General features: G+C 55.5%; 2 protein-coding genes across 2 annotated transcripts; one reads left to right on the forward strand and one right to left on the reverse strand.

Annotated features, from left to right (window-relative positions):
- Positions 1–350: 350 nt before the first annotated feature.
- LOC141976316 (peptidoglycan recognition protein 1-like) lies at positions 351–43,826 on the reverse strand. Its single transcript, XM_074937252.1, has 5 exons — positions 43,795–43,826; positions 4,387–4,458; positions 3,053–3,260; positions 2,042–2,160; positions 351–561 (listed from the first exon to the last, which is right to left on the reverse strand). Exons 2-5 carry the CDS (start codon positions 4,439–4,441, stop codon positions 383–385), a joined length of 561 nt encoding a protein of 186 aa, XP_074793353.1. The 5' UTR covers positions 4,442–4,458; positions 43,795–43,826; the 3' UTR covers positions 351–382.
- Positions 43,827–48,497: 4,671 nt separating this feature from the next.
- LOC141976791 (maestro heat-like repeat-containing protein family member 7) lies at positions 48,498–53,788 on the forward strand. Its single transcript, XM_074937954.1, has 5 exons — positions 48,498–48,582; positions 51,297–51,406; positions 52,649–52,798; positions 53,108–53,262; positions 53,728–53,788. Exons 1-5 carry the CDS (start codon positions 48,537–48,539, stop codon positions 53,786–53,788), a joined length of 522 nt encoding a protein of 173 aa, XP_074794055.1. The 5' UTR covers positions 48,498–48,536.
- The last annotated feature ends 15,972 nt before the right edge of the window (positions 53,789–69,760 follow it).

Below are 69,760 nucleotides of genomic sequence, written 5' to 3' on the forward strand. Positions count from 1 at the left end.
CAGATCCGACAGACCATAATCACACCCTCTGAGCTCTCCCAGCCCAGCCCAGCGGCTGGGGGGTGCTTATGATTTAACAGGAGATGAAATGATTCCCAGCACTTCAACTTTTCATGTGCTAGAAGCTGGTTTATTGTCACTGCTCAGTAGCTCCCAAGCAAAGCAAGCGCTAAGCTGCCGGGGCGCTGGGTTAAAGGCAACCTACACTTGAATTAAAACCCCTTTGCAGGATTGTGCGAACCACCCAACGGGTCCTTCCCAGGCCGGCAGGTGAGAAGCGGGGGGCTGCCCCCTGCTGGGGGGCGGAGGTGCTGCTCGAACAGGCAGAAGCTGCGGATGGGGTCAGCAATGGGCGCAGGGGCTGCCCCGAGGCTGCAGGGACTCAGGCTTTGAACCTGGGCCACTGGCTGATGACCCTGTAGAGGCTGTCCCCGGGGCAGCTGGTTGGGTTCACGTTGCGATGCCCCTTCAGGGTGTAGCTGCGGCTCAGGAAACCCCTGGAGACGGCGCATTGGATCAGGCGCCTGGCAGCGTTCAGGGCAGCAGCGCTGGGGACTATCCCTGTAGGATAGAGTAACCCCTTGTTAATCTCAGCCTGGGCCCTGGCCCCTGGCCCCTCTCTGCTCAGGGGATGTGACTGTGGCCTGAATAAATAACCCCCCCTCTGCCCATGCTCTCGATTGGCCGTGTCAATGTCACTCCCCGGTCCGCCCTGTATTGCGCTGGGTAATGCAACCTCCCACCTGCTGCATTTCCTGGTCCCGTGCCCCAGCCTGGTGCCCCTCGCACGGGGAGCTCGACTGCGGCGGAGCCCAGCGGGATGGCGGTGAGGCCAGCTGGGTTAGGCCAGGGGCAGATCTCTCCCTGAATCCCATCCCCCGCCCCAAGCTCTCAGCTGGGAGGGGGCACCGGGTGCCCAGCGTCCCCAGCTGCAGCCCTCCTGCGAGTGCCCAGCTCAGGCTCTCTCTGCCCAGTGAGGCCAGGGCTGTCCTACAACGTGCACTGGGCCCAGGCAAACTAAATGCATTTTATCCAGACCCACGGACAATCACAGCTCGAGGGATGCAGGCCCCACCTCCAGCCTGGGGGCTGCACCTGAAGAGCCGGGCTCTGGGCAGGATCTATGGGTCACAATGGACAAGCAACAGCCTAGCTCCCAGGGTGATATGGGGACACGCAGGGCTCATGAGATCAGGGAAATGAGGGGGAGGGGATTTTCCCCGTGTCCGGCTGTGTGGAGACGGATGCTGGATCCTTGGCCTGTCTCTGGGGCCCACATGATAAAAGGGATGTGGAAAAATTGTCTAGGGGACAGAAAAGAGCCACAAACACAATCCCTGGGCTGGAGAAATGGCTGCCAGGGCGGGACGGGCAGAGCTCAGCCCATCCAGGTGATCACCCGGGGAGGAAATACAGGACCTGGCGGGTGCGTTAGCTGCACGGAGAAAGGCAGAAGAGGGGCCGGGGCCGGGAGCTGAAGCCAGACAGGGTCCCCAGCCCAAATGTCGAAAAGGAAGGGCGATTAGCCAGTGGAGCAAACTCCCCTTGGCCACCAGAGCCAGCCAGGGGATCCAGCGATGGGCCCCGTGATGCCGTACACAGGTGATCCCCACTATCCCCCCGGCTCCTACTCTCTCTCCCGCTCCCTGTACAGCCAAAGGTCACTACAGCTCCAGGGTCCTATGGGCTGCTCCTGCTCAGCTGCTTTCCCTGGCCCTAGATCCTTTCTGGGTCGCTGGTTTCCAGGCTCCAGGCCGTAGGTCTGGCCTGCATTCCTTGGGCCCGATCCCGGCCCTTCTGCTTGGCTGGATTACAACCCCACCTTGTTTGCTCGCAGCCAGCCAGGTCGCTTTACAGCAGTGATCCCTCGTCATTAGTTACCAATTCCTAGGTCACCCGGAGATGGTCCCTGTGGCAGAACCCCCTGCCCTGGGTGTCAGGTCAGCAGGGGAGAGCCGCTGTGGGCAGGAGCCCGGCAGGAGGGATTCCCAGCTCCCGGCAGGGCCTAGCAGGGAAATCTGTACAGATGGGACCCACATACTGGAGAAGTTGCCTATGAAGCTGATTCCCAGTGATTTCCGGTTCCAGTTCTTGGCATGGGCCCCCCTGGTGCTCCAGCCTCTGCCCTTGTAGACTCTGCCGTCCTCGCCGATCAGGAAGCTGCAGGCAGAGCGCAGTGTGAGACCCGCACGGGCACGTCAGTCGCACCCTCCCCTCCCCATCGCTCTCGGCAGCTCCCCCAGGGTCGTCGCTGACCCTGCAAGCGTTTGAACCTGGGACCCTTGGAGCTAGAAGCTCAATCCTCTGCCATGCAGCTAAAGACCCATTCAGGAAAGGGACTGTAATGGAATGGGGGGCTAAGCTGTATTGTGCTCTTTGGCCATTAGGTGGCGCTGTGTGTAACATCCCTGGTGGGAGCTGCCCCAGGCCCCTCCGGGACACAGCTGGGGGTCGAGTGAGGGCTGATCTGGGGCAGGACAGCGCAGGGACCTGCCACCCCGTGGAAAATTCCTAGCTGGGTTTCCATCCCCCCCGACTTCACCATCTCAAAACTTTTCACGGAGTAAAATCTTTGGCCAGGTTTTCGTTCCAGAGCGTCAGGCCGGCCCCAGGGAAACGTGTCGACAGCGCCGGAATGGGGCAGTGTCACAGACCAGCAGGGCGCAGGCCACATGGCGTCTGTCAGCTGAGCTCGTAGCACAACGTAGGGGCTCCCTGCGGCCCTCCATCCCCCCACCAATTCCATCACTGCCCTGTCCCATCCACCGCTCTTCAGGGACTCCCTCACGCCCCCCCCGCCTCCCCCTGCCTGGGGCTCTAAGCCCCCTAACTCCCCCTCCCCCACAGCAGAAACTCTGGCTGCACCCCTCCCCAAATCCCCCTTTTCAGCCCCAAAATATTAAATATAAAAATCAAATCTTTGCTGTGGACAAGTCCCCTCTACCCCTGAGTGTGGTCTCTGCTGCCCCATGTGGCTGCTTGGGGGCAGCGGCCCTGAGTCTGCCCGTAACTATGGGGAGGCCCCCACCCCACCCCACCCGCCCTCACTCACTTGTAGCCAATGTCAGACCAGCCCCTCTTGTCCATGTGGTAATTCTGGATGCGCCTGACCAGACGGCTGCAGGAGGCCAATGTGAAGCAGCGATTCCTTGCCGTGTGGTGGAGGATGACATACCGCACTGGGGTCCTCAGTGGGACCCTGTTTTTTGGGGGCCAGCCCCCCCACTTGGAGCGGGAGACGATGGAGGGGCAGCCTATGCCTTGCGGGGGAGGGGAGAAAGGGCTGGGTTAATGTGGGTGCCCCCCACCTGCCCCAGCCCAAGCAGCAGGATCGGGCCCAGGGCTGGTGCGCTGAGTGGGGTCGGGGCCGCAGCAATGGAGTGGGGGTGGGGGCCAGCAAAGCCTGTGCACAGCGCAGGGGGGACGCGCAGCCCTGCGTTAAATGTGATGGGGCTGGAGAGAGGCCTGGCCGGGAGCCTGCTCGCCCCGCAGCAGCACCCGCTGCTGGCAGCAAAGGGGTGAAAGGGGAGCCAGGCCAGGCTGGAGGGAGGCCAAGCAAGAGCTGGGCTGGAGACCATGGCGGGGGCTGGGGAAGCTCCTGCCCAGGGTGTGCGGCTCAGCACCCGTCTGTCTTCTCTGACCCCTCTGGTCGTTTGCATCCCTACGATCTGTTTCCTCCGCTCGCAGCCTTTCCACTCTCTCTCCATCTGGGAGGCCCCTGATCCTTCTGATCTCCCACTGTTGACCCCGCTGCCCCTCGGCCTGGTCCCTTCAGAGACGGGACAAACAGGATGGAGTCCAGCGCCCCAGAAACTGGAAGGTCAGAACATCTGACCCTGAGAAAAGGCTCACTGGGCACAATCAGCCTGGGGAACTCCCTGCCACTGGCTGTCACTGGGCCAAGAGCAGGATCCAGCAATGGATCAGAGGTTTCTGTGGAGAACAAGAACAGCCAGCGTCACAGTGGGTGGGACTGGACGGATTCCCGCCCCGGGACTTGGGGCCACTAACTGATGGGAACAGAAAGGAAATTCCCCTGTGGCTGGGTTATTCCATCATGGGCCACTAGGGGGTGTCTAGCGCCTCCCTCTGGAGCATCTGGCACTGGCCGCTGCTGGAGCCGGGGCACCAGGGTAGATGGGCCCTGCTCCGATCCAGGGGGCGACGTCTAGGCTGCCGGGACAGTCTCACCATGAAACCTCCTAACGGGGCCTTGGTAGAAGCTGGGGATCAGCTGGTGTTGCCACTGCTCCTCCCACCCCTCCCCTCTGTCCCTGATCTCCCACTCCCCAGCCCCATTTCCCCTGCCCTCCCCACTCAGTTCTCAGCTGCTTCAGGGATTCCAGGCCCTGCCCTGAACCTGCAGCCCTGGGAATCCAAACTCACCGAGTGACACGGTGCAGAGCGCTAAGAGCCACACAACCGACGTCAGCAGCAGCATCTTCCTCTCCCTCGGCCCTGTGGGGACACGAGCCCGTCACAGTCGGCCTGCCACCCCCAGGAGGGGGCACGGCTGGGCTGGAGCCAAACACCCCCAGAGCCCCTGGGTAGCAGATCCCCCTGAGCTCAGGCTGCCCCGGGCTCCAAGCCTGGACTATCATCTGGGGGCAGCATCCTGTCCCTGCCCAGATCCCCCTTCTCCCTGAGCTCCCCGGGTCCCCATGGCAGCCCCTTGAGCGGTGGGCATGGCGGTGGCTCTGGCTGTACTAACAGCCCCAGCTGGGCTGTGGGGAGAAGAGCCGTCCTGGGGGGCAGAGCTGGTTCATGGGGACCAGCGCCCCGGGGGGTGCAGAGAGGGGCTGGCATGTGCCCACCTGGGTTCCTGCAGAGCTGGGAGCAGAGTGAGCTCCAGGCACTGTCACCTGCTTCTCTTTATAAGCACATAGGCAGGCGACAGGGCGTGGGGCCAGGTAGCTGGTTAATAAACTGTCTTGCCAATGCTGTTTGGGAGCCCCAGCCACCGAGGAGGAAGGAGTCGGGGGGGATTTCACAAGGGGGCTGCAGTTGCTGAAGACCCAGCCAGGCTCATGCAGCAGGGCTCAGGGGTCTGTAGCACCACCGGGGCCGACAGACTGCGCACCGAGGGGAGGGAGCGATTCTGGCCTGGCAGCGCGACCCCAGGGGCAGAACCTTCATCCCAACGTGGGCAAGGCTGGGCACAGAGCACAACCCGGCCTGGGGAGCTGGGGAACGCCGCACCGGGGGGACAGCACGTCAGCCACTGTCCAGGCCACAAGGCGGGCAGCTGAACCCTGCCCCCAGAGAGCTCTGTGTCATCCCCCGCCCCTCGTCACCCTCCTGGGTCACTTCCTGCCGCCTCCCCAAGCCAGAGGGAAAAGCACAGACCTGAACAAACCTGAGGCAATGTCTCCGACCTTGCAAATGCCCAGAGTCCTTCCCTCTCAGCAGCTCAGGTAGAGCATCCGCTGGGCCTGCCTCCAGTCTCCTTCTGCAGAGCTGCCGATCCCAGCCCTGCTCACCTCCGCTGGCACCTTTCAATGGAGCTGTTCTCTGCTCCCTGCCAAGCTCCTCCTCAAGGCCGGGCAGGACCATGCGGGTGTGGCAGGGCAGAGCTGCCAGGAAGGATGGCTGAGGGCTCAAGCCTACATTTTATTTACCAAACAAGGGGTGTTTTCTTAGCACCCCGATGCCACCTCGCCTCCTGAGATTATCATCAACATCATCGACATGCAGGACTCACCTGCCTTCGCTAGGCATCTTTCTTGCTGCATTTTGCAGCACTCAGCAGCTCCCGGTCTTGTTGGATGGAGATGGAAAGATAAAGGACGTCCCTTGTAATAAGGGACGCTTGGCAACTCTGCCACCAGGGCCCAGGGCAGTTCCCTAAACCCTCCCTCTCCGGGGGCGGTTTGTGTGCCAGTCACAGGGCCCCGTCATGCCAGGCACTGCCAAGATACACAGTGACCCAGATCAGGGCCCCGTCATGCCGGGCGCTGCCCAGACACACACAGTGACAGAGATCAGGGCCCCGTCACGCCGGGCGCTGGCCAGACACACACAGTGACAGAGATCGGGGCCCCGTCACGCCGGGCGCTGCCCACACACACAGTGACCGAGATCGGGGCCCCGTCGGGCTGGGCGCTGCCCACACACACAGTGACCGAGATCGGGGCCCCGTCGGGCTGGGCGCTGCCCACACACACAGTGACCGAGATCGGGGCCCCGTCGGGCTGGGCGCTGCCCACACACACAGTGACCGAGATCGGGGCCCCGTCGTGCCAGGCGCTGCACAGACACACAGTGACCAAGTCCTTTTGTGCCAGGCTCTGCAGACACAGAGCGAGAGACAGTCCTGTCCCAAAGTTTCCAGTCTACCCCATACACTTTTGTCCAGGTGGGGTCGGTTTTGCTGATACAGTTATACCAGTACAACAGCAGTGTGTGTGCAGTGACACCAGCATACAGGTGCCTGGTACCAGGGTCAGACCCGTCTACGCTTCTCGTCCGGGAATAGTTCTAGCCCGGTTGCAGGGCTATAATTGTACCCCACCGGGGCTGTAATGTGTTAACTAGCCTGGTACAGTTACACTCCTACAGCGTTTGTGTGTGGAAGTGGCCGGCCCGTGGGGTGACCTTGGCCAAGTCCTGGCCCCGCCCAGTGACTCAGTTTCCCTCTCTGAAGTGGAGATAATGACACGGCCTCGCTTGCACAACCCAGTGAGATCGCTCGGGAGAAGGGCAGTCGAGTGCCAGGTGCTGTGAGCCTCACAGCCCAGTAGCGGGGGCTGTAGCCACCCCAGGCTAGGAGATGGCCAGAGCTCCATGTAGCTGAGGAAGGGGCGATGACGGTGTTGCCACTCAGGGCAACTGCACCGGTCCTGCGCCTCCGTAGGCCAGCCAGGGCACCCGCCCTGGGCTCCTGGCACGCCAGCCGCCACCTCTCATGGGCCGGACCCGCCTCGCTCTCCCTCCTGCCGGGTGCTCCAGGCTTCCCGGTTTCCTGTTGGCACTGTGATATCCCCAGCAAGTCAGACTGGCTGAGCCGGCCGCTTTTCTGCCCCCTCCAAGGCTACAAGCCCCGTGAGCCCCACAGCTTCGGCCCCACCAAGCTTCCCCCAAGCAGCACCTCGGTGCTTACGGTGACAGCACTGCCGAGAACACGGGTTAAACCATTCAGTGAACCCACCCGCCTGCTACTAGGCTTACCAGAGATCCCTCCCCTGACTGCAGCCGGGGCTCCGGCTGGGGTGCAGACTGTCAAACCCACCCAGGGGCTTTTCAGTGCTTCCAAGCTCAGCACAGCTTCTGCTGTGAACACGTCCCCTGGGAATCTGTGAGTGCCGCAGGCCGGTCCCTCGATCTGGGAACAGGTCATTCGCAGCCAGTGGCTCACTCCTCAGGGCATCACTTTGAAAGGCCGGGGGCAGAGGTGGGAATTTGCATCCCCACCCCACAGGGATTTCCTAGAAACCCATTGCTTTGTTTGGCCCAACAGCTCCTCCTTGGCTGGTCAATTGCTTTACAAGTGTCCTGTGACAGTCCTGACCCTTCCCAGGGTTTGCTGGAGTCACGTCTCCCCCAGAGGAATCACGTCCCAGACTCCAGACCCATTCGCATTTGGAATACAGTGAACTCCGAAAATACCCATACTTTGTCCAACCTGCTTTGTGCAGGGTCTGGGAGGAAACTGCTGTCTCTGGCCCATCTCCCCCTACAGAACTGGGTGGAACCAGGTGCTGTCCGGCACCCTTGGGGAACCCATTGACTTAGTGCCTGGACAAGTTTCTCCCCTGCCTGGCCTTTCTGCCATGGCCTGTCACAATGTCACGTTTCAATGTTGTGTTTAAGAAGCATTCTGCCATCACGCCAGCACCCGGCCTTCACAAACCCGCCCAGTCGGCTGGCAGCCTCCTGCCCCAGTTCTCTCTAGAGCCCCTGGGCCGATCTCTTCCACGCCCCTCCTTACCCTGGGTGCCCCCAAACCTTTTCCTTCCAGCACGCAGTTCATTTTCTTAACTTCTGACACGGCTCGGCTGCCTTATTAACGCTGAGGCTTGTCCTGCTCCATCACATCCTCCGGGTCCTCCTTGCACTCAGCCGACTTCCCCGGTGCTCCCAGTGTCTCCGCAGCCAATTGCTCCTGTGCTGGCCGATGAGCACTTCCACCGTCCTCCGCCCGTTTCTGACAACCCCACGAATGCACCGTCTCCTCAGCTCCTTCCCCTCGTCCGCCTTCCCCTTTCCTTGCGGCGCTCGCCAGCCGCCCGTTGACTTCTCCATTCTGCGGCTTCTCTTTCTGAGCATTTTCTGTCACTTCCTTAAGCTGCTGATTAAAAGCCTCGCGCGCCCGATGCTGAGCTGCCGCCCCGGGTCACGCTTTCCCCTCCACTCTCTGGCCAGCCTCAGAGACAAGCAGCGCACACGTGTGATCCCACGGGCCAGCTGGACGCGGTGCGGCCCCAGAACCTCCATGCGTAACAGCATGTTTCTTTACAAACAATCCAAGCCCTCCTTTACTATTTGGGCCATTCTTCGCCCTCATTTTACTCTTGATGGAGTTAACGTTTCGCTGGATCTAACCTTACAACTCTTCTTCAAACTTTTCCCCTCCCCTGTAGGCCCCTAGACCGTCCCAGCCAGAGTCTCCACACACGGCTAGGTCTTTACTCCCGACACAGAGGTTGTGACCCTGCCCGGTCCGGTTCCAGCCAGTAAACTTGGGTCGGAGGATCCCCCAGGGAAGCAGATTTATTACCAATTCAGCTTCAATCTTACTTCCTACTTAAAGAGACCTCAAGGACCCAAGCCCCAGCCAGTATTTATTAGTTATTAGTACAGCGCCCAAACAGAAAGGCAGATCCATTACCAAGTCTGCTGAACCAAACCTTGCAGCCGTTGACGTAAACGACAGACTGATCCCCGTGATGTCTTTTGCCACTGCTTGTGTAACCCTTCTGCCCGTCAGAGTTGGCAGCAACAAGGGCCGGGTTCAATATCTAGGGGATCCAATCCAATAACATAATGCAAACCGGCTCGAGCCCCCACCCAGTGACCTGGGACAAATATATACCACCCCCGCTGGGCGCCTCCAAGAGGCAATACTTCCCCTCTCGCAAGCACATAGTCTGAGTGTAGCAAAAAGCCTTTTAATAACAAACAGAAACAATGTGGCATTATGTTGGGGAAACACCACCAACAGGATTCATAACACAACCCATGAGCAAAAAAACCCTACCCCAAGCAAATTGGGGCATGCCCCTTTCCCTTTGGTTCTTGAGTCCAGCAACCCCAAATCACCCAAAGTTCCAAAAGTCCAATGACCCAAAAGTCTCTGTCCCTGGTCAGGGCAGCCCCAGAGTTCAAAAGTTTATCTGCGGAGCTTTACCTCCCACCCTGGGTGGAGATGGGATGGGGGTAAGAGGCACCTTACATGATCTGAAGCTGACCGCCCCACAGCTCCATAGGCCTTCGCTTCGCTCTGCTCCGCTCCGCTCCGCCAGCCGCCCCACAAACTCCTTCGCTTCGCTCCGCGGCCCACAAGCAGCTCCCGCCATCCCACGAACTGCTCCACCAGCCGGTCCACAAACTCCTTCGCTTCGCTCCGCGGCCCACAAGCAGCTCCCACCATCCCACGAACTGCTCCACCAGCCGGTCCACAAACTGCTCCGCGTCCCACCAGCAGCTCCCGCCGTCCTACAAACTGCTCCACCAGCCTGTCCATAAGGCACTCCAGCCGTCCCGCAAACTGCTCCACAATATATCTTCAGGGTCCCCCCCTACTTAACACAACGCTCAGTGATTTCAGCTCTTAGGTGAATTCTGATTGTAGTAGGGGAGCCTCAGGGCTGGTGCACCATTAGCCCAAAGTGAGCTCAGCAGCCTGTAACTAGACTCCTAATGGAATCAAAATTAGCTCTGATATTCCCCAGTGGAGAGAGGAGGCAGTGCAATTAGCATGTAAGGCCCTCACCAAGGGGCCCATACCACCAAATATTAATACTTCTCCCCAACCTCTCTCAATTCACAGAGTTTTGGAACCCATGACCCTTGCAATAGCGAGTGCTACTTAGTTGATGGTGAGTCCCTCCATCATAACAAAAGGCCAAGTACAGTTCCAAGCACAGTTCCCATAATCAGGGTAATAACAATTTATTCTTCCTGCCCCAATAACAGAGACACTGGGGATCCCACAGCAGCCAAAGTGACCATTTGGTCAGCTATGGCCTCATTCTAGGCGGGGTGGGTGTGCCTATGCAAATGAGATCGGCCCCTGAAGTTTTTTTTTTCCACAACTTGCCACACCTCACCACCAGATGTCAGGGTGGAGCTCATCCTGACACTGCTTACATCTTATTAGTTAATAGCACAGCGCCCAAACAGAAAGGCAGATCCATTACCAAGTCTGCTGAACCAAACAAACCTTGCAGCCGTTGATGTAAACGACAGACTGATCCCCGTGATGTCTTTTGCCACTGCTTGCATACAGCTTGGACTATTTATAGGTAACTTAGTTCCAGCTTATCACTTCCTCTTTCCCAATACAAGGCTACAAATCCATCTGTGTCTGGTAAATTTCATAGACTTCCCAGCACACCATTACACATCTGCTGCTTAAACATAAACTTTTACCATCACTATGTTATTTATACATTTCCATTTGTTTGCAGTTGGTACATTTCTCGCACAGTCGCGTGGCAACGCAAATAACAGGGCGCTAGGCTAAAAATGTTAGCAAATTGGCATTTTTCACAGCCAGTGAGAGTTTAGCAGCATTCCCAAAGTATCTTGGGAGTCTGGGTCACCAGTAGGCCTGAGGTCCGATAGTAATTTGACCTACCAGTCAACAAACCTTTGTCCTGGTATAACGGCATCCCCACTGGGTGAGGCGGGGGTTTGTAATGTTTTAACTAGACCGGTCCAGTTAAAGTCCTCAGGCTTTTGCCTACAGACATGGCCGGCCTGCAGAGTGACCTTGGTTAAGTCAGTCCCCCCATGCATGCCTCAGTTTGCCCATCTATAAAGTGGGGATAGTGATGCCAACTTCCTTTGTGAAGCACACTGAGATCTGCTGGAGAAAGGGGATAGCTCAGGGCCAGGTGTTATAACTAGGGAGCAAGAGGGTCTGTCACTGCCCCAGGCTAGCAGATGGTGGGAGCTCCGCGGAGCGGAGAGACGGTGGCAGACATGGGCAGCAGAGGGTGCTGTGCTGGGCTCCCGTGGGGCAGGTTGGTGGCAGAAGGGGAGGTCTCTCCAGAATCCAGCAACGCACCCAAAAGCCACTTTCCCTGATGCCTGCCCCTGTTGTCATCGCCCCTGGCACGGCCCCCAGCACCTCTTGTGTGTGTCGCGTGCGGAAGGGGATTTCTGCTGGGGCTGCCCCCACGTGCTGGTGCAGTGACAAATGCAAGTGATGCGAGATAATAGTGAGATGGCGCCCTGGTGAGCGCAAATCCAAGGCAGCATCCACACTGGGGCACTCAATCTGAGCCAGGGGCGGTGGGTTTTGTGATATGGTGCCGTATCCAGGTAGGGGCTTCCTATCCCCCTCCCAGGGCTGGGAATAGAACCCAGGAGTCCCAGCTCTCTTCTCTAACCACTAGACCAACTTATTTCATACAGACCGCATAACAGCTCCCACGAGGTGCTGACGCTGCCTCTCCTGGCCATGGCTGGATCCATGCAGTGACCCAGAGGTGAAAGTCCAAGCTCCCGATCCGCAGCTGGGGGAATCTGCTGCTGTGCAGTCAAAGGAGCAAGGCTGATTTCGGCCACCTGAGGATCGGGGCCTGACACTCTGCGATGGCGGTACATCTACTCAGTGAGTCTCAGAGTCAGCTGGGGCTAAAAGAGCCAGTCCGGCATTTGGGCTGGGGCTGAAGCCGGGGCTGTAAAATCCAGCAAGGGGGCAGGTTTCGGAACCTGGGGCCCAGCCCAAACCCGAACATCTACAATGCTTCTGTGAGCCCCGCCAGTCACAGACAGTTGATCGGAGCCCTGAGACTCACCGCTGTGGGGTTTGTTTGGTTTTTTGCTGTGTAGATGTATTTTTAGTCCTAATTCCCAGTTGTAACTGTGCCTTAGTGGGTCACAACTGAGGATGCCAAATTCAGGACCAACTGGTGAGAAATAGGGCAAACAACCCACAACGGGTGCTTATTCTTTTATAAGATATACCAAACCAGCCACAAAAGTGAACTCCTCTTTCACCACATTGGATAACAAGAGAACATAAAGGCAATTTCTTCAGGCATTCCAGTTCTTATATCACCACCAAAAACACTGGATTCAGAGATGAGTGGTTCTTTACAACCAGTCTCATCAAATAATAGGTTCTTCTGATCCCAAAGGACCAGCCACAAACCAAGGTCAATGTATAATTTAGATCTTACCCAAAATCATGCTGATGCCCATCCTTTAGTATCTAAAATCTAAAGGTTTATTTATAGAAAGAAAGAAAGAAAGAAAGAAAGAAAGAAAGAAAGAAAGAAAGAAAGAAAGAAAGAAAGAAAGAAAGAAAGAAAGAAAGAAAAAGGTGAGAGTTAAAATTGGTTAAATGGAATCAATGACATACAGTCATGGCAAAGTTCTTGGTTCAGGCTTGTAGCAGAGATGGAATAAACTGCAGGCTCAAATCAAGTCTCTGGAGAACATCCACAGCTGGGATGGGTCATTGTCACGGGGTCCCCGGGCGATGCTCTGGAACTGCTCTCTACGAAGCCAGTCAGGACTCTGGTGAAGTCTTCTCTCTGTGAGCAGCCTGTCTTCAGGACACACAGCTCCCACAGCTTCCACCTTCCTGGGTCTGACCTCGGAGCATTCAGCATCCTCTGCCCCTCCATGCGCTTCCCACAGCGAGTCCTCCCAGGTGGGGTCCTGGGGAAGCCAGAGGGTCCTGCCCCCCAACTCCGCAGTCAGATGTGACTCTCAGCCAGCCAGTAAAACAGAAGGTTTATTAGATGACAGGAACATGGTCTAACACAGAGCTTGTAGGTACAGAGAACAGGACCCCTCAGCCGGGTCCATTTTGGGGGGCAGTGAGCCAGACAGCCACGTCTGTACTTCACTCTTCGTCCCAGCCAGCCCCAAACTGATTCACCCTCCAGCCCCTCCTCCTCTGGGCTTTGTCCCTTTCCCGGTCCAGGAGGTCACCTGATTCCTTTGTTCTCCAACCCTTTAGCTATCATCTTGCAGGGGGGAAGGGCCCAAGCCATCAGCTGCCAGGAGACAGAGTGTGGGCCATTTATGTACCCTGGTCCTTTGCTCTGCAACAATTACACCCCCTTATCCCACCACCTAGAGACTTAAGAAATGCATAGAGGAAACTGAGGTACCCCTACAGTATTCAGAGGAAACATTAAGAACAGTCGCACTTTGTCACAGTCATTCAGTCCTTTGTTCAGAGCTTCAGTTTGTAGGAGAGATAAGAAGCAGGATTGAAGACAAAATGGAGGGGTTTCCAGGGCCTTTTATAGCTTTTGCCATGTGGAGGGCAACCCATTGTTCTTACTGTGGAAAATTTCAGCAACAAGATGGAGTTTGCAGTCACCTGGGCAAGTCCCATGTTCATGCATTTTGCCTAATCGCATCAGGAAATTTCAGTGAGTGTAGATAGGCGTCTCCCATGGTCCATTGTCAGTTAAATGTTCTTTTGATGAGCCACTTAATTTAAATAGTCCTCCCAAGAACATGCTGGGTGTTACCCCATGGGCGTTACCCCAGGAGCAAACATTGAGTTCCACGTACAGAACCAATACTTATTGTGACGGGTTGGATCACAGAAACCGCCTTGGGGCTGCCAACTGATGTGCCAAGACTAATTCTGCCCCTGCTTTCCCTGCCAGCTTGGGACTCCAGCACCCTGTCTTGTGGAGCCAGACATGCCATTCTGCTCCAACACAGACCCAGGGTCTGATCCACGTGCCCCAAAGCTGCAGACTTAACTGAAAGCAACTTAAGAAGTGTTCCTGTCTTTGAAACTTAGATGCCCAACTCCCAATGGGGTCCAAATGCCAAATAAATCCGTTTTACCCTATATAAAGCTTATAAAGGGTAAACTCATAAATTGTTCGCCCTCTATAACACTGATAGAGAGATATGCACAGCTATTCCTCCCCCCCCCCCCAGGTATTAATACATATTCTGGGTTAATTAATAAGTAAAAAGTGATTTTATTAAATACAGAAAGTAGGATTTAAGTGGTTCCAAGTAATAGCAGACCGAACAAAGTGAATGGCCAAGCAAAATAACATGAAACACACCAGTCTAAGTCTAGTACAGTAATAAAACTGAATACAGATAAAATCTCACCCTCAAAGATGTTTCAATAAATTTCTTTCACAGACTGGATGGCTTCCTAGCCTGGGCACCATCCTTTCCCCTGGTACAGCCCTTGTTCCAGCTCAGGTGGTAGCTAGGGGATTTCTCATGATGGCCACCCCCTTTGTTCTGTTCCACCCATTTATATATCTTTTGTATAAGGCGGGAATCCTTTGTCCCTCTGGGCTCCCACCCTCCTTCTCAGTGGAAAAGCACCAGGTTAAAGATGGATTCCGGTTCAGGTGACATGATCACATGTCACTGTAAAACTTCATTACCCACTTGCCAGCCCACACGTATACAGGAAGACTTACAAGTAACCAGAGCCATCTACAGTCAATTGTCCTGGTTAATGGAAGTCATTAAGATTCCAAACCACCATTAATGGCCCACGCTTTGCATAACTACAATAAAACCGCAGAGTTATATTTCATATTTCTAGTTTTAGATACAAGAGTGATACATTTATACAAACAGGATGACCACACTCAGTAGATTATAAGCTTTGTAATGACACCTTACAAGAGACCTTTTGCATGAAGCATATTCCAGTTACATATATTCACACTCATTAGCATATTTTTATAAAATCATATGGAGTGCAACGTGACACTTATAACTTCCAATACAAAAAATGATACCTGCATACAGATAGTGTAATCATAAGCAGCAAATCATAACCTCGTCATAGACACCTCACTTGACAACCTTTGTACAAGATTTGCTGCAAATATATAACAGTGGTTGCAACAATGATCTATATGGTGTGACAAAGTTCCTCCTCTGCCTTGGCGGGTTCTGCGCTTTCTGGCAGATTTGCTCTCCTCAGAGGTTTACAGCAGTCCTCAGTTTGGCTCCTTTTGTTAGTGGCACAAACCTGGGCTAACCTCATCACTGGCCAGCATGGGGAAAAGGAGGAGAACAATCCCCGCGGTCTCTGCTGGCCCATCTAATAGGTCGGGGGACAGACCAGAGAGCTTCCCCTCTGGTGGGACCCACAGTCCAGATCAATTCCTCTTATATCAAATAGGGAGTTTGGGTGGGGGGTGGGAAACCCGGGCCTGCCCTCTACTCCGGGTTCCAGCCCAGGGCCCTGTGGAATGCAGCTGTCTATAGTGTCTCCTGTAACAGCTGAGTGACAGCTACAACTCCCTGGGCTACTTCCCCATGGCCTCCTCCCAATACCTTCTTTCTCCTCACCACCGGACCTTCCTCCTGATGTCTGATAACGCTTGTACTTCTCAGTCCTCCAGCAGTATGCCTACTCACTCTCAGCTCCTCGCACGCACCTCACTAACTGAAGTGAGGTCCTTTTAAAATCAGGTGCCCTGATTAGCTTGCCTGTCCTAATTGATTCTGGTAGCTTCTTAATTGGCTCCAGGTGTCCTAATTAGCCTGCCTTAATTGGTTCCAGCAACGTCCTGATTGTTCTGGAACAGCCCTATCTTACTAAGGGAAAAGGGATCTGCTTAATCTGGAGCTAATATATCTACCTTCTATCATTCTCCTGTAGCCATCTGGCCTGACCCTGTCACAATGGTCATATTTTAATCAGATAATGTCACACCTGTCTCCTCCCGTCCTGCCCCCACAGCGCTTTACAAAGTATTGGTATGAAAAACCAGGTGGAAGGATTCCCCGTTCCTTGATTATTTTATTTGTGCAAAACAGTTTCATTTTTTTTCACTTCCTTAAAATGCAGCACTTAAGCTCAGGCACCAATCAACTGTGAACCTCACTACGGGCACATTGCATTAGCATAAGAAAAAGCCAAGCTGGGGGAGGGGAAGGGGGGGGACTTTCCCACTGCTCAGCTCTGTCCCCTGGCAGCCCCTAGCTGTGTGGATACCGTGGGAGTTCGGCATCAAAATACTTTTGAGGATTGGGCCCAGAATCTGGATCCCATTGCTGCTGCCTGAGCAACTGGAGAACAATGAGACGAGCTAGATCAGTGGTTCTCTGCCTTTCCAGGCTCCTGTGCCCCTTTCAGGAGCCTGATTTCATAGATTCATAGATATTAAGGTCAGAAGGGACCATTATGATCATCTAGTCTGACCTCCTGCACAATGCAGGCCACAGAATCTCACCCACCCAGTCCTGTGATAAACCTCCCACCTATGTCTGAGCCATTGAAGTCCTCAAATCGTGGTTTAAAGACTTCAAGGCACAGAGAATCCTCCAGCAAGTGACCCGTGCCCCACGCTGCAGAGGAAGGCGAAAAACCTCCAGGGCCTCTTCAGATCTGCCCTGGAGGAAAATTCCTTCCCGACCCCAAATATGGCGATCAGCTGAACCCTGAGCATGTGGGCAAGATTCACCAGCCAGATACCCAGGAAAGAATTCTCTGTAGTAATTCAGATCCCACCCCATCTAACATCCCATCACAGGCCACTGGGCCTATTTACCATGAATATTTAAAGATCAATTAATTGCCAAAATCATGTTATCCCATCATACCATCTCCTCCATAAACTTATCGAGTTTAATCTTAAAGCCAGATAGGTCTTTTGCCCCCACTGCTCCCCTTGGAAGGCTATTCCAAAACTTCACTCCTCTGATGGTTAGAAACCTTCGTCTAATTTCAAGTCTAAACTTCCCGATGACCAGTATATATCCATTTGTTCTTGTGTCCACATTGGTACTGAGTTTAAATAATTCCTCTCCCTCTCTGGTATTTATCCCTCTGATATATTTATAGAGAGCAATCATATCTCCCCTCAACCTTCTTTTGGTTAAGCTAAACAAGCCAAGCTCCTTGAGTCTCCTTTCATAAAACAGGTTTTCTTGGGGATTTGTCTTGTGTACCCCAAGTTTCACCTCACTGACAAACAACTAGCTCACAAACTTGCCTACAAGGCGGTGGAGTGACAGCAACAATGAGTCTATTCCTGCTCTTTGGCTGGCTGGCAGTCAGAGCCGAAAAAGAGTCTTCACAGAGATGTTGACCCAAAAGGTAACAGACCATCCAAAGCCTGGTTCCCAAGGTCAGTATCCTCCCTCTGAGCTCAGGGCTGGCGTTGGGGGGGGCAAGCAGCGGTCCCCGTGAAGCTAAGTTATTCGGGCTCCGGCTTCAGCCCAGCGTAGCGGGGCTGGGGCTTTGGCTTTCTGCCCCGGGCAGCAGCGAGTCTAATGTCAGCCCCATTAAAACGAGCTCAGGACCCACTTTGGGGTCACAACCCACCATTTGAGAACCGCTGAATATAGGACCTAGCGCAGCATAAACCTCATTGCTAGTGGTGTTTATGGAGCCTGTTGTAAAACTAGGCAAATATCTCGATGAGTTGACATCCCCCCCACCCCTCTCCCGGAAACCTCTGTGTGTCCCCAGGGTCCATGTGCCCTGGCTGAGAACCATGGAGCTAGATGAAATGGCTGGCATGTGGAGAGAGGGGGCATCTGTCAGCCGTGGGACTCCTGTTGGAGCCGGTCCCCTGGCACTCAATAACGACAGAAGGATTGGAGGTGGGGGGGGGGCTGGACTCTGGGCCACCCACCTCCCAGGGGTGCCCTAGCCACTGGGCTACAGAGCCAGGCGCACTCTTTCTTTCCCTGGCCCAAAGGCTATTGACATCTGTATCCACAGGGGAAAACTTGTGGCCCTGCCACCGCCCTGCCTTCTGCTGTTATTGCGTCGGTCTGGCCCCTGAATACAGGGCCTTGGCTGTGGGAGGGGAGCGGGGTCTAGTGGTTAGAGCAGGGGGCTGGGAGCCCGGACACCTGGGCTCTATTCCTAGCTGGGGGGCGGGTCTAGTGGTTAGAGCGAGGGAGCTAGAACTAAAATCTGAGGCGATGAGTGAGTTTAGGCCCCTACAGTGTTTGGCCAGAGTTTCATGGATCTCAGCAAAGGCCAAACTGGAACTTAGGCATCTCAGCCTGTGGTTTAGCCACCTAAATACCTTTGTGGACGTGGGCCACAAGAACCAAAATCAGAACCCAATATTTAAGAAGGGCTCAAGAGGTGATCCCGGCAGTTACAGACCGGTCAGTCTAACGTCAGTACTGGGCAAATTAGTTGAGACAATAGTAAAGAATAAAATTGTCAGACACATAGAAGAACATACATTGTTGGGCAAAAGTCAACAGGGTTTCTTTAAAGGGAAATTGTGTCTTACTAATCTATTGGAGTTCTTTGAAGGGGTCAACAAACTTGGACAAGGGGGATCCAGTGGGCATAGTGTACTTAGATTTCCAGAAAGCCTTTGACAAGGTCCCTCACCAAAGGCTCTTACGTAAATTAAATTGTCATGGGATAAGAGGGAAGATCCTTTCATGGATTGAGAACTGGTTAAAAGACAGGGAACAAAGGGTAGGAATAAATGGTAAATTTTCAGAATGGACAGGGGTACCTAGTGCTGTTCCCTAAGGGTCAGTCCTAGGACCAATCCTATTCAACTTATGCATAAATGATCTGGACAAAGGGTTAAACAGTGAGGTGGCAAAGTTTGCAGATGATACTAAACTGCTCAAGATAGTTAAGACCAAAGCAGACTGTGAAGAACTTCAAAAAGATCTCCCAAAACTAAGTGATTGGGCAACAAAATGGCAAATGAAATTTAATGTGGATAAATGTAAAGTAATGCACATTGGAAAAAAATAACCCCAACTGTACATACAATATGATGGGGGCTAATTTAGCTACAACTAATCAGGAGAGAGATCTTGGAGTCATGGTGGATAGTTCTCTGAAGACGTCCATGCAGTGTGCAGCGGCAGTCAAAAAAGCAAACGGGATGTAAGGAATCATTAAAAAAGGGATAGAGAATAAGACAGAGAATATCTTATTGCCCTTATGTAAATCCATGGTGCGCCCACATCTTGAATACTTCGTACAGATGTGGTCCCCTCATCTCAAAAAAAGATATACTGGCATTAGAAAAGGTTCAGAGAAGGACAACTAAAATGATTAGGGGTTTGGAACAGGTCCCATATGAGGAGAGATTAAAGTCATCTGCAAATTTGCTGAGAGTGCAATCCACACCATCCTCCAGATCATTTATGACGATATTGAACAAAACCGGCCCCAGGACCGACCCCTGGGGCACTCCACTTGAGCAGGTCCTCAAGGAATCAATTCTGAAGCACTTAGAGGAGAGGAAAGGGATCAGGAACAGTCAGCATGGATTCACCAAGGGCAAGTCATGCCTGACTAATCTAATTGCCTTCTCTGACGAGATAACTGGCTCTGTGGATGAGGGGAAAGCGGTGGACGTGTTGTTCCTTGACTTTAGCAAAGCTTTTGACACGGTCTCCCACAGTATTCTTGCCAGCAAGTTAAAGAAGTATGGGCTGGATGAATGGACTATAAGGTGGATAGAAAGTTGGCTAGATTGTCGGGCTCAACGGGTAGTGATCAATGGCTCCATGTCTAGCTGGCAGCCGGTATCGAGCGGAGTGCCCCAGGGGTCGGTCCTCGGGCCGGTTTTGTTCAATATCTTCATTAATGATCTGGAGGATGGCGTGGGCTGCACCCTCAGCAAGTTTGCAGATGACACTAAACTGGGAGGAGAGGTAGATACGCTGGAGGGTAGGGATAGGATACAGAGGGACCTAGACAAATTAGAGGATTGGGCCAAAAGAAATCTGATGAGATACAACAAGGACAAGTGCAGAGTCCTGCACTTAGGACGGAAGAATCCCATGCCTCGCTACAGACTAGGGACCGAATGGCTCGGCAGCAGTTCTGCAGTAAAGGACCTAGGGGTTACAGTGGACGAGTGATCAAGGCCAAGCGCAGCCCTGCCACCCACCCCTCTCACATAGGACAAGGACAACCGCTTTCATCACCCCTGCACCCAACACCAAAGTGACTTGCAATCCAACAGCGACCATTTGGGCAAAGCAGCTCCATCATGCTGCGCACCTAGGCAGAGCAGACATGTGTCTGCGCAAACAAGGGCGGTCCCCAAAGTCTTTTCCACCAGCCCATCTTTAGATGTCAGGGGCGAGCTCATTCAGACCCTCCTTACAAACGTGTGACTATAAACTAGGTGGGAGAAGGTGACATCTACTATTCTCAAACTCTTGAAGGACCTGGTGACCAGAAACAATCAATACAATTCATTAACTACAGCTAAGCCTTCCTTTGCTCAATAAGTCAGTTAATTTAAAATGCAAAATATGTTTTGACAAAGTTACTGGGTTTTGGGGGTGTGTAACCAGCACACTTAATGACGTTTTCTTTAACTAATGGAAAGCAATTTTAAAATGCGAGTTTTTTGTGCATTTTTAATTGAATTCCAATTTCCATCCAAATGCAGCTTGTCAAAAAAAGTAAGCATCTAGTCAATCAGAAATGAGTCATTTGCCATAATATATAAAAAAATTAAGAATCTGAATAAATGTTTATCCAGCTATATAATTGCTTGAATAAATGCATATAGATATAATCTGTCCTCCTGGTTATGACAAAAGGTACAAAATGTAATGTAAAGGCTATACTTAGCTGCAAATCAACATGTTTTAATGGTTACTCCGCAATGAAAATCAACCCTTTTTTTTCCGGAAAATAGCTCAAAGAGAGGTTTCAGAGTAGCAGCCGTGTTAGTCTGTATTCGCAAAAAGAACAGGAGGACTTGTGGCACCTGTTAGTCTCTAAGGTGCCACAAGTACTCCTTTTCTTTTAGCTCAAAGACACTAACGCAAAACAAGATTAAAATCAGTGATTCAAACCAGGTTTTTCTCCCACATGATTTCAACCACGAATAAAATTCTTGATTTAAATCACATTGAATTGTATCAATCCACCTAGCTCAGGAGAGCTGGGGCCAATTTCCTGGCTCTGAAATGTACTCCTTGTTTGAGTAACTTAACCTTCCCTATGTCTCAGGTGTCTCAGTGTCCATTGGTAAAACAGGGTAATAATCTGTCCTGCCTATTAAGATTGTAAACTGTCCATGGCATGGACTGTGTCTGTGCAGCACCCAGCACGATGGGGCCCTGATCTCAGTCACTGTGTGTCTGGGCAGCGCCCGGCGCGACAGGGTCCTGATCTCGGTCACTGTGTGTCTGGGCAGCGCCCGGTGGAACGGGGCCCTGATCTCGGTCACTGTGTGTGTCTGGGCAGCGCCTGGCACGACGGGGCCCTGATCTTGGTCACTGTGTGTCTTGGCAGTGCCTGGCACGACAGGGCCCTGTGACTGGGCACAAACCACTCCCAGAGAGGGAGGGGTTAGGGAACTGCCCTGGGCCCTGGTGGCAGAGTTGCCAAGAGTCCCTTATTACAAGGGACGTCCCTTATCTTTCCATCTCCATCCAACAAGACCAGGAGCTGTTGAGTGCTGCAAAATGCAGCAAGAAAGATGCCTAGCAAAGGTAGGTGAGTCCTGCGTGTTGATGATGTTGATGATAATCTCAGGAGGCGAGGTGGCATCGGGGTGCTAAGAAAACACCCCTTGTTTGGTAAATAAAATGTAGGCTTGAGCCCTCAGCCATCCTTTCGGGCAGCTCTGCCCTGCCACACCCGCAGGGCCCTGCCCGGCCGGACGAGGAGCTTGGCAGGGAGCCGAGAGCAGCTCCCTTGAAAGGCGCCAGCGGAGGTGAGCAGGGCTGGGATTCGCAGCTCTGCAGAAGGAGCCCAGTGGCAGACCCCGCTCATGCTCTACCTGAGCTGCTGAAGGGAAAGGACTCTGGACATTTGCAGGGTCAGAGAGGTCTCCTCGGGTTTATTCCAGTCTTTGCTTTTCCCTCTGGCTTGGGGAGGTCGGTGGGAAGTGACCCGGGAGGGCGGGGAGGGGCGGGGGATGATGCAGAGCACTCCAGACACAAGTCTCAGCTGCCTGCCTTGGGGCCCTGCTGGAGCCCGGGGGAGAAGATGGCCCAGGGCTCCCCGACCAGGGCTGGAGGCACGCGGCCTGTCCCTGACACTAGCGACTCAGGACTAGGCAGATCCCCCATCCCAGAGAGTCCTGACTCTGGGGCTTTGGCCGGGCAATGCCCGAAGCGCTTTGCCGGACAGCGGAACTAGGATTTGTTGGACCCTTTACGTACCCCGGAGGGGCTGGACCCGGCCTGTGACCCAGCCAGAAGGCGAGACAGGAGGGGACAGACAGCCGAAGGGAGGGAGCGGCTACCTATGGGGGCACCTGGTCAGAGAGTGTCTGTCATGCCCTCACCTGACCAGTAGGTGGGAGCTGTGGGCGCAGATCCCTTCCTGGCCCCGATCTCGGACACTGTGTGTCTGGGCAGCGCCCGGCGTAGTACGGAGAGCCGGGAGCACTGGGCCTGGGGCAAGATGTGAGTGAGTCAGGCCATGGGTTAAAGCAAATGCTGACAAGTTTGCTGTGCAGTTCAGGTACTTGGCAAATTTGTCGCTCGTGTCCTAGGCACTAGAGAGTTACCTAAAAGTAGCTTAGCTGGGACAAATACAGTCAATTTAGTGCCAGATAAAATGGCTGGACAAAATAATGAAGAGGAAGGTTTTGCCCAAGATCTCAGGACCCAGGGGAGGTAACAGACGAATGCTGTGACACAGGGAAGGGGGGACGTAAGCTGTTTGTCTCAGGCTGTTACTCTCGGGGAACCTCGCCGTCAGCCTTTGCGTGGCCTAGGGGACAGCGGCGAATCCCGCTGCTGACTGAGCCGCTCCTTGCCACGGGGCACTCGCGTCAGTGAACCGGTAACCACGGAGCCGGGCGCTAGGACTGTGCTTCCAGGGCAGTGAACCCGGCCGAGGGCCTTTCTCACTAGACAGACCGTGCTGTGGGCTTTCTTTGTAAGTACCATTGAGGTCTGCTGGATTCACATCCTGCCTTGTCAGCTGTTCGTGTTGGTAACATTTGAGCTCCAAGAACAGAAACTCCGGGCAGCCTAAACAGTGTTATTGAGGCAACGACATTCCAGCCTTCAGCACTTAACAACGCCTGGCGTGACGGGGCCCCGATCCCGGTCACTGTGTGTCTGGGCAACGCTAGGTTGGGATCTCCAGGCGCTGCCTTCGTGCCCTGCAGCTGGAGTTCAGGGGAGCTGGGGCAGGCGGTGTGTCTGGATCAGTTGGAGCAGGAAATGGCAGCCCGGACAGTGGCTGACGTGCTGTCCCCCCGGTGCGGCGTTCCCCAGCTCCCCAGACCGGGTTGTGCTCTGTGCCCAGCCTTGCCCACGTTGGGATGAAGGTTCTGCCCCTGGGGTCGCACTGCCAGGCCAGAATCGCTCCCTCCCACTTGGCGCGCAGTCCGTCAGCCTGGATGCTGCTACAGACCCCTGAGCCCTGCTGCACGAGCCTGGCTTTGTCTTAAGCAACTGCAGCCCCCTGGTGAAATCCCCCCCCCTTCCTCGGTGGCTGGGCTCCCGCCAGCATCGGCACGACGGTTTATTGACCAACTACCTGACCCCAGCCCCCACTACCCTCCCAGGCACGTATAGAGAGAAGCAGGTGCCGGCGTCCGGAGCTCACTCTGCTCCCAGCTCTGCAGGAATCCAGGAGGGCACATGCCAGCCCCTCTCTGAACCCCACGGGGCGCCAGTCTCCATGGACCAGCTCTGCCCCCCAGCATGGCTCTTCTCCCCGCAGCTCCAGCTGGGCAGGGGGCTGTTAGTACAGCCAGAGCCACCGCCAAGCCTGCTGCTCAAGGGGCTACCATAGGGACCGGGAAGCTCATGGGGAAGGGGGATCTGAGTGGGGCTGGGACGCTGCCGTCAGGCGACAGGCCGGGCTTGGAGCCCGGGGCAGCCTGAGCACAGGGGGATCTGCTACCCAGGGGTTCTGGGGGTGTTTGGCTCCGGCCCAGCAGCGCCCCCTCCTGGGGGTGGCAGGCCGGCTGTGACGGGCGCGTGTCCCCACAGGGCCGAGCGAGAGGAAGATGCTGCTGCATATCTACTAATGTGATATCTGCCACCATGTGCCAGCAATGCCCATCTGCCATGTACATTGGCCAAACCGGACAGTCTCTACATAAAAGAATAAATGGACACAAATCAGATGTCAAGAATTGTAACATTCAAAAACCAGTTGGAGAACACTTCAATCTCCCTGGTCACTCGATTACAGACCTAAAAGTGGCAATTCTTCAACAAAAAAACTTCAAAAACAGACTCCAACAAGAGACTGCTGAATTGGAATTAGTTTGCAAACTGGATACAATTAATTTAGGCTTGAATAGAGACTGGGAGTGGATGTGTCATTACACAAAGTAAAACTATTTCCCCATGTTTATTTCCCACCCCCCCTCAGACATTCTTGTCAACTGCTGGAAATGGTCCACCTTGATTATCACTACAAAAGGTTTTTTCCTCACTCCCGCCCTCAACTCTCCTGCTGGTAATAGCTCATCTTACCTGATCCACTAACACCCATTGTTTCATGTTCTCTGTGTATATAAATCTCCCCACTATATTTTCCACTGAATGCATCCGATGAAGTGAGCTGTAGCTCACGAAAGCTTGTGCTCAAATAAACTTATTAGTCTCTAAGGTGCCACAAGAACTCCTTTTCTTCTTGCTGGTCTGGGGAATCTCTGATGCAGCTGAGAACCGAGGGGGCGGAAACACAGGCCTGGAAAATTAACAACGGAGACATGCTGACTAACATGCCCCCTGGCCTGGCGCCCAGGGCTGGAACTGCCCCTGCAGAGCTGGAGATGTCCTCTGCTCCCATCCAGCCCATCCCTCCGCGAGGCAGGGCTGGGTTGTCCCCTGCTGCCTGTTCCCCAGAGTCCTAGTGTTCATCGGCCCAAGGGACGAGGCCCCTGGCCCTGCCCACGAGGAGCCGATCCCAGAGTGTCACACACCCTCGGCCCAGGCCGTGTCCCCTGCCAGCCCAGCTCCATCCGAACTGCTCTGGGGCACCCAAGAGCCAGAAAGTGCCAGCTCCCAGCATGCAGAGGGGCAGCGAGCTCAGGCGGTGTGGGGAGGGAAGGAGAAAGGGGGCTGGGGTGGTGGAGAGCAGGGACAGAGGGGTGGGGTGGGGGAAGCAGTAACAACACTAGCTGGTTCCCGGCTCACACCAAGGCCCTCTTAGGAGGATTTGTGCTGGGAATGTCCCTGCAGCCTAGAAATCGCCCCCTGGATCGGAGCAGGGCCCATCTACCCCGGTGTCCCGGCTCCAGCAACGGCCAGTGCCAGATGCTCCAGAGGGAGCTGCCAGACACCCCCTTGTGGCCCATGATGGAATAACCCAGTCACAGGGGAATTTCCTTTCTATTCCCCCCAAGTAGTGGCCCCAAGCCCCGGGGCAGGAACCCATCCAGTCCCACCCACTGTGACACTGGCTGTCCTCGTTCTCCATAGAAACCTCTGATCCATTGCTGGATCCTGCTCTTGGCCCAGTGACAGCCACTGGCAGGGAGTTCCCCAGGCTGATTGTGCCCAATGAGCCTTTTCTCAGGGTCAGATGTTCTGACCTTCCAGTTTCTGGGGCACTGGACTCCATCCTGGTCCCCCCACCTCTGAAAGGATCTGGCAGAGGAGCAGGGGGGTCAGCAGTGGGAGGCCAGAAGGATCAGGGGCCTCCCATACGCAGACAGAGCAGAAAGGCTGCGGAGCGGAGGGGACAGGCGGGAGGGATGCAAATGACTGGAGGGGGCAGAGCAGACAGACGGGCGCTGAGCTGCACAACCTGGGCGGGAGCTTCCCCAGCCCGGGCTGAGTTCGGAGCACCAGCCCCACCCGCCATCTCCAGCCCAGCCCTTGCTTGGCCTCCCTCCAGCCTCGCCTGGCTCCCCGTTCACCCCTTTGCTGCCAGCAGTAGGTGCTGCTGCGGGGGCGAGTAGGCTCCCGGCCAGGCCTCTCTCCAGCCCCGTCACATTTAATGCAGGGCTGCGTGTCCCCCCTGCGCCGTGCATGGCCTTTGCTGGCCCCCACCCCACCCCATTGCCGTGGGCCCGACCCCACTCAGAGCACCAGCCCTGGGCCCGATCCTGCTGCGTGGGCTGGGGCAGGTGGGGGGCATCCACATTAATCGAGCCCTTTCTCCCCTCCCCTGCATGGCAGAGGCTGCCCCCACATTGTCTCACGCTGACAGTGGGGGGCCCGGCCCCCAAAAAGCAGGGTCCCGCTGAGGACCCCAGTGCCCTACGTCATCCTCCACCACACGGCAGGGAATCGCTGCTACACACCGGCCTCCTGCAGCCGGCAGATCGGGGGCATCCAGAATTACCAATGAACTACCAGCGCTGGCCCGACATCGGCTACACGTGAGTGCGGCAGGGTGGGGTGGGGGCCTCCCCAGAACTGAGGGGCAGATTCGGGGCTACTGCCCCCAAGCAGCCACAGGGGGACAGCAGTAACCACACTCAGGGGTAGAGGCAGGGTGGGTGGCCGAAAAGTGGGAATAGGGGAGGGGTGCACCCAGCACCCCAGCTGTGGGAGAGGGGTGGTGAGGGGGCACAGAGTGCCCCTGGCAGGGGGAAGGTGAAATAGGGGTTATACAGAGCCCCTTCCATTGGAGGGGAAGCACCCTGTGAAGGGGGGGCTGAGGGATGATGGGGAGCCTGGGGAGGTGCTGACACTTGGAAGTGGGGAACCGGATCTAGGCTGGGAAGGGCCAACCCAGTAGTTCCTGATCCTGTTTCTCAGGCAGTTCCTTGGCAGCTGGCACCCTGTGTGCCCCCGCAAGCCCTGCCCAAGTGCTGGTGCAATGTCCGACCCCCCGCCCCACCCCAGCAGCTGCCGCACATGCTCCTGCCCCTCCCCTAGGCTGGGAAATGGGACCAGGCTAGGCTGGGAGCCTGTTTCCCAGGGGCCGGCCCAGCCTCAAGCTCTGTGGTGGCTGCTCGAGACCCTCCCCCGCATCCTGCTATCACCCCCATGAGGCACTGGGGGTGGGGGGGCAGATGGAAAACATGTCGGGTGCAGAGATGTGTTTGCACCCACAGCTCTGCCCGCCCTGCCTGCCCTGGAGGGGAATGAGGGGCACAGAGCCCCTGGCAGGGGGAAATGGGGGGAGGGGGGGCTGAGGGAGTCCCTGAAGAGCGGGGGATGGGAAGGGGGCAGTCACGGAGCTGGTTGGGGGATGGAGGGCAGCAGGGAGCCCCTGGGTTGTGCCACGAGTTCGGCCGACAGACACCGCACGGCCTGCGCCCTCCTCGTCTGTGACACCGCCCCATGCTGGCGTCCTCGACGCCTTTCCCTGGGGCCAGCCTGACAGCCCAGAACGAAAACCTGGCCGGAGATTTTTCTCTGTGAAATGTTTTGAGATGGTGACGTCGGGGGATGGAAACTCAGCTGGGAATTTCCTGCTGGGCAGCGGGTTCCTGCACTGTTCTCCTGCCCCACATCTGCGCCTGCTACAGCCCTCACTTGCCCCCCGGCTCTGTCCAGGAGGGGCCCAGGGCTGCTTCCATAAGAAGTGTTACACACAGCGCCACCTAATGGCCAAAGAGTGCAATACAGGTTAGCCCCCCCAGTCCAGTCCCTTTCCTCAGTGGGTCTTTAGCTGCATGGCAGAGGATTGAGTTTCTAGTTCCAGAGGTCCCCGGTTCAAACCCGGGCAGGGTCAGCGACGACTCTGGGGGAGCTGCCAGGAGCGATGGGGAGGGGAGGGTGCGGCCGACGTGCCCGTGAGGGTCTCACACTGTGCTCTGCCTGCAGCTTCCTGATCGGCGAGGACGGCAGAGTTTACAAGGGCAGAGGCTGGAGAACGAGACGGGCCCATGCCAGAAACTGGAGGCATAAGTCGCTGGGAATCAGCTTCATGGGCAACTTCTCCAATACGTGGGTCCCATCTGTACAGATTTCCCTGCTAGGGTTGCCAGGTGCCCGGTTGAAGAGGGACAATGGCAGCTTTGGTCAGCACTGCTGACTGGGCCATTAAAAGTCCAGTTGACACAGGGCTGGCAAGCTCCCTACCCGGCTCTGTGCAGCTCCCAGGAGCCAGCTGGCATGTCCTTCCAGCTTGGGGGCAGCCACGGGGCTCTGCACGCTGCACCCACTCCAAGCTCTGGCTTTGCAGCTCCCATTGGCTGCAGTTCGTGGCCAATGGCAGCTGAGGAGCTGGTGCTTGGGGTGGGGACAACATGTGGAGCCCCGTGGCTGTGCCCGAGACAGGGGGACATGTCGCCGCTTACCGGGATCTGCCTGAGGACAGCACCCCCTGGAGCCTGAACCCCGAATCCCTTCCCACACCCCTGCCCCAGCTTAGAACCCACTTCCACACCCTAACTCCCTCCTAGAGCCTGCACCTCACACCTCCTCCCTCACCTCAACCCCCTGCTCCAGTCCTGAGTCCCCTCCCACACTCTGAACCCCTCGGCCACAGCCCAGAGCCTCCTCCTGCACCCCAAACTGCTCATCCCTGGCTCCACCCCAGAGCCCAAGCCCTAAGCCCGAGCCCTCACACTCCCCGCCCCTCAACTCCCTGCCCCAGCCCAGTGAAAATGAGCGATGAGCGAGGGTGAGGGAGAGAGAGCGAAAGAGGGAGAGGGGATGGAGTGAGTGGGGGAGGGGCCTCAGAAAAGGGGCGGGGCAGGGGCGGGGCCTCGGGGCAAGGATGTTCAGTTTTCTGGAATTGAAAAGTTGGCAACCCTACTAGGCCCTGCCGGGAGCTGGGAATCCCGTCTGCAGGGCTCCCGCCATACACCTGTGCTCCCCTGCTGACCTGACACCTGGGACAGGGGGTTCTGCTGCAGGGACCATTTCCGGTGATGTAGGAATTGGTGACTAATGACGAGGGGTCACTGCTGTAGAGCGACCTGGCTGACTGCGAGCAAACAAGGTGGGGGTTTAATCCAGCCAAGCAGAAGGGCCGGGATCTGGCCCAAGAACCTCAGGCCAGACCTACGGCCTGGAGCCTGGAAAGCAGCGACCCAGAAAAGATCTAGTGCCAGGGAAAGCAGCTGAGCAGGAGCAGCCCGTAGGACCCTGGAGCTGTAGTGACCTTTGGCGGTACAGGGAGGGGGAGAGCGAGTAGGAGCAGGTGGGGGGGGGGCCACCTGTGTATGGCATCATGAGGCCCGTCACTGGATCCCCTGGCTGGCTCTGGTGGCCAAGGGGAGTTTGCTCCACTGGCTAATCGCCCTCCCTGTTCGACATTTGGACTGGGGACCCTGTCTGGCTTCAGCTCCCGGCCCCTGGCTCCTCTTCTGCCTTTCTCCGCGCAGCTAACGCACCCGCCAGGTCCTGTATTTCCTCCCCGGGTGATCACCTGGATGGGCTGAGCTCTGCCTGTCCCATCCTGGCAGCCATTTCTCCAGCCCACAAATTGTGTTTGTGGCTCTTTTTCCACATCCCTTTTATCACATGGGCCCCAGAACCAGGCGCAGGATCCAGCATCCGTCTCCCGACGGCCGGACACAGGGGGAAAATCCCCTCCCTAGCCCCCACTCCCCTGTTTGTCCTGCCCAGGATCCCATGAGCCCTGCATGTCCTCGCGTCGCCCTGGGAGCTCGGGTGTGGCTTGTGACCCCTAGATCCCCGCTCTCCAGGGTTCAGCCCCTAGGCTGGAGGTGGGGCCTGCGGCCCTGGCCTCTCCCGGCAGAGAGCACCTGAGCTGGGCACTCACAGGGTGGCTGCAGGTGGGGATACTGAGCACCCTGTGGCCCCTGTGACAGGTTCCCTCCGGGGTGCCACTTGGAACTGGGGTACCACTGAGTCCGCCTGATCCACCAGCCTGGGTTCCCTTTACACTGTGCTGCTGTGACAGTCTCTCAAGCCCACTCCAGCACACAAGCAGGTAGGGACACACCCAGCTGCAGAAACACACACAGATGCTGAGATCAGCTCTGTATGGGAATGCTCAGCTTAAGGGATTGCCCAGCACTCAAGTGCACACCCCCCACTAGAGGATAAACCCAAAATTGTACTGCCTTGAGCTGCACAGGGAACAATACAGGGCAAGCTCATGAAATTTGCCCCCTCCCTCAATGTGGAGGAAGACATGCACAGTTTTTGCCCTCCAGTTATGATTTCCACACACTGGTTTTAGACCAAACAAAAACAAGCTTATTAACTACAAACGATACATTTGAAGTGATTATAAGGGATAGCAAACAGATCAAAGCAGATTACCAAGCAAATAAAACAAACATGCAAGATAAGCCTAAAATACGAAAGAAACTGGCTACAAGCAGTAATTTCTCACCCTAAATGTTTTAGGCAGATTGCAGAGATTCTTCAAAGCCGGCTGCACTGGCCTGCAGCTTAAAACTTCAGATATTTCATTCACAGGCTAGGCAACCTTCCGGCCTGGGCTCAGCACTTCTCCTGCCCCCCGCCCCCAGTCTTTGTTTCTTAGGTGTTTCCAGCAGTCATCCTGGGCAGGGATTCAGTGAGGAACGAGCATTGATTATGTCACTCCCCTGCCTTAAATAGCTTTACATATGGTGGGAATCCTTTGGGCACTCACAGGGCGGCTGCAGCTGTGGGCACTGGGCACCCTGTGCCCCCTCCCAGCTGAGAGCTTGCGGGGGGCGATTGGGATTCAGCTAGAGATCTGCCCTTCAGGCTGCATCTCATGACACACAAAGAGACAACAAAGAGAGGTCTATGTTTGTTGGGCTGCTGAAAAGAAGTCAGTCCCCTGAATTCTTGATGGATCTTGACATAACGTATGACATGTTGTTTGAGCTGTCAAGTCTCTCTGAATTGCTTCAGCATTGAGATACTTTGTTGGCATCTGCAGATAAACTGACACACTGTACCATCCACATGCTGGAAACCGTGAGAGAAAAACCTGGCACAAAGTCATTCCAAGCCAACTGCGCAACTATAAACCTGAAGTTCAGGACCAGCACACTGGCTGAAAACATGAAGCTTGTGAAAAGTAACGACAAATAATTTCTGACAAGTTGGATCAATAATATGAACGCCCCATTATTCTGCAGCACCTCGTCAAAGTAGAGAAACCCCGGTGATGGTGTTGCTACTAAGGCAGAGAGGCGTGTGATAAAGCGGGACTGTTCTTAATGTTTCCTCTGAATATTGTGGGGGGTGCCTCAGTTTCCCCTACTCAGTTCTTAAGTATCTAGGGGGTGGGATAAGGGTGTATGATCGTTGCAGAGCCCTAGAGGGTATGTGTGTGCAGGGGTCTGGACACAGAGAATGGCCAACACCCTGTTTCCTGGCAACTGATTGCCTGGACCCTTCCCCCCTGCAAGGTGAGAGCTAAAGGGTTGGAGAACAAAGGAATCTGGTGACCTCCTGGCCTGGGAAAGGGACAAAGCCCAGGGGAGGAGGGGCTGGAGAGAGTTTGGGGCTGGCTGGGGACATGGAGTGAAGTGCAGAGGTAGTTGTCTGGCTCACTGTCCCCAAAATGGACCCGGCCGAGGGGTCCTGTTCTCTGCACCTACAAGCTCTGTGTTAGACCATGTTCCTGTTGTGTAATAAACCTCTGTTTTACTGGCTGGCTGAGAGTCACGTCTGATTGCGGAATTGTGGGGCAGGACCCTCTGGCTTCCCAGAAGCCCGCCTGAGCAGACTTGCTGTGGGAAGCGCACGGAGGGGCAGAGGATGCTGAATGCTCCGAGGTCAGACCCAGGAAGGTGGAAGCTGTGTGAGCTGTGTGTCCTGAAGACAGTCTGCTCACAGAAAGGAGACTTCCCCAGAGTCCTGCCTGGCTTCGTAGGGAGCAGTTCCAGAGCATCGCCCGGGGACTCCGTGACAAGGCGATATGCCAGTTGGGCTGAAGCAGTTCTCCATTGTTGACAAAGAGAACCGGACACTAGATAGGTTTCAGAGTGGTAGCTGTGTTAGTCTGTATAAGCAAAAACAACGAGGGGTCCTTGTTGAACCTTAGAGATTAACACGTTTATTTGGGCATAAGCTTTCGTGGGTAAAACCCACTTCATCAGATGCATGGAGTGAAAAATACAGTAAGCAGAATATATATATATATATATATATAGCACGTGAAAGGATGGGAGTTGCCTTACCAAGTGGGGGATCAGTAGTAACAAGCCAATTCAGTTAAGGTGGAAGTGGCCTATTCTCAACAGTTGACAAGAAGGGGTGAATACCAAGGGAGGGAAAAATTACTTTTGTAGTGCTAATGAAGCCAATGCAATCAAGGTGGCCCATTTCCAACAGTTGACAAGAAGGTGTGAGTATCAGCAGAGGGCAAATTACTTTTTGTAGTGACCCATTATTCTTGGATAAAGTGAAAAGGAGGTAGGGCAGCTGTGCAACCGATGTGGTCTACCAGTGACAGGAATGATCAATGCCTAGTGTGACTTTCTTGACTATACTAAATATTTGTTCCCCAGGGAGATACCTCTAGGCAGTAATCAAGGCACTCCTCAACCTTCTCTTTGTTAAGCTGAATAGATCGAGCTTCTTGAGTCTCTCACTATAAGACATGGTTTCTAATCCTTTAATCATTCTCAGGACTCTTCTCTGAACCTTCTGCAATTTATCAACATTGGTCTTGCATTGTGGGCACCGGAACTGGACCCAGGATCCCAGCAGTTGGTCACACCAGTGCCAAATACTCCCACTCCAGATTCTTCTGTTATTTATCCCAGGATCACATGAGCTCTTTTGGCCACAGCACCACACTGGGAGCTCCTGTTCAGCTGATTCTCCACCAGGACTCCCAAGTCCTTTTCAGAGTCTCTGCTTCCCAGGACAGAGTCCCCTGTCCTGTTCCTAGATTCATTTACAATGAGCCATATGAAAACACATACTGTTTCCTTGCCCCCCCCCAGTTTACCAAGCGATTCAGATCGCTCTGTATCAGTGACTTGTCCTCTTCGTTATTTACCACTCACCCAAATCTTGTGTCATCTGCAAACTTTATCAGTGATGATTTTATGTTTTCTTCCAGGTCATTGATAAAAATGTTAAATAGCATAGGGCCAAGACCCGATCCCTGCGGGGACCACACTGGAAACACACCAGTGCAATACTGATTCCCAGCTTACAATTACATTTTGAGACCTATCAGCCAGTTGATAATCCAACTGTTGTGGGCCACGTTACTTTTGTATCGTCCTAGGTTTCCGATCAAACTGGCGTGCGGGGCCAACTCAAGCACCTTACAGAAGTCTGTATACATTATGCCAATGCTCTTTCCTTTATCTACCAAACTTGTAATCTCATCGAAAAACAGATGGCAATTATCTTGGCGGGAAATATTTTCCATACACCCATGTAGATTTGCATTAATTAAATTATCCTCTTTAATTCTTTATTAATTGAGTCTTACACCAGCCACTCCATTATCAACAGTTAAAACATACGAGGCTTAAAAAGGGGATTCATAGGAAAAAATGGTTCCTAATTGAAGCAAAATGGCTCTGTCCGGGCGTCCCTGATCACTGGTGTTGCCAGCATTCCCTGGGGGTCTAGAGTCCGCAGCTCTGCTGCTACTCTAGTGCTAGGCTTCTTTGGATCCCAGAGACAATCAGGCCCAGCTGTGCCAGGTGCTGCACACACCCAGAGATGCACCCCGCAGGAGCCAGGCCCTGCCCTGCAGAACAACAGACAAAGGCCAGGCACCCCCTGCACTCCTAGTTCCCGAGCCTCTGTCTCCAGGGGAGGCAGACATTGTTTTGGAAATGGCTTGTTGGGTCACTGGAGGGTGTTTTGTAAAGCAGCTCCTCCTTTCACACAGGTGGGGAAACTCCAGCGTCAGCTGCCAGTCGTCGTGGAGCGGCTACACAAGGCAGACAGGGACGTCATCTCCAATGCCATCACCGTGCTGAAAGACATCCTCACTGGCATGGACGGGCAGAGCGCCAGCCCCGTGGCTGTGCAAGTGGCTGAGAAACTCCTGCCGTTCTTTCACAATGTAAGGCCTGGCGGCCCGCGGCACACCCTGCAAGCCACAGACGTGTGAATGGGGGCTGGCGGGTGGGCTAGCGGGACCTATGCTATGGCCCTAGCCAGAAAAAGGATTGTCGTAAATGACATGACCCCATTCCTGCCTTCCTCTGCTACCCCATTCTCCATCAGAGCATATGGCAGTAAGGGTGGGAACCCTGGTGTCCTGCAGGCCTGCTGACAAGGATCAGGGCAGGCCGGGGACGAGGCTCCCCTTGAGGAAGGACATGCATTCCTGAGCCTGCATGCAGCGAGGGGGCCTCTGCAGCACAGGGTGCCGCAATGCTCCTGCTGGCTTCTTGCACTAGCTACTTTGGAACACAAAATTGGGAAATATTAAGGGTTTGATGCATTTGTTAAAAAAGAAAGAGATCATTGTTTGACACTTATCAATATGAATGGATGCAATATGTTTCCAGTATTGTAAACCAGACTTGTTAATGGGAGAAATTGTTGTCAAAATTGCACACCAACAGTCCCTAGAGGCAAAGGTATTGAAGGCTAACCCACTCCCCATATTACACATGGGATCCTTCTGGCTACCCTGGACCTTGAGCCAGTGGGCTGGGGAGGGAGGGAAGCTACTGGACACTAGAGGTTGTACCGAATGGACTTCTCAAAAGTGGGTGTGCCTCACCTTGCCTGTTGCCCCAGAACCTTGTAGTAAAGATACATCACTAGGATCATGTATGTGGCATGAATTGGAATCACAAACTCAAATTGCCTCACAGTACTTTCTCTTGAATAGGCTACATAGAAAGTTACACTGATGATTATAAATCTTAGTGTCAAAAGGGGGATTATGTTGGATCATATTAAAGAAGTTCTGTATTAAAATCACAAATGAGTTTGATTCCCCATAGTTTCAATTCCAGGGTATTACTAATTAAGAGGTCTCTTGGTTTTTGGTGATGTTTCTCTCCTTCTATGTGTGAAACTTGCAAGCTGTTAATTGTGTTAGTACATTCTAAGACTGAGTCTGTTCTCAAAGCAATTCACACAGAGAGAGACTCAAAGCAATACTCTGTAACAACAGAAACAGCACCCAGAGACTCCCTGCCCTTTTGTTGTATTAACAATTGTGATTAAATAGAGATAGAGGATGTATGTGGATGGATGCTTGGTGTGGATAATAACTGAATGATCAGGGAGGTGCCAGCCTAAGAATCCCGTGTCAATGGGCTGAAGAAGGCGTCAAGTGGAAATAACCAGAGGACCCCCAGAGGGCAGACTGCAATCCACCCAACAGCCTCAAGAATGGGAGAACCAAAGAACAAGATAACATCTTGGAGCCATCAGGAATGTGCTATCTGCTGATTGATTCAGCAACAGCATGATGAAGCAATTCCCATAGACTGGCATAGGAAGAAATTCCGATAAAAATAGACTCTAAAAAGTGAGAACTTTGGGGTCTGATTCTGCCAACCAACTTCCAGGAGCATCAGATGAGCATCTGACAAGGCCCTGCTCCCTCCTCATGTCCAGGCCACCTGGCCAGTGGCTTGGCATGAGCAACTCTAAGGCTGGTAACTATGATAACAACCTTGCAGAACCTGTGTGTGTGTGTTTGTATGAATGAATGTGTGAATAAATATGAGATTGAATGGAATGTTATAGCTATAACTAACTGCTTACTATGATTCTTACTGTATTCACAGTAAATATGGTATTTTGCCTTTTTCCCTTTCATGAGATCCTGCTGGTTTTTATTTTATTGGTATAACAGCGGAAGGTCCCTCCCATGACCCCGGTGGGGAAGGACAGGCTCTGAAGCCTTGGCGAGGCCAGAGCAAGTCTGGGATGGCGCATCCCATGGCTGGGGAGTCACACATTGGCTGGTCTGTGACTCGCCTGCCCATTGTGACACGCCCCTGCTGGCTGGCACAGCCTCATCCCCTCACTGCCAGGCTTGGCTCTGGCAGAGCGAGAGCTGGCACGTGCCGCTGGGGAACGCTGAGCCAGCAGTTCCAGCTCTGCCACCGGCAGCAGAAAGTGGGTGACCCATTTACACGCAGGCTTCTGCCCACTCCTGACTCCAGGTAGGAGAATCTTCTAGTGCCCACCTCTGCTTTTCCATTGCATCGCCAACCACACCGAGCCTTCCCCAAGCTCCTGGCTGGGCGGCGCACGTCTGCCAAGTGCCCCGGTGCCAGCCGACTAGCTTGGTGCCAGTGAGGAAGCGGGCAGCGGCATGCGCACAGGAGGGAGTCTGGGGCGGCTCGACAGAAGGGGTCGCACCAGTCGAGCCTGGAGGGGACGGAGACAAGGAGGAGGGTTTGGCAGGGCTGGTGGGAAGGCACGGGAAGGCAGCACAGGGTGTTAGATGAGGCATTGGGCTGGGACCCAGGAGAGCTGTGTTCAGTTCCCCGCTCCTCTGTAAGTCTTCTGTGTGAGATCAGGTGAGTCCCCGCCGCCCCGGGCCTCAGCTAACGAGGGAGAGCAGGTCCCTGCTCTGCAGAGGGGGGGTTGAGAGCCTAAATACCACAACACCTGTGTGCTCAGCCACTGGCATGGTGGGGCCAGGTAAGTGCCCAGAACGGGGGGTAGCTGGTGGCCCTGCCCCTCGTCCTACTCCAGCCCTGCTCTCGCTCCAGCCTTGCTCCACCCACGCCCTGGCCTCCTGAGTCCAGCTCCAACCACGAGGCCTGACCACCTCCAGCACCTTCGCTGACACCATCACTTCCAGAGGGAATGGCACTGAGGTTGCCGGGGGAACAGGCATTCTCCGGTTGCCTGGAGCCATTGTTCCATTCACCAGGACAGTCCGATGCCAGGCCAGTCCCCCTGAGCTTTGGAGAGGACTAGAGGTGCCTTAGGACACCTGCCGTGCAGCTGCTGGGGAGTCAACAGGAGACAGTGGGTGAGGAATGGAGCCCCCCAGGGCAGGGGCCATTCAGGAGACCCAGCGTGGGGGGAATCAGGCCTGGGATTCTCTGCAGCGGCTGCTCCCACACAGGCCTTGGAGAGAGGAGCTGCGAAACCCCCACAAAGCGCCGTCCCGGCACAGAGCTCTGTAGCACTGTGACCCCGTACGCGTGAGCCGCAATCCAGCAGGGCCTTGGGCCAGCCCCACCCTCTCCCATTGCCCCGCTCTGGGAGGCCAGGGCACAGTTCACAATTTAGCACTGACCAGCTGCAAGGATCCTGACAGGCTCTGGTAAGGTTGGAGCAGCATTTTCAATGTTCGAGAAAAGCGAGATCTGTGCAATAGGCAACGTAGCTCCATCTGAGCACCAGCCAGCTCCTGTGCCCCAGAGAGCTCCCACAGCTCCCACTGAACCAGGGATGAAGGGGGCAGGAGGTTGAAGGAGAAGGTGCCATCCTGGGACCCAGGAGACCCATGTTCATTTCCCAGCTCTGCCACAGATGCTCTGTTTGGCTTCGAGCAAGTCCCTTCTTCCCTCTGTGCTGTAGTTCCCTGTCTGTACAGTGGGGGTAGCTGCCAGACCCTGCCCTGAAGGGGACAGTTAGAATAAATGCTATCGAGGATGGGTAGTGCTCGGGTAGTGCTCGGATGCCAGGGGGATGAGGGCCAGGATGGTGCCTAAGACAGACCGAAAGCAAGGGGGAGCTACAGAGCCGGTGGTGAGAGGAGTTTGGCCTTTGACAATCTGCTCTGAGTGCCTGGGCTGCCAGATCCCAGCCAGCCACTGGCATTGCCAGACCTCCCTGATATACAGTGCTGCTGCTCTCCCTGCTTCTAGGAGTCACTACCTCCCGCTGGGCCGAGACCCCCGTGTCACGGAGTCCCTGGACGATGCTCTGGAACTGCTCCCTACAAAGTCAGTCAGGTCTCTGGGGAAGTCTCTTTTCTGTGAGCAGCCTGTCTGCAGGGCAAACAGCTCACACAGCGTCCACCTTTCTGGGTCTGACCTCGGAGCATTCAGCATCCTCTGTCCCTCCGTGAGCTTCCCACAGCGAGTCCGCCCAGGCAGGCTCCTGGGGAAGCCAGAGGTCCTGCCCCCCAACTCCGCAGTCAGACGTGACTCTCAGCCAGCCAGTAAAACAGAAGGTTTATTACACAACAGGAACATGGTCTAACACAGAGCTTGTAGGTGCAGAGAACAGGACCCCTCGGCTGGGTCCATTTTGGGGGGCAGTGACTCAGACAACCATGTCTGCACTTCACTCCATGTCCCAGCCAGCCCGAAACTGAAACTCCCTCCAGCCCCTCCTCCTCTGGGCTTTGTCCCTTTCCGGGGCCAGGAGGTCACCTGATTCCTTTGTTCTCCAACCCTTTTAGCTCTCACCTTGCAGGGGGGAAGGGCCAGGCCATCAGTTGCCAGGAAACAGGGTGTCGGCCATTCTCTGTGTCCAGACCCCTGCACATACCTGCCCTCTAGGGCTCTGCAATGATCATAAACCCTTACCCCACCACCTAGAGACTTAAGAACTGCCTAGGGGAAACTGAGGCACCCCCATACTATTCAGAGGAAACATTAAGAACTGTCCCACTTCGTCACACGCCGCAGCAATCATCTCCTGGGGCTGTCATGGCACTGAGCGTTAGCAAGGCCTGGGACTCAGTTGGGCGTGGGGGGGGGGGGGGGAAGGGGCTGCTATTAAAGCAGCTTCTGCATCATTTCAGCGGTGGGAGAGGAAGCAGAGATGGGACCATTTTACACCCCATGGCCAAAGCACCTGGCAGCTTGGGAAAAGGAAAGAGCCTCCCGTGTGGGCTGGGAGCTGGGGGTGGGGAGAGTTCATGAATCCCCGTTTCTGCACTGTCATGAGAAGGAGGAACCGGGATGGAAGTGATTCTCCCACTCGGGGATCCAGAGACCCCCTGGCTCCAGTGGCATGGATGCAGGGAGAGGCTCTGGCCTGGGGTAGCAGGAGCTGGGACTAGAGGAGCCCAGCGGTCCCTTCCGGCCTCACGTCTGTGACTGTGGGGAGCGGAAGGTCCCTCCCATGACCCCGGTGGGGAAGGACAGGCTCTAAAGCCCTGGCGAGGCCAGAGCAAGTCTGGGCTGGGGCATCCCAGGGCTGGGGAGTCACACATTGGCTGGTCTGTGACTCGCCTGCCCATTGTGACACGCCCCTGCTGGCTGGCACAGCCTCATCCCCTCACTGCCAGGCTTGGCTCTGGCAGAGCGAGAGCTGGCACGTGCCTCTGGGGAACGCTGAGCCAGCAGTTCCAGCTCCGGCACCGGCAGCAGAAAGTGGGTGACCCATTTACACGCAGGCTTCTGCCCACTCCTGACTCCAGGTAGGAGAATCTTCTAGTGTCCACCTCTGCTTTTCCATTGCATCGCCAACCACACCGAGCCTTCCCCGAGCTCCTGGCTGAGCGGCGCACGTCTGCCAAGTGCCCCGGTGCCGGCCGACTAGCCTGGCGCCAGTGAGGAAGTGGGCAGCGGCATGCGCACAGGAGGGAGTCTGGGGCGGCTCGACAGAAGGGGTCGCACCAGTCGAGCCCGGAGGGGACGGAGACAAGGAGGAGGGTTTGGCAGGGCTGGTGGCACGGCACGGGAAGGCGGCACAGGGTGTTAGATGAGGCATTGGGCTGGGACCCAGGAGAGCTGTGTTCAGTTCCCCGCTCCTCTGTAAGTCTTCTGTGTGAGATCAGGTGAGTCCCCACCGCCCCGGGCCTCAGCTAACGAGGGAGAGCAGGTCCTTGCTCTGCAGGGGGGTTGAGAGCCTAAATACCAGAACACGTGTGTGGTCAGCTACTGGCATGGTGGGGCCAGGTAAGTGCCCAGACCGGGAGGTAGCTGGTAGCCCTGCCCCTCGTCCTACTCCAGCCCTTCTCTCACTCCAGCCTCGCTCCATCCACGCCCTGGCCTCCTGAGTCCAGCTCCAACCACGAGGCCTGACCACCTCCAGCACCTTTGCTGACACCATCACTTCCAGAGGGAATGGCACTGAGGTTGCCAGGGGAACAGGCATTCTCCGCTTGCCCGGAGCCATTGTTCCATTCACCAGGACAGTCCGATGCCAGGACAGTCCCCCTGAGCTCGGGAGAGGACTACAGGTGCCTTAGGATGCCTGCCGTGCAGCTGCTGGGGAGTGAGCAGGAGACAGTGGGTGAGGAATGGAGCCCCCCAGGGCAGGGGCCATTCAGGAGACCCAGCGTGGGGGGAATCAGGCCTGGGATTCTCTGCAGCAGCTGCTCCCACACAGGCCTTGGAGAGACGAGATGCGAAATCGCCACAAAGCTCTGCCCCGGCACAGTCTGCCTGCCTGCCGCTCTCCCGCCTTCTGCTCCTTCCCCTTCACGGTGGTGTCAGAGCAACTCCTGCTGCTCACCAGCCTGCCCCCCGCTCCCTCACCCCGCTTGCCTCCCCCACCTGGGACCTGCCACGGCCCCAAGATTCCTGGGGGAAGGGATCAGGGTAATTTCCCTGGGCAGGAAGAATCCTGAGTGGTTGGATGCCGCCTGTCTGCTGGGCAGTTTGTGAACCAGCAGAAGGAGAGGCGGGAGTGAGCCGGGGGAGGCCGTTTGGCCTGCGGGATGGGCCTGGGAGTCCGGAGACCTGGGTTCTAATCCTGCCTGTACTGCCGACTGACTGGGTGATTTTGAGCACATCCACTGGCTTGTTTCCCTGCTGGCTGCCTTGGCTAGTTAGAGTCTGAGCCCTACGGCCCAGGGATTGTCTGCAGCACCTGGGGCAACAGGGCCCTGATCTCAGCTGGCAGCTGTAGGCTCTGGTGGAACGGCAATACGTGGACTGGCCCTGATGCTGAACGGGGCAGTCGCCTCTCACCCCTCACAAGCAATGCCTTGTCCTGGCTTCTTGCAGGATGGCTGAGGAAGTCCGCAAGGTCCCCTTGAAACCCATCCATGCCTGGGAGGAGACGAGACCTCCTCGAAGGAAGAGTCCGCAGAAGAGGCCACAGCAGCAGCAGGAGCTGTGTGTGCCTCAGCCCTTCCATGCTGGTGAGTGGGTGCCTCCTGGGTGGGCGGAGGGGGCTGCAAAAATGGCAGGGGCCATGGCCCTGCATTGCGGTGGGACTTGGCCCCTCTGGGGGTTGGGGTTGCAAGACCAGGGTGTCAGTGGCGGGAGAAGACTCCATCACCTTTGTACAACTCTGGGCTGCCATGAGATGGAGAGACAGGAAAACCCAGGCAGGGGGGAATGGCCCCTCCTGCTGGCAGCAGCTGCAGCCCCTGCATCTGATCGGGGCATTAGGGGCGGCAGCAGAAGCATCAGGTGGAGACTGACTGAATTGCCCACCCCGATCCGTCACACTGCGGGGTCGGAAGATGTTTCCACCGGTCGAAGGGGATGCTCTGTGCACTGTGGGTTGTTAAGCCTAGGATTGCAGGGCGCCGGCCAAAGCATGAGATGCTCCCTGATGTTGCAGCCCCATCTGCTGGCTCCTTTGCAGGGGAGTGACACATGGCACAGCACAGGGCATTTGGGTGGGGGGGTCGATGATGGGAAACCAGGGCCTGCCCAGGTTACACCCGGTGGCTGTCAATGGCAGGAGAGGCAGTCAGAGGAAGCAGAACGGGCAGGCCCTGGGTCCCCGTATCCCGCGCAGACTGGGTAGCTCCTCCCTCTCCCGCAGCGGGGAGCAGACCGATTCACTGCCAGTCCCTCTGCCCCCTCCAGCAATGGCCCGGAGAGCGGGGACACCACTCATAGCCTGACATCATGCCTCCTTCCAGCTGTGGCGCTCCCCAGATCCCCAGGCTCAGTCTGCATGCTGGGTGCGGCAGGGAAGTGGGGTGGCCGCTGGGAACCAGGGCTCTGACTGGATCTTTGCTGGGCTGAGCAGCAAAGAGTTGGGGAAACCAGGGATGGCTGTGCCAGACCCTGTTGTGCATTAGGCCTGCTACCCTGCTGGGGTGGGAGCGGGGGGCAAGGGTTTCTGCTAAGATCTCTGTCATACAGCCTGCAGCTTGGCAGCCCCAGGTATTACCACTGCTCTGTCTTTTGTGGTGGTTCAATGACAAGACAGAACACAGCTTTTAGCAAGAAAGCAGGCTGGTCTCTGCTAACGGGCTTCTGCCTGTCAGCTTTCCACCTTCCCCTTTATTCTCTCTCTCTCCCCCCGCGCATTACATTCTCCAACAGATAAAAGGAATACATTGGCTTTGTTTAACATTCTTATTTACCAATTTCTATCTACCGCATTCCTTGCTCTCGGGCCTCGAGCCCAGTCCTGGGAGGCTTCCCATGGTTCATATCATCTTGGCGAGATTCCAAGGTTGATGCCCTTGAAAGGAGCTGTGTGTGCACTACTCCTACACAAGACTCCGGGTGTGCCCTGAATGTTGCCAAGCGCATAAACCTTTATGAATCCTACAGTCTTTGATCAGATTCACCATCACCTGGGAATGCCTCCTGCTTTATGGGGCCAGACTCGCAGGAGAAAGAGACCCTAGAGTACATCAACGCCTTTCGCAAGGGCAATGAACAGGTACCAAGAGCCCTCTTCTGATCTCTCAGCTACTGCCCTGTCCACATGCACCATCCGTCCTTCTCCGCATGAGGCATGGATTCTAAGGCCAGACGGGACCACTGTGACCTGCTGTATAACACAGGCCAGAGACCTGCCCCCAAAGAATTCCTGTTGAAACTAGAGCATCTTAAAAACATCCTCTCTTGAGTTACAAAAGGCACCCACCATGCCCCTTGCCCACTTGTGCCCACTGGATTTGGCCAGTCCCCAGCGTGATGGGTTGCCCCCCTTTGAGGTGCCACCTGATGTACTGGCTTATCACTGAGCCGGCCTGTTCTGCCAGCCTGGGCCCCCGTTACCTTGTCTTTTTGGCCTCGGCTCACAAGCCTCTTCCAGCCATACACACAAGCAGGGCCATGCCCAGCTGCAGAAAGACACAGACACTGAGATCAGCTCTGGGAAGACTCAGCTGAAGGGCCTTGTCCCAGTCCTCTGGTGCCCACCTCCTTTGGAGTACAGACCCAAAGGTTTTATGACATTCCCCCCCTCCCTCGGTGTGGAGAGAGGTATGAACAACTCTTTGCCCCTCCTCCCAATTACTAATTTATACTACAAACTGGGTTGTGGTATAAACAAGAAACAAGATGATGAACTACAAGAGGTAGATTTTAAGCGGTTATAAGAGATAGCAAACAGAACAAAGCAGATTACCGTAGTATATAGACAAAACACACAAACGAAGCTTTACACACCAGATAGATAGGATATACATTAGCAAATTCTCCCCGAGTGATAAAGAGGTTGGCAGATTCTTAAGGCAGAAGCTGCCTTGGTTTTGCAGCTTGGATTTCCCAGGTTTTCTTGCACAGGCTAGGAATCCCTCTCTCTAGCCTGGGACCATCACTTCTCATGGTTCAATCTTTGTCCCTCAGGTGTTTCCAGGTATCTTATTGCAGGGAGTCTGAGGTCCTGTCCCGTCCCCCCCACGATGTCATTGTTCCCCTTTTATCTTCTCTTCCCACCTGCTGGAAAACTCTTTTGCTGTGACCTGGGTCCAACAGGTCCCGTTGTGTCGCCTTTTCTCGGGGAGGTTTCTATTGCACACAGTTCCTGGGGTAGCCCTAATGCTTGTGCATTTCCTCCAGGAGCCAGTGTTTGGCTTTTTTGCTGTTCTACCTGAAAGGCTGTTTTGAACCTCACAGTGTTGTTCAGGAACACATACACAGCTGAACTTCAGAACGTCACATCCAACGATAGCACATGCAATCCAATGAGACATTAATGTCTAGCAGAGAAAGACTTTTAGACTGATATCTTACAAGACATACTTGGTACCAAACATATCCTAATTATATGACAGTGGCGAATATTGGGGTGTCAGGGTGTCACACCCAGATGTTCCTCCCACTCTATCAAGCCCCCCAGTAAGACTGTCTGGCTGCTTAGCCCCCATCTTGCAGTTCCTCTTTAGACACTTACCCCGTGAGATCTGCTCCCTCTCTGGTCTGGTTTCACACAGAGCTGCCCTGCCCAACCCACATAGTCACTCCTGTTGGGAGATGAATGGCCTTCTGGCCTTCGGCATATCAAAGCCTGAGCAGCGCTGGGGGGAAGCTTTCTGACATCTCTCCCACTGGCAGCTCCTTTCCACGCTAACCTTCCTGTTTTTGTCTAATCTCTGCGGGGCATAGGAGGAGGCCAAGAAACTTGAATTCTTGGATCGTGTCATCACCATCAGCAGGGCCGCCCTCACGAGGCACCCAGAGAGAAACCTGTCAGCTTTTCTCGGCAAAGCCCTCCTTGTGGAGAAGATAAAGGTGAGTAAAACACACACTCGGGCTATGTTACTTGGGGGGTTTAGTGATTGGCCTGGAGAGCTCTGCAGATTTGTCTACCTTCAACTGCCAATCGCTGGATCGTGTTGGACGTTTGTCTGTTAGACTGAAGAGCCCATTTTCAAGCATTTGCTCCCTGTGTAGGTACTTACAGACTGTCATCAAGGCACCCTGTAACCTTCTCTTTGTGAAGCTGAGCTGATTGATTTTTGGAGTCTCTCACTATAAGGCATGTTTCCCAGTCCTTCAGTCACTCTTGTGGCTCTTCTCTGACCCCTCTCCAATTTATCAACATTCTCCTTGAATTGTGGGCACCAGACCTGGACAGAGGATCCCAGCAGAGGTCGCACCAGTGCCAAATACAGAGGGAAAATAACCTCTCTAACAACTGGAGATTGCCCTGTTTGTCCAGCCCAGGATGGCATAAGCCCTTTTGGCCCCAGCCTCGCACTGGGTGCTCCTGTGCAGCTGATTACCATGCCTGCCAAGTCTTTTCCAGAGTCACCGCTTCCCAGGTTAGAGCCCCCCATGCTGGGAGCGCGGCCTGCGTTCTTTGGTCCTGAACATGTCACTGTATTGAAACGTAGATTGTTCCCTTGCGCCCAGCTTCCCAAGTCACCAGGTCGCTCTGTATACACCAGTCTCCCTGCACAGAGCCCCAACACTCCGCAGTCAGTGCCCACTAGGGAACTAGCAACAAATCTGCTCCATAGATTTGGAAAGTCTTTGCTCTGCGGCGCTGCAGAAAGCTTTCCGGAGCTTACCTCCCTTCCCTGAACGTGGGACAGCGTGTGCTGGTGGGTGGTCCAGTGGGCTGGGGCTCAGTTCCTCAGTGAGACCTTTGGGCAAATCACTTCTCCCTCGGTGCCTCAGTTTCCCTCCCATGCCTTGTCTTGTCCAGTTCGCTCGTGAGTTATCTGGGGCAGGGACTGGCTCTCACTGTGTGTGTGCAGCACCTGGCACAAGGAGCCTGATCTCAGGTGGAGTCCCTGGGTGCTAATGCTGATGGAGCCTTTGCAGTGCACTGGCGCGTGACGCTGGGGCACTGACCACAGGCCCTGCACTGCGCTCCCCAGCTGGAGCCCTGCACACCATCAAGCCCACAGTAGGACGACCTGTCTGCCGAGGCCACGTGTTGCAGGCCCTGCGCTTTGCTCCCCAGTCGGAGCCTTACGGGAGCTCGGAGCCCGGCTGGCACTTCCCCACATTGTCTCCCCAGGAGCTGATTGATCTTGAGTCCGTCGACTCCCTGACCAGCGGGGTGCGTCAGCAAGCGATGCTCGCCATCATGGAGCTGAGGTACCTGGCCTGCCCGCGCAGCCCCAGCTAGTGCTGTGTGCAGCCAGACACGCCAGCCTCTTGGCATGGCCAGTTCTCCAGGGCATTGCCCCCTCTGCTCCTCCGTGTCTTCTGATTCCCCCGGGCACGTGGCACCAGGCCATGGTGCTGGTGCATGTGAGCTGGCACCAATGGGTTGGTGGTGGAGGATCCTTCGGTGCCTGGCAACCTCTCCAAGTGGCCGTGTGAAGATGTGGGGGAGGGAGCGAGGGGGTGGGACCGGTCCCCTCTGGGACCAGCAGGCGATGGCTCCGGGGGGAGAGGGGCAGTTGGGCACTGCTGGAGCGGAGCCACCGGAGTCGCCGCCAGCTGTGCCAGCTGCATCACACCGGCAGTTCAGCGACTCCCTGTGGCTCAGAGGCTGGGCAGGCTGAGCCCTGGCACGTGGCACAGCCTGCGCCATGGGGGGCTCTCTCTCAGTGCCGCTGGCGCCCTGCTCTCAGCTTCCCAGAAGCCTGCCCAGCATGTCTTGGGAGCCTGAGGCCAACATCAGTGCATCAGTCTCGCCTCAGCCCTCCAATCCGCGCGTGTCTCTTCTCTTAGCAAAGTGAAGCCACTGCTGCGGGGAATGGAGCTATCCACCCTGCTCAACGTCTGCTTCTCCAGCACCTTCTCCCTGCCTCCAGCAGAGACCAACCAGGGCCTGGAGGCTGCTCTATACAACAACGTAAGCCCCAAACTAGCCATGAGGAGCTGCCCCAAACCGAGGGGGAATCCTGCAAGTCGCTCGTGTCCCTGCCCCCTGGGTTACCTGGCGCTGGCATAAGAGTGTAATGATCACAGCTCCTTGGCAGCGCTTCAGCTCAGGACCTGCAGTACCAAAGCACAAGCCCCACGGCCGCAGATAAAGGAGTAACTCCCTCATAGGGTAGCAGTAGTAGGCATTTATCCTTCACAGGCATCGGCAATTAGTGGGGAACAGACACTCCCTTCACAAGCACATTCACCCCAGTGCATGGCTGGGGGCCATGAGATCGGCTGCTTGAGACGCACACAGGCCAGGGGAAGTGAAGCTTGGCTGGAAATCTCCCCTCCCCCTCAAATGCGGAGTCCTTCCTGACTCTTCTAATGCATTAGACTGTGTGCAGTGGCTTCCCTGGGGACAGCAAAAGCGGGTGGGGTCCTGTTGCCAGCAGGAGTTTGCAGTAGGTCCCCTGCGGGTACAAGTGAGAGGGTGAGCTGGAATAGCAGGGGCTGCCATGGCCTGGGGCATGTCACACGCCAGGGCATTGGTTCGTGGCCTGGCTGGGTAATGCCACTTGCTGTGGTTTCTCCTCTGCTCTGCACGCAGACTCTGAACACCATGGATGAGCTGCTGAAGGCCTTGGTGTGCGAGGAGGAGAAGCCCAACCTTGTGGTTCTGCAAAACATCTTGGAGGTGTGGAGGCATGGGGGCAGGAAGGGGACGAGTCCTGTAGCTGGGGTGGGGTTCTGGGACCAAGGCTCCATTTAATCGCAAGCATGGGACACCCCCGTGCCTTCTGCTCCTCAGAGTAGTGGCCCCACACTTTCCTTTGTCTTTCTCTTGCTCCTAATGCATTTACAGAGCTGCTTCTGATTGCCTTTTATGTCCCTTGCCAGTTAGAACTCATTTTTGCATTAGCCTTTCTGATTTTCTCTCTATGTGCTTGTGTTATTTTTTGGTACTTCTCCTTTGCAATTTGTCCCAATCTGTTTCTCTCAGGTCCTGCTCCCCTGGACCGCATCCAGGGAGGTGCATGTGCGGCTGAGGGCAGTGGGAAGAATCACCTGGCTGACCAAATTCATCTCCGGTCAACACAAATTCAAGGTGAGCAGCCTGTGACTCTGGCCGTCTCCTAACTGCACTGAGCAGCCTCGCGGTGCAGCGCTCCCTGGCAGGGAAAACCCGGGCCTGGAATAGTGACTCAGCAAGATCCTCGGTAGGAGTCCAATCTAATGAGCCCTGATGTGGACAGGTCTGTCCTCTGACTCCAGTGGGCCTTGCGTGGAGCCCCATAATTCTATCTCCAAGGACTCTCCCCGCTGTTCCCCTAGGACCAAAGTCTGCTCCGCAGGGCCAACGGATTTACAGAGGATCGCCCTGAGAGCACCCTCTGAACCCAGGTGTCCGTTCAGCCCCTTTGTCAGTTGCCCCCGGGATGCTTTGGCATCAGCTCCTGCCAGGCTGCCAGATGAACACCCCCTGCTCTGGGTGCTCAGGGCCATTGAGCTGCTCCAGCTGCTCCATCCCCCCTGTGGCAGGGCCTCTCCTCCGGCAGCTGGAGGGGGGCGCTTGGATGATATGCCCCCAGAGGCTGGGACAGCAAAAGAGAAGGAGGGAGGTGGGAGGGGACACAGTGAAAGGGATGGGAGGGGCCAAAGGAGCCAGAGCAATGGGGAGTGGGTCAGGGGAGGCTGTGCAGACCCCAGGAGAGGAGGACAAGGGGCTTGGTGCGACGTGGGGAAGAGCAGGAAGCGAGCGCAGGGGCTGCAGGAGGGGCAAGGGAAGGTCTGGCAGGAGGGGGAGGCTAGAGGGGGAGGCTGCAGGAGAGAGCCGGCAGGCTGGGTGCGGCGCAGAAAGTGGGGGTTGTGGGGAGCTCCAGGATGGAGTGAGAGAGGCGCAATGCAGAGAAGAGGAGTCCAAGGCGACCTCACGCTCCTGGACCTGAGGTCTGTGGAGGGAGGGGGATGGGAGAAGGGGCTGGGATTAGGAGCTTGCCCTTGAGATGGAGACTGGACGTTAGTTCATTCCTTACCCAGGTCCGCACTCGAGGGCAACGTTTGCTGACTTTGCTACCCAGACTTCCCGTCCCTGCTGAGCTTCCCTCAGTCCCTGGTGATGGGCCCCATGGCTCCTCCTGCTCTCATTGTCCCCAGTCTCTCTGCGCTGGGCTCTGCCTCCCCCGGTTCTAGCCCCTTGCTAGTGCAATGCCAGGGGGACATGCTGCGCTGGGCCTGCAGGGGCGAGTGACTCCCCTTGCTCCCTCTCTCCGTCAGGGAGTGGAGGAGTTCAGAGCCCTGGGCCAGCTGGTGGGCTGTCTCACTCTGCGCTGTGCTGAGCAGGAGCAGGAGATCTGCCGATCGGCTATGGAGGGACTTCACCACCTCTACACCTTCATGCTGCGGCAAAAATGTAAGAGCACTGGAGACCCTTGTCCTTCCTAAATACATTGACATGGGGTTTCCAAACATGGGAAACATATTTATTGAACACTTCTGCCTTTTCTGCATCCTTTTAAACAGTCTCCATCTAGTAATGAGCCTACACCATTGCTAGGATTTCTTTTGTTCCTAGTACACTTTTTATAAAAAACCTACTTAGTATCCATAGTCCTTCAAGCCATGGAGTTTCCCCTGATGTCTTTAGCTTCCCCTGTCCATATTCTACTCTTCATAACTCACATAAGAATGGACATACTGACTCAGATCAGTTCATCTAGCCCAGTATTGTGTCTTCTGATAACGGCCAGTGCCTCATGCTTCAGAGAGAATGAACTGAAAAGGGAAATTTGGAGTGATCCATCCCCTCTCATCCAGTCCCAGCTTCTGGTAGTCAGAGGTTTAGGGACATGCAGAGTCTGGGGTTGCATGGCCTAATTATCTTGAACCCAATTATACTTTTAGGCTTCACAACATCCCACGGCAACAATTGCCACAGGTTGCCTGTGCATTGTGTGCAGAGATACCTTCTTTTCTTTGCTTTTAACTTGCTGCCTATTAATTTCAGAAAGTGACCCCTAGTTCCCGTGTTATGTGCAGGGGTAAATAACACTTCCCTATTCACTTTCTCCACACCAGTCATGATTTTATAGACCTTTGTCATCTCCCCCCTTAGTCAGCTCTTTTCTAAACTAAATGGTCCCAGGTCTACACTGCACACCTATATTGTTATCACTCCATTGCTCAGGGCTGTGAAAAATCCACTCCCCTGTTGGCAGAAGCACCCTCCCACTGACATAGCTAGCGCCTCTCCGGGAGGTGGATTCAGAGCTTGTTGGCAGAGGACCATCTTCTCTTCAACGCTACAGCGCCGGTGCAGCTATGGCGATAGAGTGGTTTAAGTGTAGACTTGCCCCCAGTCTTTTTAATCTTTCCTCATATGGAAGCTCTTCCATACCCCTAATCATTTTTGTCGCCCTTCTCTGCACCTTTTACAAGTCTGGTATATCTGTTTTGAGATGGGGCGACCAGAACTACACGTGGTATTCAAGGTGTGGGCGCGCACATTGGATTTGTATCGAGGCATTCTGACATTTGTCTGGTTTATTATCTATCCCTTTCCTAATGGTTCCCAACATTCTGTTGGCTTTTTTAACTGCCACTGCACGGTGAGCGGATGTTTTCAGAGAACTCTTTACGATGACTCCAAAATCTCTTTCTTGAGTGGTAATTTAAACCCCATAATTGTGTATGGAGAGTTGGGATTGTGGTGTCCAGTTTGCATTTATCAATATTGAATGTCATCTGCCATTTTGTTGCCCAGTCCCCCAGTTTTGTGAGATCCCTTTGTAGCTCTTCGCAGTCTGCTTTGGATTTAACTATCTTGAGTCATTTTGTATCATCTGCAAATTTTGCTACCTCACTGGTTACCCCTTTTTCTGGATCATTGATGACTATGTTGAACTACACTGGTGTCAACCCAGATCCTTGGGGTGCCCCGCTCTTTACCTCTCTCCACTGTGAAAACTGACCATTTATTCCTGTTGTTTGCTTCCTATCTTTTAACCACTGACCCATGAAAGAACCTTCCCTCTTATCCCATGACAGATTACTTGGGTTAAGAGCCTTTGGTGAGGGACCCTGTCAAAGGCTTTCTGAAAGTCCAAGTACACCATATCCACTGGATCACCCTTCTCCACATTCTTGTTGACCCCCTTCAAAGAATTCTAGTAGATTGGTGAGGCATGATTTCCCTTTACAAAAGCCAGGTTGACTCTGCCCCAACAAATTGTGTTCACCTATGTGTCTGATAATTCTCTTCTTTCCTATCATTTCAACAAGTTGCCTGGTCCTGAAGTCAGGCTTGCCAGGGATCACATCTGGAGACTTTTATAAACTTCACTGTCACATTTGCTATCTCGTACAGAGGCTGATTTAAACATTAGCTTACATACCACAGCACTGCACATAAGTTTGTTTGGATGTCTCATGAGAGCTGCAACCTTTGCACCAGGCAGGCAATTTACCATGCGGTTCTCCCACTCATCACAAACCCAACTGCTTATATGTCTATTGATTGAATCCCCCATTACTATTACCTGGCTTTTCTTTGTAACTGGGCTTCCCACCTCAGGTGGGGCAGCCTCAGTGTGAGAGAATATCCTGACTTCATCTGGAAGGTGGGTCCCAACTATGGGATCATCTCCCTCTGCTCCAGCTCGATGTTCTCCTTCCCAGAAACTTTCACCCTCCTCAGCAGCACAAAGGCTGTCAGACGGGGGGTGGGACCACTCTACTGCATCCCTAAAAGTCTCCTCTATGTACCTCGCTGTCTCCCTTGGCTCCACCAGTTCAGATCCTCTGGCCTCCTGGTCTCCGAGGGCAGTAGCTCCTTGGGCCAAATGCCCAGATGTGCTACCTGCCCACAGGGCTGGTAATCCTACATGCTGCATTCAGTGCAATCAACTGGAGAGCCTCACACTGCTGCTGCACTTCTGCCTGGTTTATTTTGACTCTTCCAGGGGGGTTAGTTTGTTTAGTTTTGTTCGGGGGGGGGGAGTTTATTGGCCTGAATTTACAGTATGTTTCTTAGATGTACTTGTCTCTAAACTTCCTTGCAAAACTCCCGTTTCCAAAGCTAACCTCTGATTTCTATTGCCTGCTGTTTGTTTCCCCTCCCTGGTTCAGGCACCACGCTGGCAAAGCAGAGTGCAGAGTATCTGCAGGTCTTCAGGGAGTGGCGAGCGGAGAACACCTTCTGGGTCACCTGGTTCACCAACACCAGCAATATCGCCATGGTAACTACTTTCAATGCTTCCTGGGATTGTTGTGCCCAGAGTCCTCAGGAGAGAGAAATTAACACCCTAGGAGTCAGGGGGAAGGGACAGACCCAGGCGTGTGACTGACCCCACCCAGCTGGGCCGGAGCCCTGCCTATGGCCCACTCCACCTCATAGAATCATAGACCTCAGGAGGTATCTAATCCAACCCCCTTCTCATAGCAGGACCAACCCCAACTAAATCATCCCAGCCAGGGCTTTGTCAAGCCTGACCTTAAAAATCTCGAAGGATGGAGATTCCCCACCTCCCTAGGTAACACTTTCCAGTGCTTCACCACCCTCCTAGCGAAATAGTTTCAGAGTAACAGCCGTGTTAGTCTGTATTCGCGAAAAGAAAAGGAGTACTTGTGGCACCTTAGAGACTAATCAATTTATTTGAGCTTAAGCTTTTGTGAGCTACAGCTCACTTCACGAAAGCTCCTTTTCTTCTAGTGAAATAGCGTTTCCTCATATCCAACCTGGACCTCCCCCACTGCAACTTGAGACCATTGATGCTTGTTCTGTCACCTGCCACCACTGAGAACAGCCGAGCTCCAGCCTCTTTGGAACCCGCCCCCCCGACCCCCGCAGGTAGTTGAAGGCTGCTATCAAATCCCCCCTCACTCTTCTCTTCTGCAGACTAAATAAGCCCACTTCCCTCAGTCTCTCCTCAGAATTCATGTGCTTCAGCCCGCTAATCATTTTCCTTAGCCTCTGCTGGACTCTCTCCGATTTCTCCACATCCTTTCTCTTGTGGGGGTACAGATGTGACCTCACCAGTGCCGAATAGTAGGGAATAATCACTTCCCTCGATCTGCTGGCAAGGCTTCTACTATTGCGGGCCAATATGCTTCCCTCCATGCCACATCCCAAGATGCACTGGGTCTCATCCAAACCTGATCCCAGCTCCTTGTCAGGTGTGGTGGGAGCTTCCCCAGAGATTAATGCTCTCCAAGGCATCATTGCGTCCACGCACCAGTGCCAGCCCCTGCTGAGCACTAGAGAGTGTATCCGTGCTGTGCGGTATTGTGCCCCCATGCACTGCCACGCTGGCCTGTGCCATGCAGGACAGCTCCTGATTGCTGGCTGGGTACTGTGCGTCCCAGGTGCAGTAACCCAGCCCTGTCCTGGCAAAGCGGGCTTTGCCTGCACTCCTGGCTGCTCGGTCCGACTGGAACCGCACTGGGCAGCAAAAGGGGTTTCACTGGCAGGTTTGTTTCAGATGTTTGGGAAGTACTTCAACCCATCCGAGCGCATGGACTTCCTCCTCACTGCTATCGAGGGCATGAGAGACACCAGCGTCCATGACTCGGTGGCGGCCAGGCACATGCTGCATGTGATCCTGTGGGTCCCCAGCCCAAGCTTGGAGAGGGTAAGAGCTGCAGTGAGAACAGCCTGCTGGGGGAGCCCATCCGTGGGAGACTCTGCCTCTGGGCGCTCGGCATTACTGGGGGGCAGGTCCTGTGCCATGAGGGGGGTCAGTCTAGGTGATCTCCATGGCCGCTTGTGGTCTTGCAGTCTATGAATCGATAGGCCGGGAATTGGCCCTGTGTTCTAGGCCTGGAGCTGGAGAAAAGGATGTGGGAAGGCAGATGGCTCTCAGGTACGGCAGGTCCCTGGCATCCCAGATCAATAGCAGCGCGAGGAAGCCAAGGCTCCCATCTCCCCATTTCCCTTCCAGGTGTCGGAGGCTGTGATGAGCATCTACCACAACCTGGACTCCATCAGCGAGCCGCTGGCCCAGCAGCAGCTGCTCAAGGCCCTTGTCGTGGTGGGCGACCACTACAGCGAGGAGGTGGTCACAACCCTGCTGGGCTGCTCGCTGTCATGTGACAGGTACGGGGCTGGGGCTGCTGCCGCTTGCGCTCCGGCTCCCCCGGACTGGTCCCGCTGCCAGGGACAGGGGCATGCAGAACCTTCCAGAGACCTCCTGCTCCCTGCAGAGCTGCTGCTTGTTCTGGAGGGTTTTGCAGGCTGACTTGCCGTGGAGACAGGCCAGCCTGCAAAACCCCATATGGCAGCCCTCGGCCTCCCCCAGGGCTGACACTCAGACCCGGCCCCCATGCAACCTGCGCCAGGCAGTGGGGGCCCTTGCTGCATCTGGAGGGCAACAAAGGGCCGGCCAGTGGCCGGAGACCCGGCAGGGTGCGGGTGGCGGTGGGTGCAGGAGGCTGGCGGGGCTCTGGCCAGGTGAAATCGGCTCTCTCCCTTTGCAGCGTTGCTGTGGAGATGTGGAGGGTGCTGACATCCCACCCCAAGACCGCAGGAAAGGTCCTACGGGAGCTGCTCGACAGGCTGCAGGAGCGACCGCTGCGCCAGCATCACGATGTCTCTCAGCAAGAGGCTGGCGTCGCCCTCTTGACTGTAAGTTCCAGCCCCTGCAGCAAGGGAAGGAGCGCCGTGTTTCCCCTCCACGGCCTGAGGGTGTCTCTCAGTCTCCCACTGGGTATCGCCATTGGGCCGAAGAGAGAGAGCGTGACTCTAGCCAGCGCTATGGTCGAGGCAGAACACACCAAAACCCTCTCCTGGTGCTCTGGGACAGCTCTCATAGAACCGCAGGGTGAGAAGGGATCGCAAGGTCAGCTTGTCCAGCCCCCTGCCAAGATGCAGGATTTGTTGTGTCTATCCCAGTCGAGACAGATGGCTCCAGCTTCCTTCTATAAACCTCCAGCAAAGGGGCTTCCACAAGCTCCCTAGTCGTCTGTCCCATTGTCCTACTCTTCTTACAGTTAGGAAGGTTTTCCTGAGATTTAATCTAAATCTGCCGTGCTGTCGTTTGAACCCATCCCCTCTTGTCCTGCCCTCTGTGGCAAGAGAGAACAACTTTTTGCCATCTTTTTTTTGGCAGCCTTCGAAGAATCTGAAGGCCATTAGCATGTCCCCCCTTAATCTCCTCTTTTCCAAACTAAACATAGCCAGTTCCTTCAACCTTTGCTCGTATGGCTTGTGTTCCATCCCTCTGATCATCTTTGTCACTCACCTCTGGATCCATGACAGTTTCTCCACATCTTTTGTAGACATTGGTGACCAAAACTGGACACCGTACTCCAGCTGAGGCCTAACCAGCACTGAGTAGAGTGGTACTATCACCTCCCATGACTTGCAGACTATACCTCTGTTAATGCAACCTAAAATTGCATTTGCTTTTTTTTTTTTTTTTGCAACAGCATCGCTTAGCTGACTCATGCTGAGGCTGTGATCCACCGCAGCTCCCAGATCCTTCTCAGCAGTTCAACCGGTTATCCCCCATTCTGTTTCTGTGCATTTGCTTTTTCTTCTCTAAATGTAGCACCTCACTTTTGTCTTGGGTGAGTTTCATTTTGTTGTCTATAGCCCAGTCCTCCAATTTACCATGATCCCTCTGAATTTGAGCTCTTTCCTTCAAAGTCTTGGCAACTCCTTCATCAGGGAGCTGATGCAGGGCTGGAGTCATTGAAAGCTTCCCAGGGGACCTGGACCTGGCCCTGGCCTGGAGTCAGGAGCCCTGGTTTCTATTCCTGGCTCTGCCTCTGACCTGCTGGGTGACCTTGGGCAAGTCCCTGCCTGGCTTTTGTCTGTTGTTCTGCAGGGCAGGGCCTGGCTCCTGCAGGGTGCGTCTCTGGGTGTGTGACTGTGGACTCTAGAGCTGTGGACTCTAGACCTCCAGGGAATGCTGGTGACACCAGTGATCCGGGACGCCCGGACAGAGCCATTTTGCTTCAATTGGAACCATTTTTTCCTACCAATCCACTTTTTGAGCCTCGTAGGTTTTAACTCTTGACGTCACAGCTCTGTCCCGCAGCACTCACTCCTCTGAAGAGCTCGAGAAGGGCCTTTTGCTGCTCCGACCTCATAACAAGTGTGATAGACACAGCATAGTGAAGGCAGAGAAAACCCTTGGGACTTAAATACACAGATCTGGCAGCTTGGTCAAAGAGGAGACAATCTGAAGGCAACTCTCCCTAATGATAATTTACTTCCCCTGAGAATAGCAGGTGAGTCCGGTTTATTAAACACGGACGATGAATCGATCAGACATGGAGAGGGCATGACTGTAATTCTCTTTGTTATCCACCATTCCCATTGTTCCATGTCCTCAGCCTGGTTTTCACTTGCTTGTGTTTTATTTTTCCTTCCGGAACCAGTAAGCCTGTATTGGACACTTTTCCCCCTGATCCCGGTTGAGGTTTTGTGGGGCTGTCTTTGAACAGTTCAAAAGCCAAATACAGAAATGATTGAATCTGGCTTTTAGTAACAGACCAACACTAGAACTCGTGTACAAAATCGGCTCCCTCGCCCAGGCTGGGCTGTAAGGCCCGGGACTCAGCAGAACCCAAGTTCAGTTTCGGGCTCTGCCAGACTCCCTGGGTGACCATGGGTGAGTCACGTCGCCTCTCTGTGCCTGACTTCCATGTCTGTACAACGGGGATAGAAATCCTTCCTTTGTGTGTCTAGCCTGTAAGCTCTAGGCCAGGGAATGTCTCTTTCTGTGCCTGGGAAGCCCCCAGCACATGCCCTGATTGCAGATAGGCGCTGGAGGTGCTATTCTAACCCTTATAAGAAGAATACACTTGATTTGTTTGGGGTCAAGGTGTTGTGCAGAGAAGTTTCCACAGATGATACCTGCTAATAAATACCACCCCCTGAGATCGGGGGTACAAGGAAGCAGCTGCTTATGTTGCAGGTAGCTGGCCCCGCTGCCTGCGATCCTAGCTGGGGCTGTGCAAGGGCTTTGAGGCTCTAACATGTCATCTGGAGGAGGGGCGCTAGAAGACTTTTTCTAGTGGAGGTGCTGAGCACCCCCTTACACCTGTCCACACACCCCACCACCCCTAGAGCTGGGGTCAGGAGCAGGGCCATGGCTCCAGGGGGGCGGGAGAGGGATGGGGCAAGGGGGCCGAGGCTGGGGCCACAGCTGGGAGTTGGCGCAGGGCCGGCAGCTGGGACCTTGTGTGTGGAGCCAGGAGCAGAGCCCCGCGTAAAACCTTGGAGTGCTGCAGCACCCCCTGCACTCCTAGTTCCCGTGGCTCTGTCTGCAGGGGAGGCAGACGTTGTTATGGAAATGGCTTGTTGGGTCACCGGAGGGTGTTTCGTAAAGCAGCTCCTCCTTTCACACAGGTGGGGAAAATCCAGCGTCAGCAGCCAGTCATCGTGGAGCGGCTACATGAGGCAGACAGGGGCGTCATCTCCAATGCCATCACCGTGCTGAGAGACATCCTCGCCGGCATGGACAGGCAGAGCGCCAGCCCCGTGGCTGTGCAAGTGGCTGAGAAACTGCTGCCGTTCTTTCATGATGTAAGGCCTGGTGGCCCGCGGGAGACCCTTCAAGCCACAGACGTGTGAATGGGGGCTGGCGGGTGGGCTAGCAGGACCTATGCTATGGCCCCAGCCAGAAAAAGGATTGTCGTAAATGACATGAACCCATTCCCGCCTTCTTCTGCTAGCCCATTCTCCATCAGAGCATATGGCAGTAAGGGTGGGAACCCTGGTGTCCTGCAGGCCTGCTGACAAGGATCAGGGCAGCCTGGGGACGAGGCTCCCCTTGAGGGAAGGACATGCATTCCTGAGCCTGCATGCAGCGAGGGGGCCTCTGCAGCACAGGGTGCCGCAATGCTCCTGCTGGCTTCCAGGGTAACAAGTGATGGTACCCTGGTGAAAATCCTGCCCCGCCCCTCTCCTCCCTGGCCAGGAATCCCACAGCTGGCCTGTCAGCTCCATAAGGAAACGGCTCCGTCTATAGGTTCTGCAGCTTTCCTCTCCCCTTCGTTCTCATGGCAGGGCAGCATCAAAGGAGGGGCTAGTTCTCCCCAGGCCTTTTGTAACCACAAACGAGCCCCCGCCAGCGTGTTCACCAGACTGATGTTCAGTCCCCCACTGCACGGCGAGAGCCAGCAAAGTGGGCGGGAGAAAGGGACCCATCCATTACTGCCTTCCAGGGGTAACGTCCCAGTGGGGACTCCTGGAGGGACCACCCACCTCCCCAGCTCTCACAATGCTAAATCCTACCCTCAGCCCTCCCAAACTCTGCTGGGACCCGGCCGCTCTTGATTTAGCAGTGGCACAGGCCCAGCTAAAGATCAACACCAAGAGCAGCTCCTGCATCTAGTCCAGCACCCGCTCCTGATGGAAAGACAACTGAGAACTACTGTTCCAAGAGCCTGTCTCCAAAGTGGCCAGACAGGAGAGCGCAGCCAAATAGATAAACAGACTAAAAGAACTTATGAAGACTTTTACAACAGACGTCACTCAGAGAACTGCCTGGTCTAGAACCTGGTGCCCAGAGGCGACACGTAACTGCTGATTGGGGGGGCACCATTTAAAGGTTCAGCCACTCTCAGAACAGCTCAAGTCAACCCGCCCCCCCAGGCTGCCCCCCCTTACCCTCAGCCTCACCTCCCAGAAAGCAGTGGCCCCTCCCTACAGCCCCCAGCTATTGCTCCTGGTTCTCCCTGCTGGGCACAGCTCGCCCGGCCTCCCAGGTCACTGGACTGGTCCGGCTCTGCCAGCTGCCATGCAGCGAGGGGGCATCATGTGACCAAGTGGGGCCGACCCTGAGTTAACAAGAAACCCATGTGTAGGAGTGGGGCAGCCCTTGCCGAACCCCAAGCCCCTGGAGGCTGGGTGGTTTCCAGGCATGGCTTCCAAGGCCCCCTATCTGGGAGCTCCTGCACATTTACCACCCCTTGCTCCTGCTTAAATCCCCCCCAGGTCCCTGTGCGTGGCCCGAACAAACAGCAGTGTAGGAATTTGCCCCCCATGCCTGGCCCCCTTGGCCTCGCTAGAGGGTCGCTGTGGGTCAGCACCAGTGTGAGTTGGGCACGCAAAGCGGGAGGACAAAGTACACACATCCCTTCGCTCTTTGAATCTTCCCTCATCGCTCCCTCTCTGCCGCCCCTGTCCTGGTGCTGCTCTGGCCTGAGCGTTTCCCCTGGGCTTGACAGGCGGGTGCTGATGTCAGTGTGCCCAGAGCTGGCTGTGAGATCCCAGGGGCTGTCTCACCCCACCTTGCTGCTCTCTCTGGCCAAGAAGTTGCCAGGCCAGCCCCTCAGCTGGTGGAAACCTGCATCTCTATTGCCTTCAATGGCGCTATGCCCATGAGACTCTGGCCCCCAGCTGTGCCTGTATGACTGGGGGTGAGTTAGCAATACCCCCTGCAGGGCAGACATCTCTGTCACAGTGAGCGCTCACCCTGCTGAGTGAGCATGACCGTCACAGCGTCTCCTCCCCACATCCTCTCTTGCAGGAGTCCAGCAAACTCCGGGTGCTCTCCATCGCCCTCTTTAAACACCTGCTGGAGCTTGTAAGGGAGCCCAACAGGAAACAGATGAAGGAGCTCGTCCTCCGGAGCCTGGTCCCACTGCTCCTCCTGCTGCACGGTGAGCGTCCCAATGTGTCCCAGGTGAGGCCACGAGCTGGAGCCTGCAGCTGAGATTGTTACAGTGACCAGGAATTTGTTGGGGGGGGCGAACATGTGACATCCCCCTTTCAAGGGTCTGGCCGGCAGAGGGCGGGTGCTCAGTGCTGTGACAATCAGGTGCTCAAAATCACTTGAACGTTGAGTCCAGTAGCGCCATGACCATGGCGCCCCACCCAACTGCTGAGTCTTCCCTGCCTCCTCTGAGCCCAACACTCCCCCCCTGCAGCCAGGCTGAGAGAATGGGTGGGCGGAGGGGTCAGCTCACCACTCCTACAGCCACTGGCCTCCGCACATTCCCCTGGCTGTGCTGGTGGGAAGAGCACAACCCTGGCCATGGTCCCTACCCGGAGCAGAGCTACCCAGCCTCCAGATGGTGCCCAAGACCCAATGTGCCCTTGGCCAAGCAGCCCGGTCAGCTCTTACTAGCCATGACATGCCCAAGCCCCCCCTCCACCCCGCCCCAGGTGCCTGTGCACACGCTCGCTCTCATGGCCCCCATTACTTGGGAGCCAAATGCCCCCAGCAGTAATGAATTCACCCTCCTACCCCCCAGGAGATGGGGAACTAAGGCACAGCGTGAGGCCTAGTGCCTCAGAAGTATTGAATGCCCATGGGCATTAGGCACCTAAATCCCTTTGTAGCCCTGGGCCTAAGCAACTTGCCTGAGTTCCTGCAGGAAGAGCTGGGAATTGAGTCAGGTCTCCAGCCATTGCCTTAGCCACACCTCCGCCCTTCCGCGAGCAGCCGCGGGCCGGGAACCGTTCCGCACACACGGCCTCCGGTAACTAGGCTAGTGGCTTTCAGCCAGGCCGTCCCTAGCCATTCGGGTGCCCTATCCAGCCCCCCCGCAATGGGGCTGTGTGGGGTCCCAGGCCTCCCCCTCCCCCCCACCAGGGTCTGGGAGGCAGGAGCTGTGTGGGGCCACTTTTGGGGGGCCTACAGGCCCAGAGTGGCCTGGGGGATTAGCGGAGGGCTGGGAGTAGCCCGCTCTGCTTCCCTCGCCCCGGCTCCAGCCATGTGGCTCGAGGGAGGGGGTTTGGGGAAAGGGATCCCTCCCACACAGACACTCACTGACAGCAGCGGGAAGCGGAGCAGCCTGGCCCCAGCCCGCTCTACTGTGCCAGCTCCCAGCCGCGGCACTCCGCTTCCCACCGCCGGTGAGTGCGGGGGGCAATCCTTTGGAGTAGAGCGGGCTGGGACCGGGTTGCTCCACTTCCTGCCACTGCTGGTGAGTGTGGGGTCACTGGGGGAAGAGGCTTGCGGAGAAGAGGTGGAATGGGGGCGGGCCAGGGGCGTAGCAGGGGGGAAGGGGAAGAGGCCGGGCGGAGGGAGTTGTCTGGGACCCCCCAGGGACGGCCCTGCCCTTTGTAGTGGGCGCAGCCCGCGGCGGGGCTGGCCGAGGTATAGGGCGGGTCACTGGGGCTGGGGCTGCTGCATGTGCAGCATGCAGCCGCCTAGTGGCACCATGAAATTTGGGGAAATTTGGTGCCCCATATTTCGTGGTCCCCTATGCAGCAGCCTATGCCGAGAGACTGCCCTGGCTTCCACCTCCTGTAACCGTGGCCGGCTCGCCCCGGCCCCTCTTGTTTTGCAGGTGTGTTGGGACGCTGTCACGGAGTGTGGGGGAGTCCAGGCCCTGCACCCCTCTTCCTGGGATTCACTGAGACTCTCAGCCAGCCAGTAGAACAGAAGGTTTATTAGACGACAGGAACACAGTCCAAAACAGAGCTTGTGGGTACACCCAGGACCCCTCAGTGAAGTCCTTCTGGGGGAGCAGGGAGCTTAGACCCCAGCCCTGGGGTTCCCTGTGTTCCTCCACCCAGCCCCAAACTGAAACTAAACCCACCGAGCAGGTTCCCTGCTGCAGCCTCCCATCCACATTCCTGGGCAGAGGTGTCACCTCCCCCTCCCCCTCCTGGCTCAGGTGACAGGCTCTCAGGTCTCCCGTCCCCAGGGCACATTCCCAGGTCAACACTCCCCCCTCCCTGCTGCGTCACATCGTCACATCTCTCCCCCCTTCGAGACTGAACTGAGCGGGGTCACTGTGACCAGTGACCTGGGGAAGTTCGGGGCCCCCTCTCCGGGACAGCGCATCCGCTATCAGGTTGGCCCTTCCCTTCACATGGACCACGTCCATGTCGTAATCCTGCAGGAGCAGGCTCCACCTCAGGAGCTTGGCGTTGGCTCCTTTCATCTGGTGCAGCCAGGTCAGGGGAGAGTGGTCGGTGTAGACGGTGAAGTGTCGCCCGAAGAGATAGGGCTCTAGTTTCTTGAGGGCCCACACCATGGTCAGGCACTCCTTCTCGCTCCCGGGGCAGCAACTTCTTGCTCAGGTACACGATGGGGTGTCTCTCCCCCTTTTCATCCTCCTGCATTAACACCGCCCCCAGTCCCGTGTCGGAGGCGTCGGTGAACACCACAAAGGGCTTGTCAAAGTCTGGGTTTGCTAGAACTGGGCCACTGACCAGAGCCTCCCTCTCCTTCTCCTGACGTTCCCTCTCCTTCTCCTCCTGCTCATGTTGACGTTGTTTCTCCTTCTCCTCCTGCTCATGTTGACGTTGTTTCTCCTCATGTTGACGTTGTTTTTCATGATCCTCCAGCTCCCTCATTTTCCTCTCCCTCTCCCATTCCAGCCGCATCCGCTCCAGGGATGGGGAGCTCCGCTGGGAGGATCCCCTGCTGGCTGCTGGGGTCAGGGGGCCCTCGGTATTCGCTGGGCTTCCCACAACCCCTCCCCCAGGCATAGGTAGGAAGGGTCTCGGGGTGTCCTGGGCAGCAGTCTGACCCCTCCCAGCCTGGTCAGGCCCCAGGGCCCACGCTGCGTCCGCCGGGCGGCTTCCCTCAGGGACAGGGATCGGGTCATCCAAGTGATCCCTCTCCTCCAGCTGGGCAATCAGCTGTTCCTTGGTGGACCTCCCGACGCGCAGCCCCCTCTGCCTGCACAGCTCCACAAGGTCGCTCTTAAGGCGTTTAGCGTACATCTCCCGGCTGGCCACTCGCAGGCCGGACAGCTGTCCACGGTTTCCAGGAAAAGCCCCTAGTGTGCCAGTCCTTCTTGAGGTCACCACCTCTTTGCCAGGGTCGAGCTGCAGACTCCTCCGCCCCTGGGACCGCTCGCTGCAATCCCCCGGGGGACCCTGTTACTGCAAAAGTCCTTCTCTCTGGTCACACACTCCCAGGGGTTAACCGCCCCCTGGAACCGTCTCTCTCTGAATCTTCAGCACGCCTGGTCCCCGTCAATCCCCCTTCGTTTTACTGTTCCCCAGTCACTTACTGCAGGAAGCGCCGTTCACGGGGTGCAGTAGATCCCACCGCTGCCACCAGTTGTCACGGAGTGTGGGGGAGTCCAGGCCCTGCACCCCTCTTCCTGGGATTCACTGAGACTCTCAGCCAGCCAGTAGAACAGAAGGTTTATTAGACGACAGGAACACAGTCCAAAACAGAGCTTGTGGGTACACCCAGGACCCCTCAGTGAAGTCCTTCTGGGGGAGCAGGGAGCTTAGACCCCAGCCCTGGGGTTCCCTGTGTTCCTCCACCCAGCCCCAAACTGAAACTAAACCCACCGAGCAGGTTCCCTGCTGCAGCCTCCCATCCACATTCCTGGGCAGAGGTGTCACCTCCCCCTCCCCCTCCTGGCTCAGGTGACAGGCTCTCAGGTCTCCCGTCCCCAGGGCACATTCCCAGGTCAACACTCCCCCCTCCCTGCTGCGTCACATCGTCACAGACGCCCTCAGCCGTGCTGTGGAATTCCTAAGGTGGAGCCAGCTCGGTGCTCTCGTCCAGCGAAAGGAGCTTTGGCGAGGCTGTGACTGCCTGGTGAGGGAGCCTTCCATTGCCTGGCTCCGTGCCCACACCGAGCCCCAGCCCCGGGACCACACCTGGCCCTGGGTGTAGTCCCGCTGCGTGATCCCCCCGGCAGAGGAAGGAGGGGCGAAAGCAGGACAATCCACAGATCTGGAACCTGGCCTGCAGGATGGAAAGGCCTTTAATAACCTTGTGCTCCCTTCTTCTGGCTCCTAGGTGGCGTGCTACAAGGAGAGGGCAGAAACCTTCCTCTGCCAGGCCATGGCCTTTCTGAAAAACCCGCAGGCTCCCATTAGAGAAGCGGCCATCAGGTTTCTAGGTAACCACAGAGCAGAGGGTTCCCTTAAGCAGGGGGGCTGGATCCAATTTCAAGCTCTTCTCAGTCCCTGCCGGCAGCGAGAAGTAACCCCTGGGCTCCTGATTGCCGAATGAAGGCTCAGGGGTGTCAGAAACCCGCAGGAGCAAGCTCACCCCAAACTGCCCTGATCAGCTGATGGGCCCCCTCTAACCCCACTGCTCCCCATGCAGTCCCCATCCCCTCCTCCCCCCACCCCACCATGGGCTCGTGGTAGTGGAACCTCAAGGCGCTATGCTTTCCTTTGGCAACCAGCCCCACAGCCATCCCTGGGGACTCGCCCTTTCCCCTGGGGACTCAGGAGTGCGTCCTGGACAGCAAGGGGCAGGGGAAAGCCCCGCTGCTTGGAGAGTGACAGACGCTTTGACACCCTCACTGGGGATGCAGGGATGTGATGAGCTGTTTGTGTGTGTAGGGCTCACTGCCCGGCAGCTGGACCAGAAGAGCCAGGAGAAGTTGGAAGCCATCTTCAACGGTGAGTGGTACCCGCTTTGAGCACTGAGCGCTAGAGGGACGAATGGCCCAGGGCCGCGGGCTGTGTTCAATCTCCGACGCCAGCAATGTGATCTTGGGCAAGAGCCACAAAGGGTTGCAAAATGTAGATCCCCGAACCCCTGATCAGCTTCCCCCTCACCCTGTGGTGTCTGCTGGTTGGCACGTGCCCAGGCACTTAGCTCTGACCTCAGAGCTGTGGCCTGGCAAATCCCCAAACTGGGCCTGAGCTGGCTGGCCTTTGCAGATGATTGCCCCCCCCAACACAGCAAAGGTGGGGTCCTGCCTCCCCCCCTTGCACTCACTAGCCCAGGGTTTGTTGCAGTCACCTCCAGGTGGGGTGCCTGGTGTCAAGCCACTGCTCCAAAGGAGACTGAGGTGACGTCCGGTCATCTACCTCCCTGCTGCGTGCCCGGACCCCTGGGCCAGCGCAGGGCAGAGCAGCGTCTCCTCCACATTTGTTGGGGAAAAGGGGGCGGGGGGGTGACATAGCTCAGGCTCCTCACTCCCAGAGCAGGTTCACAGCTGGGCCCCAACCAGAGCTAGGGAATGGCAGAGCTCCCTCCTCGGCATTTCCTGGAGGGCAGGAGGGCACCGGAAGTTAGGCGTAGCCTAACAATGCCCAGCCCCCTTTGTGAATCTCCCCCTCTCTGGGCTTAAGTGCCCATCTGTGCACTGGGGGGAAGGGGGAGCTTAAATACAGGCAGGGATGAGGCCATCAGATACTGCAGGGGTGGGGCAGTCCTAGAAATAGTGAGTGAATGGGGTTCATTGTGACTTCTTGCCTGTGTCTGGGGGCTCCCCCAGCTGTGGAGGGCAGCAGGGATGTTTAGTGAGGATCGGTGGTTGTTCCTGCTAGTCCCCTGCCTCCCGCTTCCCAGCCTGCTGCCTCCTTATTGCAGGCCGAGAGGTACAGCGCTGGCTTGGTCTGCCAGGGCTTTCCAGAGCACCATGGCTCTGACCTCCATTTCCTTTCTTTCAATCTTAGTCCTCAAAGGCTTGCAGGAGGACAGCAAGTCCTCTGTCAGGTGCCTGGCTTTGCAGACCGTGCTCATCCTCAATGCCTGCAAGAAACACCGTCCAGCCCGTGCCAGCCTACGAACACTCTTGCAGAGGATGAGACTGATGTGTACAAGGGAGAGCCCAGTCATTGAAGCTGCCCAGCTGTCCGAGTAAAAGCCAGCCTCTCTACTCTGGGGGTTTGGTGCACCAGAGCCCGCCTGGAGCAGGGTGGAACACATCATGCCGGACGATGGCTTCCTCCCCATTGGCCGCTTGCCCTGCCCAGCCACGTGAGTAGTTAACCGCTCAATAGCTTTTATCACCATGTACTTTTTGACAGGTTTCCATGCCCCGTGTAGCGTTTACGTCCCGCCCTCCGTCCCCGTTTCCGGTCGTGTACATTTTTGGCACCATCGGCCCTTTTGAACATTTATTTTGTATTATTTTTCTGTGTCTGGCCGGGGGAAGGTTGCGTGCTTGTGCTACAGTCAGGCAGGCAGAGCAGCAGAAGGCCTCCTGACGACCACATCGGGAGGCTGCCACTCCTGACGGTGGGGTGGCGGGGATAGGGGAACCCAGGCCCTCCCGCTCCACAGCGTCCCCGCCCAGGGCCCTAACAGCGTGCTGTGTTTTGACATATTTAGAGAAAAAGTATGAACGAGTAGAAAGAGAGGCTGTAGGGGGTTCACGGCTTCCTCCCCATCCGTCTGGGCGGGAGACCATGCCCCTTGCTACGATACTTCCGGGGTACCTTGGTTCAGGGGAAATAGCTCAGTGTTCATGGTTCTGGCCTGCAGTCAGGTCGACCAACGGTCGAGAGTCTGTTTCCCCAGGGACTTCATTCAGGGCAGGGCTGCTGTCGAGTAGGGGCTCTGGCCTACAGTCAGGCAGGCAGAGCAGCAGATGGTCCATTTGCCTGGCCCTTGATCAGGGCGGGGCAGCAATCAAGTAGGGGGGCTCTGGTCTACAGTCCGGCAGAGCCGTCGCAGTCTGGGGGAGGTTAGCTCTCTGGTGGGAGAGTCAGCACAACCGTCTGGTGTCCTGATTCAGGCGGGTGCCAGACCGATCAGGCCTCCTTACAACCAAGTGGGGAGGCTGCTACTCCTGAGGGTGGGGTGGCGGTGGTCGGGGAACACAGGCCCTCCCGCTCCACTGCGTCCCAGCCCAGGGCCCTAACAGCCGTGGAGCGATCCGCCACTGCGTCAGTGGGGAAAATCCGATCGCAACACGCTGGACGGCTTGTAGTCAATAACACAGCTGAACCCAATTCGGCTGCCCTGGGCTCCTTGCTACACGCCCGTTCCGTGTGTACATGGGTTCAGGGGTGGCAGGTTTGTAGAAATTTTGGTGGTGCCCAGAATCCGCCCCTACTTTGCCCCCCACCTGCCCAAGGCTCCGGAGGGAGTTTGGGTGGGGAAGGACGTCTGGGGTGCAGGCCCTAGGCTTAGGCAGAGTATTGGGGTGCAGGCTGAGGCTCTGGGAGGGAGTTTGGGGATGGGAGGGGGTGCAGAGGTAGGGGTTGCAGGGCTGAGGGGTTTGGGAGGGGCTCAGGGCAAGAGTAGGGGTGTAGAGGGTGAGGGTTCTGTTTGGGGCTGGGGGGTTTGGGGGGTTAGAGAGGCTCAGGGCTGGGGCAGAGGGTTGGAGTTCAGGAGGATGAGGGCTCTGTCTAGGGCTGGAGATGAGGGGTTTGTGGTGTTGGAGGGGGCTCAGGGCTGGGGTAGAGGGTTGGGGTGTGGGGGGATGAGGGGTTTGTGGTGTAGGAGGGGGCTCAGGGCTGGGGCAGAGGTTTGGGGTGTGGGGGGATGAGGGCTCTGTCTAGGGCTGGAGATGAGGGGTTTGTGGTGTTGGAGGGGGCTCAGGGCTGGGGCAGAGGGTTGGTGTGTGTGGGGGATTAGGGCTCTGTCTAGGGCTGGAGATGAGGGGTTTGTGGTGTTGGAGGGGGCTCAGGGCTGGGGCAGAGGGTTGGGGTATGGGGGGGATGAGGGCTCTGCCTAGGACTGGGGATAAGGTGTTTGGGGTGTTGGAGGGGCTCAGGGCGAGGGTTGAGGGTGCGGTGGGAGGTGAAAGCTCTGGCTGGGGGTGTGGGCTCTGGGGTGGGGCAGGGCTGGGGATGAGTTTGGGGTGCAGGCGGGCTGCTCCGGGACAGGGGCCAGAGAGGAGGACTCCCCCCAGCCCTTTCCCTGCCGGCAACAGCGAGCTCTAGGGGAGGACGGTGAGTGGCAACTCCACCAGCTCCTCGGCGTCCCCGGCATCTGGCAGCCCCTCTGGGTCTCTGTCAGGATAGCGCTCTCCGTTAGCTCTGTCCTTCCACAGCAGGGAAGAGACATGCTGCCCATCTGGCAGCTCTCTCCCATCTGAGCTGGAGGGCCGGCCTTTTATAGTGCCGCTTCCTGCCCCGCCCCTCTGCTGCCATGGGTGTCCCGGTTCTGCCCACCATGGGGCGTTCGCGGCTCCCTCCCAGGCTGTCAGGGCAGGAGACCATGCCCCCTCGCGACAGAGGCCTTAAAGGAAAGGAGTTTTAACAAAAGAAAAATTGCTTAGCCTTAGAAGAAAAAACGAAAGAAAGGTTATTTTAAATAGAAGGAAGAGGGGAAACTATAGAAAGCAACAAGAGAGAGGAGTGTTTTTGATGGATTAGTAAGAACGTGGTAAAAGGTTATTTTTGTTGGGACTAAAAAATAATAAGAGTAAAAAAATTGAAATATATTTTAAAAAGCAAAGGCTAATTAAAGAAAAGAGGAAACTCTAAAGGAAGGTTGAGAAGGTCGGGTGAAAGAAATCACATGGCCGAAAAATGAGCTAGAGATCCTGTGTCAGTGACACAGGGCTGTGTAAAGTACAGAAAACAGAAAAAAGAAAAGGAGCACTTGTGTCACCTTTGAGACTAACCAATTTATTTGAGCATGAGCTTTCATGAGCTACAGAAAACAGAAAACAGAAAGAGAGAGAAAGATCCTTTTTTGTTAGTAAGCAGAACACGGAGCTGTGCAAAAGAGAGAAAGATCCTTTTTTTGGTTAGTTAGAGAAGGAGGGTATAGAAAACAGGAAGAGATCCTTTTTGGTTGGTGAGACAAGGAAAGTATAAAGAAAAGGAGTCCTTGTGGCACCTTAGAGACTAACACATTTATCTGAGCATAAGCTTTCGTGAGCATCGGATGTAATGAGCTGTAGCTCATGAAAGCTTATGCTCAAATAAATGTGTTAATCTCTAAGGTGCCACAAGTCCTCCTTTTCTTTTTGCCAATACAGACTAATACGGCTGCTACTCTGAAACCTGTCATTATGCAAGGAAAGTATAGCAAGCTGCAGGGGGGCGGACAGGGAGGGGGAAGAGAACTTACCCTTGCGGCTGCCCCGGGAAAAGAGGGAGCTCCCAAGGCTCACAGCCCCCAGCATGGTTATCTCCGCCTCTCGGGCGGACCAATCAGAAACTGTTCTACAGCTTTCAGAGTAACAGCCGTGTTAGTCTGTATTGGCAAAAAGAAAAGGAGGACTTGTGGCACCTTAGAGACTAACCAATTTATTTGAGCATGAGCTTTCGTGAGCTACAGCTCACTTCATCGGATGCATACTGTGGAAACTGCAGAAGAATCATAGAATCATAGAATCATAGAATATCAGGGTTGGAAGGGACCCCAGAAGGTCATCTAGTCCAACCCCCTGCTCGAAGCAGGACCAATTCCCAGTTAAATCATCCCAGCCAGGGCTTTGTCAAGCCTGACCTTAAAAACCTCTAAGGAAGGAGATTCTACCACCTCCCTAGGTAACGCATTCCAGTGTTTCACCACCCTCTTAGTGAAAAAGTTTTTCCTAATATCCAATCTAAACCTCCCCCATTGCAACTTGAGACCATTACTCCTCGTTCTGTCATCTGCTACCATTGAGAACAGTCTAGAGCCATCCTCTTTGGAACCCCCTTTCAGGTAGTTGAAAGCAGCTATCAAATCCCCCCTCATTCTTCTCTTCTGCAGACTAAACAATCCCAGCTCCCTCAGCCTCTCCTCATAAGTCATGTGCTCTAGACCCCTAATCATTTTTGTTGCCCTTCGCTGGACTCTCTCCAATTTATCCACATCCTTCTTGTAGTGTGGGGCCCAAAACTGGACACAGTACTCCAGATGAGGCCTCACCAGTGTCGAATAGAGGGGAACGATCACGTCCCTCGATCTGCTCGCTATGCCCCTACTTATACATCCCAAAATGCCATTGGCCTTCTTGGCAACAAGGGCACACTGTTGACTCATATCCAGCTTCTCGTCCACTGTCACCCCTAGGTCCTTTTCCGCAGAACTGCTGCCTAGCCATTCGGTCCCTAGTCTGTAGCGGTGCATTGGATTCTTCCATCCTAAGTGCAGGACCCTGCACTTATCCTTATTGAACCTCATCAGATTTCTTTTGGCCCAATCCTCCAATTTGTCTAGGTCCTTCTGTATCCTATCCCTCCCCTCCAGCGTATCTACCACTCCTCCCAGTTTAGTATCATCTGCAAATTTGCTGAGAGTGCAATCCACACCATCCTCCAGATCATTTATGAAGATATTGAACAAAACCGGCCCCAGGACCGACCCCTGGGGCACTCCATTTGACACCGGCAATTATATACATTATAGACATTATATACACACAGAGACCATGAAACAATACCTCCTCCCACCCCACTCTCCTGCTGGTAATAGCTTATCTAAAGTGATCATCAAGTTGGGCCATTTCCAGGACAAATCCAGGTTTTCTCACCCTCCGCCCCCCCCCCCACAAAAACTCACTCTCCTGCTGGTAATAGCCCATCCAAAGTGACCACTCTCTTCACAATGTGTATGATAATCAAGGTGGGCCATTTCCTACACAAATCCAGGTTCTCTCACCCCCTCACCCCCCTCCAAAAACCACACACACAAACTCACTCTCCTGCTGGTAATAGCCTATCCAAAGTGACCACTCTCCTTACAACATGCATGAAAATCAAGGTGGGCCATTTCCAGCACAAATACAGGTTTTCTCACTCCCCCCTTTTTTTTTTTCCCAAAAAACACACACACACAAACTCACTCTCCTGCTGGTAATAGCTTATCCAAAGTGACCGCTCTCCCTACAATGTTCATGATAATCAAGGTGGGCCATTTCCAGCATAAATCCAAGTTTAACCAGAACGTCGGGGGGGTGGGGGGGTTAGGAAAAAACAAGGGGAAATAGGCTACCTTGCATAATGACTTAGCCACTCCCAGTCTCTATTTAAGCCTAAATTAATAGTATCCAATTTGCAAATGAATTCCAATTCAGCAGTTTCT

The sequence above is a fragment of the Natator depressus genome, chromosome 23, assembly GCF_965152275.1.
Source record: "Natator depressus isolate rNatDep1 chromosome 23, rNatDep2.hap1, whole genome shotgun sequence".
Classification (NCBI taxonomy): Eukaryota; Metazoa; Chordata; order Testudines; family Cheloniidae; genus Natator; species Natator depressus.

Bases quoted from the DNA above. Each gene is read 5' to 3' on its own strand.
- LOC141976316 (XM_074937252.1), bottom strand. From the start codon at position 4,441: ATGCTGCTGCTGACGTCGGTTGTGTGGCTCTTAGCGCTCTGCACCGTG. The intron at 3,261-4,386 runs GTGAGTTTGGAT...CTCCCCCGCAAG, and splicing joins GCTCTGCACCGTGTCACTCG to GCATAGGCTGCCCCTCCATC. The intron at 2,161-3,052 runs GTGAGTGAGGGC...CTCTGCCTGCAG, and splicing joins TGGTCTGACATTGGCTACAA to CTTCCTGATCGGCGAGGACG.
- LOC141976791 (XM_074937954.1), top strand. From the start codon at position 48,537: ATGGAGGGACTTCACCACCTCTACACCTTCATGCTGCGGCAAAAAT. The intron at 51,407-52,648 runs GTAACTACTTTC...GGTTTGTTTCAG, and splicing joins ACACCAGCAATATCGCCATG to ATGTTTGGGAAGTACTTCAA. The intron at 52,799-53,107 runs GTAAGAGCTGCA...TTTCCCTTCCAG, and splicing joins CCAGCCCAAGCTTGGAGAGG to GTGTCGGAGGCTGTGATGAG.